Genomic DNA, 72089 nt, shown 5'->3' with positions numbered 1-72089 from the left:
TTCATGATAATTGTCTATTGTTCATGCTATAATTGTGTTATCCGGAAATCGTAATACATGTGTGAATACATAGACCACAACATGTCCCTAGTGAGCCTCTAGTTGACTAGCTCGTTGATCAACAAATAGTCATGGTTTCCTGACTATGGACATTGGATGTCATTGATAACGGGATCACATCATTAGGAGAATGATGTGATGGACAAGACCCATTCCTAAGCATAGCACAAGATCGTGTAGTTCGTTTGCTAGAGTTTTTCAATGTCAAGTATCATTTCCTTAGACCATGAGATCGTGCAACTCTCGGATACCGTAGGAGTGCTTTGGGTGTACCAAACGTCACAACATAACTGGGTGACTATAAAGATACACTACGGGTATCTCTGAAAGTGTATGTTGAGTTGGCACGGATCGAGACTGGGATTTGTCACTCCGCATGACGGAGAGGTATCTTTGGGCCCACTCGGTAATGCATCATCATAATGAGCTCAATGTGACTAAGGAGTTAGCCACGGGATCATGCATTACGGTACGAGTAAAGTGACTTGCCGGTAACGAGATTGAACAAGGTATTGGGATACCGACGATCGAATCTCGGGCAAGTAACGTACCGATTGACAAAGGGAATTGTATACGGGATTGATTGAATCCTCGACATCGTGGTTCATCCGATGAGATCATCGTGGAACATGTGGGAGCCAACATGGGTATCCAGATCCCGCTGTTGGTTATTGACCGGAGAGGCGTCTCGGTCATGTCTGCATGTCTCCCGAACCCGTAGGGTCTACACACTTAAGGTTCGGTGACGCTAGGATTGTAGAGATATTAGTATGCGGAAACCCGAAAGTTGTTCAGAGTCCCGGATGAGATCCCTGACGTCACGAGGAGTTCCGGAATGGTCCGGAGGTGAAGAATTATATATAGGAAGTCCAGTTTCGGCCACCGGGAAAGTTTCGGGGGTTATCGGTATTGTACCGGGACCACCGGAAGGGTCCCGGGGGTCCACCGGGTGGGGCCACCTATCCCGGAGGGCCCCATGGGCTGAAGTGGGAGGGGAACCAGCCCCTAGTGGGCTGGTGCACCCCCCATGGGCCTCCCCCTGCGCCTAGGGTTGGAAACCCTGGGGGTGGGGGCGCCCCACCTGGCTTGGGGGGGAAGTTCCCCCCCTTGGCCGCCGCCCCCCTGTAGATGGGATCCCAGGGGCCGGCGCCCCCCCAAGGGGGCCTATATAAAGGGGGGAGGGAGGGCTGCTGTACCCTAGCCCCTGGCGCCTCCCTCTCCCTCCCGTGACACCTCTCCCTCTCGCTGAGCTTGGCGAAGCCCTGCCGAGATCCCCGCTGCTTCCACCACCACGCCGTCGTGCTGCTGGATCTCCATCAACCTCTCCCTCCCCCTTGCTGGATCAAGAAGGAGGAGACATCTTCCCCAACCATACGTGTGTTTAACGCGGAGGTGCCGTCCGTTCGGCGCTCGGTCATCGGTGATTTGGATCACGACGAGTACGACTCCATCAACCTCGTTCACTTGAACGCTTCCGCTCGCGATCTACAAGGGTATGTAGATGCACTCCATTCCCCTCGTTGCTAGTATACTCCATAGATGGATCTTGGTGATGCGTAGAAAATTTTAAAATTCTGCAACGATCCCCAACAGTGGCATCATGAGCCAGGCCTATGCGTAGTTACTATGCACGAGTAGAACACAAAGCAGTTGTGGGCGTAGATGTTGTCAATTTTTCTTGCCACTACTAGTCTTATCTTGTTTCGGCGGTATTGTGGGATGAAGCGGCCCGGACCGACCTTACACGTACGCTTACGTGAGACAGGTTCCACCGACTGAAATGCACTAGTTGCATAAGGTGGCTAGCGGGTGTCTGTCTCTCCCACTTTAGTCGGAACGGATTCGATGAAAAGGGTCCTTATGAAGGGTAAATAGAAATTGGCATATCACGTTGTGGTTTTACGTAGGTAAGAAACGTTCTTGCTAGAAACCTATAGAAGCCACGTAAAAACTTGCAACAACAATTAGAGGACGTCTAACTTGTTTTTGCAGCATGTGCCTTGTGATGTGATATGGCCAGAAGATGTGACGAATGATATATGTGATGTATGAGATTGATCATATTCTTGTAATAGGAATCACGACTTGCATGTCGATGAGTATGATAACCGGCAGGAGCCATAGGAGTTGTCTTTATTTTTGTATGACATGCGTGTCCTTGAATAACGCCATGTAAATTACTTTACTTTATTGCTAAACGCGTTAGCCATAGAAGTAGAAGTAATCGTTGGCGTGACAACTTCATGAAGACACAATGATGGAGATCATGGTGTCATGCCGGTGACGAAGATGATCATGGCGCCCCGAAGATGGAGATCAAAGGAGCAAAATGATAATGGCCATATCATGTCACTATTTGATTGCATGTGATGTTTATCATGTTTTGCATCTTATTTGCTTAGAACGACGGTAGTAAGTAAGATGATCCCTTATAATAATTTCAAGAAAGTGTTCCCCCTACCTGTGCACCGTTGCGAAGGTTCGTTGTTTCGAAGCACCACGTGATGATCGGGTGTGATAGATTCTAACGTTCGCATACAACGGGTGCTGACGAGCCTAGCATGTACAGACATGGCCTCGGAACACACGCAATACACTTAGGTTGACTTGACGAGCCTAGCATGTACAGACATGGCCTCGGAACACGGAAGACCGAAAGGTCGAGCATGAGTCGTATAGTAGATACGATCAACATGGAGATGTTCACCGATCTTGACTAGTCCGTCTCACGTGATGATCGGACACGGCCTAGTTAACTCGGATCATGTTTCACTTAGATGACTAGAGGGATGTCTATCTGAGTGGGAGTTCATTGAATAATTTGATTAGATGAACTTAATTATCATGAACTTAGTCTAAAATCTTTACAATATGTCTTGTAGATCAAATGGCCCACGTTGCCCTCAACTTCAACGCGTTCCTAGAGAAAACCAAGCTGAAAGATGATGGCAGCAACTATACGGACTGGGTCCGGAACCTGAGGATCATCCTCATAGCTGCCAAGAAAGATTATGTCTTAGAAGCACCGCTAGGTGAAGCACCCATCCCAGAGAACCAAGACGTTATGAACGCTTGGCAATCACGTGCTGATGATTACTCCCTCGTTCAGTGCGGCATTGTTTACAGCTTAGAACCGGGGCTCCAAAAGCGTTTTGAGAAGCATGGAGCATATGAGATGTTCGAAGAGCTGAAAATGGTTTTCCAAGCTCATGCCCGGGTCGAGAGATATGAAGTCTCCGACAAGTTCTTCAGCTGTAAAATGGAGGAAAATAGTTCTGTTAGTGAGCACATACTCAGAATGTCTGGGTTACACAACCGCTTGTCTCAGCTGGGAGTTAATCTCTCGGATGACGCGGTCATTGACAGAATCCTTCAGTCGCTTCCACCAAGCTACAAGAGCTTTGTGATGAACTTCAATATGCAGGGGATGGAAAAGACCATTCCTAAGGTATATTCGATGCTGAAATCAGCGGAGGTGGAGATCAGAAAGGAACATCAAGTGTTGATGGTGAATAAAACCACTAAGTTCAAGAAAGGCAAGGGTAAGAAGAACTTCAAGAAGGACGGCAAGGGAGTTGCCGCACCCGGTAAGCCAGTTGCCGGGAAGAAGTCGAAGAACGGACCCAAGCCTGAGACTGGGTGCTTTTATTGCAAGGGAAGTGGTCACTGGAAGCGGAACTGCCCCAAGTACTTAGCGGACAAGAAGGCCGGCAACACCAAAGGTATATGTGATATACATGTTATTGATGTGTACCTTACCAGCACTCATAGTAGCTCCTGGGTATTTGATACCGGCGCGGTTGCTCATATTTGTAACTCAAAGCAGGAGCTGCGGAATAAACGGAGACTGGCAAAGGACGAGGTGACGATGCGCGTCGGGAATGGTTCCAAGGTCGATGTGTTCGCCGTCGGCACGCTACCTCTACATTTACCTATGGGATTAGTTTTAAACCTCAATAATTGTTATTTAGTGCCAGCTTTGAGCATGAACATTGTATCAGGATCTCGTTCAATTCGAGATGGCTACTCATTTAAATCCGAGAATAATGGTTGTTCTATTTATATGAGAGATATGTTTCATGGTCATGCCCCGCTGGTTAATGGTTTATTCTTAATGAATCTCGAACGTAGTGTTACACATATTCATAGTGTGAATACTAAAAGATGTAAGGTTGATAATGATAGTCCCACATACTTGTGGCACTGTCATCTTGGTCACATTGGTGTCAAACGCATGAAGAAGCTCCATGCAGATGGACTTTTGGAGTCTCTTGATTACGAATCATTTGACACGTGCGAACCATGCCTCATGGGTAAGATGACCAAGACTCCGTTCTCCGGAACAATGGAGCGAGCAACCAACTTATTGGAAATCATACATACTGATGTGTGCGGTCCAATGAGTGTTGAGGCTCGCGGTGGCTATCGTTATGTTCTCACTCTCACTGATGACTTGAGTAGATATGGGTATGTCTACCTAATGAAACACAAGTCTGAGACCTTTCAAAAGTTCAAGGAATTTCAGAGTGAGGTTGAGAATCAACGTGACAGGAAAATAAAGTTCTTACGATCAGATCGTGGAGGGGAATATTTGAGTCACGAATTTGGCACACACTTAAGGAAATGTGGAATAGTTTCACGACTCACGCCGCCTGGAACACCTCAGCGAAATGGTGTGTCCGAACGTCGTAATCGCACTCTATTGGATATGGTGTGATCTATGATGTCTCTTACCAATCTACTGCTCTCATTTTGGGGCTATGCTTTAGAGACTGCCGCATTCACTTTAAATAGGGCTCCGTCGAAATCCGTTGAGACGACACTGTATGAATTATGGTTTGGGAAGAAACCTAAGCTGTCGTTTCTAAAAGTTTGGGGATGCGATGCTTATGTCAAGAAACTTCAACCTGAAAAGCTCGAACCCAAGTCGGAAAAATGCGTCTTCATAGGATACCCTAAGGAAACCATTGGGTTTACACAGACTTATGGAGAAGCCTGTGTTTACAAGAAAGTGAGTGGGAGCTCTATAGCATTTCTCTTATTATATGTGGATGACATACTATTGATGGGAAATGATATAGAATTCTTGGAAAGTATAAAGGCCTACTTGAATAAGTGTTTTTCAATGAAGGACCTTGGAGAAGCTGCTTATATATTAGGCATCGAGATCTATAGAGATAGATCAAGACGCCTCATTGGTCTTTCACAGAGTACGTACCTTGACAAGATATTGAAGAAGTTCAATATGGATCAGTCCAAGAAGGGGTTCTTGCATGTATTGCAAGGTGTGCAATTGAGCACGGCTTAATGCCCGACCACGGAAGAAGATAGAGAAAAGATGAGTGTCATCCCCTATGCCTCAGCCATAGGGTCTATTATGTATGCCATGCTGTGTACCAGACCTGATGTAAACCTTGCCGTAAGTTTGGTAGGAAGGTACCAAAGTAATCCCGGCATGGAACACTGGACAGCGGTCAAGAATATCCTGAAGTACCTGAAGAGGACTAAGGATATGTTTCTCGTTTATGGAGGTGACGAAGAGCTCGTCGTAAAGGGTTACGTCGATGCTAGCTTCAACACAGATCTGGATGACTCTAAGTCACAAACCGGATACGTGTATATTTTGAATGGTGGGGCAGTAAGCTGGTGCAGTTGCAAGCAAAGCGTTGTGGCGGGATCTACATGTGAAGCGGAATACATGGCGGCCTCAGAGGCAGCACAAGAAGCAATCTGGGTGAAGGAGTTCATTACTGACCTAGGAGTTATTCCAATTGCGTCGGGCCCGATGACTCTCTTCTGTGATAACACTGGAGCTATTGCCCTTGCCAAGGAGCCCAGGTTTCACAGGAAGACCAGGCATATCAAGCGTCGCTTCAACTCCATTCGTGAAAGTGTTCAGAATGGAGACATAGATATTTTTAAAGTACATACGGACCTGAATGTAGCAGATCCGTTGACTAAACCTCTCCCTAGAGCAAAACATGATCAACACCGGAACTCTATGGGTGTTCGATTCATCACAATGTAACTAGATTATTGACTCTAGTGCAAGTGGCAGACTGTTGGAAATATGCCCTAGAGGCAATAATAAATGGTTATTATTATATTTCCTTGTTCATGATAATTGTCTATTGTTCATGCTATAATTGTGTTATCCGGAAATCGTAATACATGTGTGAATACATAGACCACAACATGTCCCTAGTGAGCCTCTAGTTGACTAGCTCGTTGATCAACAGATAGTCATGGTTTCCTAACTATGGACATTGGATGTCATTGATAACGGGATCACATCATTAGGAGAATGATGTGATGGACAAGACCCAATCCTAAGCATAGCACAAGATCGTGTAGGTCGTTTGCTAGAGTTTTTCCAATGTCAAGTATCATTTCCTTAGACCATGAGATCGTGCAACTCCCGGATACCGTAGCAGTGCTTTGGGTGTACCAAACGTCACAACGTAACTGGGTGACTATAAAGGTACACTACGGGTATCTCTGAAAGTGTCTGTTGAGTTGGCACGGATCGAGACTGGGATTTGTCACTCCGCATGACGGAGAGGTATCTCTGGGCCCACTCGGTAATGCATCATCATAATGAGCTCAATGTGACTAAGGAGTTAGCCACGGGATCATGCATTACGGTACGAGTAAAGTGACTTGCCGGTAACGAGATTGAACAAGGTATTGGGATACCGACGATCGAATCTCGGGCAAGTAACGTACCGATTGACAAAGGGAATTGTATACGGGATTGATTGAATCCTCGACATCGTGGTTCATCCGATGAGATCATCGTGGAACATGTGGGAGCCAACATGGGTATCCAGATCCCGCTGTTGGTTATTGACCGGAGAGGCGTCTCGGTCATGTCTGCATGTCTCCCGAACCCGTAGGGTCTACACACTTAAGGTTCGGTGACACTAGGGTTGTAGAGATATTAGTATGCGGAAACCCGGAAGTTGTTCGGAGTCTCGAATGAGATCCCGGACGTCACGAGGAGTTCCGGAATGGTCTGGAGGTGAAGAATTATATATAGGAAGTCCAGTTTCGGCCACCGGGAAAGTTTCGGGGGTTATCGGTATTGTACCGGGACCATCGGAAGGGTCCAGGGGGTCCACCGGGTGTGGCCACCTATCCCGGAGGGCCCCATGGGCTGAAGTGGGAGGGGAACCAGCCCCTAGCAGGCTGGTGCGCCCCCCATGGGCCTCCCCCTGCGCCTAGGGTTGGAAACCCTGGGGGTGGGGGCGCCCCACCTGGCTTGGGGGGGAAGTTTCCCCCCCCCCCTGGCCGCCGCCCCCCTGTAGATGGGATCCCAGGGGCCGGCGCCCCCCCAAGGGGGCCTATATAAAGGGGGGGAGGGAGGGGTGCTGTACCCTAGCCCCTGGCGCCTCCCTCTCCCTCCCGTGACACTTCTCCCTCTCGCTGAGCTTGGCGAAGCCCTGCCGAGATCCCCGCTGCTTCCACCACCACGCCGTCGTGCTGCTGGATCTCCATCAACCTCTCCCTCCCCCTTGCTGGATCAAGAAGGAGGAGACGTCTTCCCCAACCGTACGTGTGTTGAACGCGGAGGTGCCGTCCGTTCGGCGCTCGGTCATCGGCGATTTGGATCACGACGAGTACGACTCCATCAACCTCGTTCACTTGAACGCTTCCGCTCGCGATCTACAAGGGTATGTAGATGCACCCCTTTCCCCTCGTTGCTAGTATACTCCATAGATGGATCTTGGTGATGCGTAGAAAATTTTAAAATTCTGCAACGATCCCCAACATTAAGTTCATAAGAACAGAGTAACGCTTTAAGTAAGATGACATGATGTAGAGGGATAAACTCATGCAATATGATATAAACCCCATCTTGTTATCCTCGATGACAACAATACAATACGTGCCTTGCTGCCCCTACTGTCACTGGGAAAGGACACCGCAAGATTGAACCCAAAGCTAAGCACTTCTCCCATTGCAAGAAAGATCAATCTAGTAGGCCAAACCAAACTGATAATTCGAAGAGACTTGCAAAGATAACCAATCATACATAAAAGAATTCCGAGAAGATTCAAATATTTTTCATAGATAAACTTGATTGTAAACCCACAATTCATCGGTCTCAACAAACACACCGCAAAAGAAGATTACATCAAATATTGTTGCGGCGGTGGAATTAGGTTTTTGGCTCCGTATCTGGTAGTTTGGGGGTACGTAGGTATATATAGGAGGAAGAAGTACGTCACTGGAGCAACGTGGGGCCCACGAGGGTGGAGGGCGCGCCTAGGGGGTTAGGCGTGCACCCCTACCTCGTGCCCTCCTGGTTGATGTCTTGACGTAGGGTCCAAGTCCTCTGGATCACGTTTGTTCCGAAAATCACGTTCCCGAAGGTTTCATTCCGTTTGGACTCCGTTTAATATTCTTTTTCTGCGAAACTCTGAAATAGGCAAAAAACAGCAATTCTGGGCTGGGCCTCCGGTTAATAGGTTAGTCCCAAAAATAATATAAAAGTGTATAATAAAGCCCATTAATGTCCAAAATAGAATATAATATAGCATGGAACAATCAAAAATTATAGATACGTTGGAGACGTATCAAGCATCCCCAAGCTTAATTCCTGCTCGTCCTCGAGTAGGTAAATGATAAAAACTGAATTTTTGATGTGGAATGCTACTTAGCATAATTTCAATGTAATTCTCTTAATTGTGGTATGAATATTCAGATCCGAAAGATTCAAGACAAAAGTTTAATATTGACATCAAAATAATAATACTTCAAGCATACTAACTAAGCAATTATGTCTTCTCAAAATAACATGGCCAAAGAAAGTTATCCCTACAAAATCATATAGTCTGGCTATGCTCTATCTTCACCACACAAAGTATTTAAATCATGCACAACCCCGATGACAAGCCAAGAATTGTTTCATACTTTTGATGTTCTCAAACTTTTTCAATCTTCACGCAATACATGAGCGTGAGCCATGGACATATCACTATATGTGGAATAGAATGGTGGTTGTGGAGAAGACAAAAAAAGGGACAAGATAGTCTCACATCAACTAGGCGTATCAACGGGCTATGGAGATGCCCATTAATAGATATCAATGTGAGTGAGTAGGGTTTGCCATGCAACGGATGCACTAGAGCTATAAGTATATGAAAGCTCAACAAAACAAACTAAGTGGGTGTGCATCCAACTCGCTTGCTCACGAAGACCTAGGGCATTTTGAGGAAGCCCATCATTGGAATATACAAGCCAAGTTCTGTAATGAAAATTTCCCACTAGTATATGAAAGTGATATCATAGGACACTCTCTATCATGAAGATCATGGTGCTACTTTGAAGCACAAGTGTGGTAAAAGGATAGTAACATTGTCCCTTCTCTCTTTTTCTCTCATCATTTTTTTATTTGGGCCTTTTCTCTTTTTTTATGGCCTGTTTTTTTTAGTCCGGAGTCTCATCCCGACTTGTGGGGGAATCATAGTCTCCATCATCCTTTCCTCACTTGGGACAATGCTCTAAAAAAATGATGATCATCACACTTTTATTTACTTACAACTCAATACTTAGAACAAAATATGACTCTATGTGAATGCCTCCGGCGGTGTACCGAGATATGCAATGAATCAAGAGTGACATGTATGAAAGAATTATGAACGGTGGCTTTGCCACAAATACGATGTCAACTACATGATCATACGAAGCAATATGACAACGATGGAGCGTGTCATAATAAACGAAACGGTGGTAAGTTGCACGGCAATATATCTCGGAATGGCTATGGAAATGCCATGATAGGTAGGTATGGTGGCTGTTTTGAGGAAGGTGTATGGTGGGTGTATGATATCGGCGAAAAGTGCGCGGTATTAGAGAGGCTAGCACTGGTGGAAGAAAGAAAAGTGTGTATAATCCATGGACTCAATATTAGTCATAAAGAACTCATATACTTATTGCAAAAATCTACAAGTTATCAAAGCAAAGTATTACGCGCATGCTCCTAGGGGGATAGATTGGTAGGAAAAGACAATCGCTTGTCCCCGACCACCACTCATAAGGAAGACAATAAATAAATAAATCATGCTCCGACTTCATCACATAACGGTTCACCATACGTGCATGCTACGGGAATCACAAATTTTAACACAAGTATTTCTCAAATTCACAACTACTCAACTAGCATGACTCTAATATCATCATCTCCATATCTCAAAACAATTACCAAGCATCTAACTTCTCATAGTATTCAACACACTCATAAGATTTTTTACTAATCTCGAATGCCTATCAAATTAGGATTAATTTCCCAATTTAAGCAAGTTACCATGCTGTTTAAGACTCTCAAAATAATATAAGTGAAGCATGAGAGAATAATAGTTTCTATAAAACAAAACCACCGCCGTGCTCTAAAAGATATAAGTGAAGCACTAGAGCAAAAACTATATAACTCAAAAGATATAAGTGAAGCACATAGAGTATTCTAACAATTTCCGAATCATGTGTGTCTCTCTCAAAAGGTGTGTACAGCAAGGATGATTGTGGCAAACTAACAAACAAATACTCAAATAATACAAGACGCTCCAAGCAAAACACATATCATGTGGTGAATAAAAATATAGCTCCAAGTAAAGTTACCGATGGAAGTAGACGAAAGAGGGGATGCCTTCCGGGGCATCCCCAAGATTTGGCTTTTAGGTGTCCTTATATTATCTTGGGGTGCCATGGGAATACCCAAGCTTAGTCTCTTGCCACTCCTTGTTCCATAATCCATCAAATCTTTTACCCAAAACATGAAAACTTCACAACACAAAACTTAACAGAAAATCTCGTGAGCTCCGTTAGCGAAAGAAAACAAAACACCACTTCAAGGTACTGTAATGAACTCATTATTTATTTATATTGGTGTTAAACCTACTGTATTCCAACTTCTCTATGGTTTATAAACTATTTTACTAGCCATAGATTCATCAAAATAAGCAAACAACACACGAAAAACAGAATCTGTCAAAAACAGAACAGTCCGTAGTAATCTGTAACTAACGCAAACTTATGGAACTCCAAAAATTCAGCCAAAATAGGACGACCTAGACAATTTGTTTATTGATCAGCAGCAATTGCAATATTTTATCAAGTTCTGATGATGTTTAACAATTATCTTCGTGAACAGAAAGTTTCTGGAATTTTCAGCAAGATCAAATAACTATCATCCAAGAAGATCCTATAGGTTTAACTTGGCACAAACACTAATTAAAACATAAAAACACATCTAACCAGAGGCTAGATCAAATATTTATTCCTAAACAGAAGCAAAAAAAAGCAAAAAACTAAAAATAAAATTGGGTTGCTTCCCAACAAGCGCTAAGTTTAACGCCCCTAGCTAGGCATCGATAATTTCGATGATGCTCACATGAAAGACAAGAATTGAAGCACAAAGAGAGCATCATATAGCATGTGAAAAACGAATCTAAGTCTAACATACTTCCTATGCATAGGCATCTTATAGGCAAACAAATTATCAAGACAAGCAAATACTAGCATATGCAAGGAAGAACTGAGAAACAATAGCAATCTCAACATGACGAGAGGTAATTTAGTAACATGAAAATTTCTACAACCATATTTTCCTCTCTCATAATAATTACATGTAGGATGATAAGAAAATTCAAAAATATAGTTATCATATAAAATATTTTCAACACGATCCACATGCATGCAAAGTTGACACTCTTCCGAAATAGTGGGATTAACATTAACTAAAGTCATGACCTCTCCAAACCCACTTTTATCAAAAATTTCATAAGATTGAATATTCTCAAAATATGTGGGATCTAAAGTTGACACTCTTCCAAACCCACTTTCAATATTATTGCAAACAATATTATCAATCTCATATTCATCATGGGGATTAAATAAATTTTCAAGATCATAAGAAAAATCACCCCAATCATGATCATTGCAACAAATAGTGGACATAGCAAAACTAGCATCCCCAAGCTTAGGGTTTTGCATATTATTAGCACAATTGACATCAAGAGAATTTATAGTAAAATCATTGCAATCATCCTTTTCATCGAAGGAACTATCAAGCCTGGGTGCAATAGCAACGATCTCATTTTTAACATAAGGAACTATAGCAAATTCGTCTTCATAAATATTGGCATCATGGCCACAAGAATAGCAAGCATCATGTTCATGAAAGGATATTTCAACCAAATCATCGGAATCATCATTATCTATAGATTCATGTATATCATTATTTTCTTCCAAAGCAACGGTCACTCTTTCAATAAATTCTTGGACAAAGACATTATGAGCAAAGTTTTCATTGCAATATTTAAGTATGACGGAATTTTCAGATTTGTTGAGAGTAAAATCATACTTTTCAATCAAAGAAGCAACTTCATGAGCACCCTTAAAAACGACAAATTCTTCAATTTGTTCGATATCATAGTAACTATAAACACCCTTTGCATAAGAAGATAAGATTTCATTATCATTGAAATCACATAGGTAGGGAAGGTGTTTTTTAGGGTTCTTAGAGCAACAAGTAAAATCACAAATTTCACAAAGATTCCAAGCATAGCATAGCAAACTATTTATATGATACCATAAGAGCTTCCCTTTTTTAGACAAACGATGACGCACAAAATGAGCATGCTCATCTAAAGATTTCCCATCAACTAGGCTAGTTGGGGTTTCAGCACGAGTGCATAAGGATCGAAGATGATCCAAGTAGAACACTTTAAGCGGATCCATATCAATAGATTTTTAGCAAGCAAAGATGCAAGGAAATAGAAGGCACATGGAAACTCAAACAAAAAGACATACGGAAGAAGGCGAAGAAAAGGCGAATAAAACAGCAAGGGTGAAGTGGGGGAGAGGAAAACGAGAGGCAAATAGCAAATAATGTAATGCGAGGGATAAGGGTTTGTGATGGGTACTTGGTATGTTGACTTTTGCGTCGACTCCCCGGCAACGATGCCAGAAATGGCTCGTTGTCGGGTGTCCAAATCTTGACTTGACCTTGCGTAAGCCTCCCCGGCAACGGCGCCAGAAATCCTTCTTCCTACCTCTTGAGCACTGCGTTGGTTTCCCTTGAAGAGGAAAGGGTGATGCAGCAAAGTAGCGTAAGTATTTCCCTCAGTTTTTGGGAACCAAGGTATCAATCCAGTAGGAGACCACGCACGAGTCCCTCGCACCTACACAAACAAATAAATCCTCACAACCAACGCAATAAAGGGGTTTTCAATCCCTTCACGGTCACTTACAAGAGTGAGATCTGATAGATATGATAAGATAATATTTTTGGTATTTTTATGATAAAGATGCAAAGTAAAATAAAGGTAATAAAAATAGCTAAGTGTTGGAAGATTAATATGATGGAAAATAGACCCGGGTGCCATAGGTTTCACTAGAGGCTTTTCTCGAGAGCATAAGTATTACGGTGGGTGAACAAATTACTGTTGAGCATTTGACAGAATTGAGCATAGTTATGAGAATATCTAGGTATGATCATGTATATAGGCATCACGTCCGAGACAAGTAGACCGACTCCTGCCTGCATCTACTACTATTACTCCACACATCGACCTCTATCCAGCATGCATCTAGAGTATTAAGTTCATAAGAACAGAGTAACGCTTTAAGTAAGATGACATGATGTAGAGGGATAAACTCATGCAATATGATACAAACCCCATCTTGTTATCCTCGATGGCAACAATACAATACGTGCCTTGCTGCCCCTACTGTCACTCGAAAAGGACACCGCAAGATTGAACCCAAAGCTAAGCACTTCTCCCATTGTAAGAAAGATCAATCTAGTAGGCCAAACCAAACTGATAATTCGAAGAGACTTGCAAAGATAACCAATCATACATAAAAGAATTCAGAGAAGATTCAAATATTGTTCATAGATAAACTTGATTATAAACCCACAATTCATCGGTCTTAACAAACACACCGCAAAAGAAGATTACATCGAATAGATCTCCACAAGAGAGGGGGAGAACATTGTATTGAGATCCAAAAAGAGAGAAGAAGCCATCTAGCTAATAACTATGGACCCGAAGGTCTGAGGTAAACTACTCACACATCATCGGAGAGGCTATGCTGTTGATGTAGAAGCCCTCCATGATCGATGCCCCCTCCGGCGGAGCTCCGGAAAAGGCCCCAAGATGGGATCTCACGGGTACAGAAGGTTGCGGCGGTGGAATTAGGTTTTTGGCTCCGTATCTGGTAGTTTGGGGGTACGTAGGTATATATAGGAGGAAGAAGTATGTCGGTGGAGCAACGTGGGGTCCACGAGGGTGGAGGGCGCGCCCCCCTACCTCGTGCCCTCCTGGTTGGTGTCCTGACGTAGGGTCCAAGTCCTATGGATCACGTTCATTCCGAAAATCACGTTCCCGAAAGTTTCATTCCTTTTGGACTCCGTTTGATATTCTTTTTCTGCGAAACTCTGAAATAGGCAAAAAAACAGCAATTCTGGGCTTGGCCTCCGGTTAATAGGTTAGTCCCAAAAATAATATAAAAGTGTATAATAAAGCCCATCAATGTCCAAAACAGAATATAATATAGCATGGAACAATCAAAAATTATAGATACGTTGGAGACGTATCAGCCCCCAAGGGTTGCCATTTGTACGGGTTCGGTGACCGCCCTCAAGGTTCCCTTAGTGGAATCATGGCATCTTGCATTGTGCGAGGGCGTGAGGAGATTACGATGGCCCTAGTGGCTTCTTGGGGAGCATTGTGCCTCCACACCGCTCCAAACGGAGATTAGCATCCGAAAGGGTGTGAACCTCGGGATACATCGTCGTCTTCGCGTGCCTCGGTTATCTTTTACCCGAGCCCTTTACTTATGCACTTTACTTTGTGATAGCCATATTGTTTCTTGTCATATATCTTGCTATCACCTAGTTGTTTATCTTGCTTAGCATAAGTTGTTGGTGCACATATGTGAGCCTAGCTGCTGTAGGTTTTGTGCTTGACAAATTAACCGCTGGGTTTATTCCGCATTTGTTCAAGCCTAAACTGTAATTATTTTAAAGCGCCTATTCACCCCCTCTAGGCGAGATCCACGGTCTTTCACATGTAGACAAAGGATCGGGATATAGGAGGAGGCTCGTGAGAACGGAATAGCAAATACGCTGGAAACCCTAGTCGCCTAATTTCAGATCGAGAGGCGGGAATCTTTACCATGGATTTGCGACCCCCTAGGGAAACCAAAGATATTTATAGGCCATGGCTTTGGGTAGAGGCACCTAGGCAGCAGGAGCCACCGACACCACCTAATTGGTGTTCGAAAGGGGCTCAGTCGATGAAGACGGGCTCCTAGTAGGCCAAGGCCCAGAAACACGGTCCATCAACTGGTCTTCGTCGGGGCTCTGAGAGGGGCCTAAGAGAGGACCATCCATAGGTGGAAACCCTAGGTGAAATGCACGACACCTCCACCGCCACGTTGTTGGCGCCGCCACCAGCGCAAGCGCAGGTCCGCCACTGCGGTGACCACCGAGGCCTGAGACGAGCATACTTCCCGTGGGCACTCCGATCGCGACATGGGAGTAGGCACCGACGTCCAGGCCCGCACCCCCACACGCCTGGAACCCCGGCCTCCTGGCGTAAAGGCTCGCCTCGTCTCCAACCAGAGGAAGCCCCCAAGCTTCGCCACCCGTGCGATGAAGCCACCCATGGTGCAGGAGCTGCGCCGGCGGGCAACACTTGAGCTCGAAGAGATTGAGCTTGCCGAACCAACATCAGACATCGAGTCATCCTCAGCATGCGCCTAGGACTTGTTCCTCCCAAGGTTCAGCTGAGCTACGGTCGCGAGTACTGGCAGCACCTCCGCTGCCTCCCAGGTTGCCGCCGACATCGCTCCCCGCTTGCAGCGCAGGCACCTTGCCGAAGCCATGGTAGGCCCCTGCTACGGCATTGAACAGCTCCGCTGGTGTGGCAGTCGCCGCCACCGCCGCTTCCTGCGAGCAGCACCTCCGCCGCCTCCCAGGTCGCCGCCGCCGTTGAAACTTGCCATGGCAATAAAGTTGAATATATTCCATGATCATGTAGGTACTTTTGCCATGGGAATAAATGTAAAAATTAACCATGGCAAATAAATAGTAAAACTTGCCATGGCAATAAAAGTTAAAATTTGCCATGGACATTTTGGTAAAAATGTCATGGCAATAAATGTGAATTTGCCATGGCAAATAAATAGTAAAACTTGTCACGGCAATAAAAGTTAAATACTGCCATGCGGATTTAGGTAAATTTTCCATGTATATAAAGGTAAATTTGCCATGGCAAAATGAAAAGTTAATTTTGTCATGCAAATAAAGTAAAGTTAATTTCGTCATTGCCATGGAAAGTTTAGTTTGCCATGGCATGTTCTGAATGAGAAACATGCCATGTATTTAATGTAAACACAAGTTGAGAACAAAAATTGCCATGGCAAAATCCATATCCAAAATTGCCATGGTATTTTATGAAAATTTGCATTTTTCTGTATGAGAAAAAATGCCATGTATGTAAAGTAAACACAAGTTATGAACAAAAACTTGCAATGGCAAATTTATATCTAAAATTCAGGATTTATTGCAATGAGGCACAAAGGCATATGCGGGATTTATTACCCTATAAAAAATGTAAATACCCATTTTAGCAATTTTTTTCATGATACAAAAAAGAGACATCGCATAGAAATAAACAGACAATGTAAATTTGCCATGGCAATCAAATGTAAAATTTTCAATGATACGAAAAATACATGATCAATAAAAAATTATTCTGCCATAGACCTAAGATTTCCATGGTCCATGCACTAAGTTTCCCATAATGTATTGACTAGGTTTGCCATGGTTACATAGAGAGGAAATGTCGTCATGGTGCAAAAATTAGAAGAAGAAATTTGCCATGCTCACGGCAAAAAAACATGCTGAAAGTTGACATGCAATTTTAGATAATCGTCACTACATAACATGGCCAATTTTTTTGTGCATGTGCCATGGCAAAAAGAAGAATATATTGCCATGGCAATTTACATAATGTAAATTGGACTGTATTTGCCATGTTTCTACACAAAATTGCCATGACATCTGTACCACCAAAGCAAAAACTACATATTAAAAATGACCATGGAAACAATGGGTTTAAAATTGCCATGACATTTTTACCGCTATAAGATGACTGAACCAAAATGATATTCTTGCAAAAGATGTCAAAATATATGAATTTGCCATGTCAATTATTGTTGTTTTCCAAACAAAAAACATGGCAAATTTGCAATGGGGGTGCATATCAACTTGCCATCACTACAAAACAATTTTGCCATCATTTTTAGGGGGGTCGCATTTTTATCAGCAACTTGCCATGTGCTCTAGAACAAAACACAGACTGGCAGCCTACAAAAAATGTTGCAGCAAATGTGCAATGGCAGGGCACAAAAACACTAGGGAATTTGTATCCTGCAGTTGATACATCGTAGATGAACTGGAGGTGTCGCAGATGCAGGATCGATGAAAAAAAATTACAATTTGAAAATGAACTATCTAAATTTGATTGCAAACTGAAATTTCAACTCACCAAATTACCATCTTCTACATGAAAATGGACAGGAAGCAGTGTTACCTGTAGAGGTTAATTTGCAAGCTCTTAGAGTAGCCAGACAAAATGATTTGTCGACTGTAGACTATAATAATTTGATGCTGGACAGAATTGATGATGTTCCAGAAGAAAGATTAAGAGCCTTACAGGAAATTGAAAAAGAAAAGTTAAGAGTTGCTAAAGCTTATAACAAAAGGGTGAGGGAAAAATCGTTTCAAATAGGAGACTTGGTGTGGAAAACGATTTTGCCTGTTAACTAGGAACAATAAATTGGGCAAGTAGTCGCCGAGTTGGGAAGGCCCATATAGAGTTGTTGAAATTGTTCCTGGGAATTCATATTTTGTAAAATCTTTGCAGGGGGAGAAATTGCTTAAAGCTCTCAATGGAAAATATTTAAAGAAGTATTATCCTAGTATGTGGCAGGAGGCTTGATGGCATGACGGCCGATATTATTTAAGATATCGTCCTAAGCAAAATATGGCCGATGTGTTATTTGGACATCGCCCTGAGCAATGATATGACCGATGAAGCAATTGACATCATCCAAAGGTATCGCTATAGTGTTTTTGGTAGATGCAATCATACCAAAAACAGGGGGGCATATGTTAATGATGAAATTTGGCTTGCCAGTTTTACAAATTTGACAGCTGTTGGAATCGGAGTTCAGCTAAAAGTGCAGATCAGAAATATGTTCAGTGCAGAGGATAAATATGGTAATACTTCCAGGATGGGGTTCTTGCTTAGACAGCAGAGGGGCAAGGAAGAAATCTGGTCTGGGGAATATTTGAGATAGAAAAGGTTCTGCATGAGGTACTTGTTCGGCTGCAGCAAGCCCAAATATAGGCTAGTACGTACTAGTATAGGGCTGGGCTGCTGTCCCATGTGTTTTGGGTGCTGGCCGGGCTAATTAGGGATTAGGAATATTATATTTGACCTACTTGCAGAGGAAGCAAAACAGGGATTACCTTCTGTACATGCAAAAGGAGTCCTACTCCGATTCAGCCAAAGACCAGGCCGTGCCCTTATATATACGGGGTACTTGGCCGATTGAAAAAAGGACCAATCGATCCTTTTGCAACCTTACGTTACTTTTTCTCCTACGCTCTTTTCTTTCCAGCACCTAGCTCGTAGCTTCTGCCTAGCCCTAGCAAACCTAGGGTTTGGCTCATCTTTGCCGTTTTGCATTGAAAAACGGTCGGTTTACCTCCACGAAAGCGAGGAATCAGTGCTGCTGCGCGGATCAATTTCTCGCAGCAACACAATTGGCGACTCCGCTGGGGAAGAAGAGGAACACAATGAGCACCGACCCCAAGGACGGGAGTGATCTCAACCCCAACAACATCATCGCCGTCACACTTGAGGATCTGCCTGAGGATGAACGGCAGAAACTTGAACAGGAGCTTGAGGAAGAGAGGGTGGAAAAGCTGAAGCAGAAATTGGCGGGCTTCCAAAGGACAAGAAACGGCGTCATCCAGAAGGTAGCTACACCAAGTCATCCTGCTGGGGTAAGTAAAACTGCTTGTACAGAAGAGATTGCACATCTAATTGATGCATCTGTAGCTAGTAAACACGGCAAACAAATGACAGACATGGCACGCACGATTACTGAATCTGTAGTTAGCAAATTTGATGAGTTCAGAGAGCAATTTAATAAGGATATTCAAATCAGCTTGCCTCGTCAAACTCGTGCAATGGTACTACAGGCCAATGATGAACGTTATGAGAAACAGCCGGTGCGTCCAGAAAATAGTAGGTTCACTAATGTACCAAACCCTATGCATACACCCGTTGCAGTGCCCAATGTTGTGCAGCCCCACATCCTGTTAAGCAATAACCAAAGTGGCTAGAATTACATTGGCAATTCGGCCAATAATTTTGTACCTACTGCTGCTACTCCTGCTCTGACTTCGGTTCCACAAAATTTCAGTAGCAATAACCGAAGTGTTGGCTTTAATTCCAATCTGCAGCAACCCTACTATCAAACAGTAGCATATAGCACACCACTCTTGCCACCTATTGGTACCCGGGTTCCTTACGGGCCGGTGCCAGATGCGTGTTTTAATGGTTCTCCGCAGCAAATGTATCATGCTCAAACTTCTTTGTCAGAGTTACCGCCACGTACCTATGGTGCATCTATGCCACAAGCTAGTTCTCCACAGCCTGCTGAAAATTTTAAGGATCAACTTGCTAATATACTTAGGGAATTTGGCTTGGAAACTAAGGGTAGAGCACGTGCATATCAAAAACCCTACCCTGAATATTTCGACAGAACACCTTATCCTCGTGGGTTTAGAATTCCAGATTTTGTTAAGTTCACAGGAGAAGATGGTAGATCAACCTTTGAGAATGTAGGACAATTTTTAGCACAATGTAGTGAAGTTGGTACATCAGATATTTTTAGAGTGAAATTATTCCCTTTGTCTTTATCTGGTACTGCATTTACTTGGTTTACATCGCTTGCTCCTAACTCCATTGCAACATGGGCCCAACTGGAGCAGAAATTTCATGAGTACTTTTATGGTGGTGAAACTGAACTTAGACTTTCAGATTTGACAATGGTTAAGCAAAAGCACAATGAATCTGTTTATGATTATATTAAAAGATTTAGAGATGTCAAAAACCGATGCTTCAGTTTGACCATAGCTGAAAAAGATTTAGCTGATCTTGATTTTTCGGGTTTGCTTGCTCATATTAGAGATAAATTGGAAGGGCAAGAATTTTCAGATGTTAACCAAGTTTTGCAAAAGGCTTGGGCACAGGAAAACCGTGCTAAAGAAGTTAAACAATACAGCCGGTTTAGAGATAATAAGAGCAAAGACAAGGAAAAACCTACGGTTAATGTTGTAGAACATGATAGTGATTCGGCTAGTGAAGATGATGTTGATATATGTATGGCCGAATGGGTTCGAGCACCTAAGTCAAAACCTTTCGCATGTGCTGCCCTGAAACCCACACTAGCTAAAAGAGAGGAAATCAAATATACTTTTGATGTTAGTAAGTGTGACAAGATTTTTGACATGTTGTTGCAAGGGAATTTAATTAGAATTAAAGAAGGGCATGTGATTCCATCTCAAGAAGAACTGGGTAGAAGAGCTTATTGTAAATGGCATAACTCTTTTTCTCATGCTACTAACGATTGTAATGTGTTTCGTCGACAGGTGCAATCGGCCATTAATGACGGACGATTGATATTTACAGAAGGTACTAAGATGAAGCTCGATAATGATCCTTTTCCTATCAATGTGGTTGGGTTTGAGAATAAGAAAATGCTTATTCGGTCGGATCAGACCGAATCCGCAAGAGAGAAAAATGTTGTTGATGATAATGCTCCTCCACGGATGATCAAACCAAAATCCAGAAGTAGGAGTGTGGAAAGTCAATGGAAGAAGGAGACAAGCTTCGAGACCAAAGCCGACAGTTAACATGTTGTTGGAGAAATACACTTCACTCAAGGCCACCAATGTGTTTAACCGGCTTGGAGGTAATAAGCGTCCTAGATCTCCTTCTGGACCTGTCGGTCATGAGCAACGGCAGAGAAATTCATATGACCAGCAGCCATATTTTGCAATGGAGCCAGCATATTGGGGCTGTTCACCTCCAATGTATCCGCAAGTTCCTCCATGGGGTTTTAGTCCTTGGGCACCATATCCTATAGGGCCAGCAGGTTATTTTCAACTAGGATGGATCCCGCCTAGGCCTATGTTCAGACCAAACATGCATGAGAAAAGGGCTCGATTTAATCATGAAGCAAGATCACGTGATGCTATTGTGGTTCGAGGTAAAGATGGTTCACGCAAAGGGGTTGAAGATAGCTCATCCAGCAAAAGATTTGCGCAGAGCAGATTGCCGAGACACAATGCGGATGGCAAGGTTCACATAGGTGGCCACAAGTTTGCATGGGTACCGGTCAAATCTAAGGGTGATGTAAAAAATTCAGTCGAACATGATGAATGTAGGTCCGGTTGTTCTATTACGAACCAACCTGGGTTGGGTGCTGCTCATAATGTTGATAATGGTAAGCTCAAATCAGCTGCAGGTGTTGCCCCTGATCCAGAAACAATCATGATTGGAGGTTTCAGATTTGGTTCAGTTCAGAAAAGAGTTCCAGGTTCAGAAAAGATTAGTAATGATGCATTGCAGCAACAGGGGCCTGATACATCGCAGCAAGAGGAAATTCCAGCAAAAGAAAGCAACTCACATGCTGATTTGGGGCCCAATATGCAGAAAGATGGGACTGCTAGCACAACTGATCAATACAGAATTCTTTCAGCCAAAGACAGAATGTTTGCTCCCCAAGCAGCAGCACATCAGTACAGACCGAGGAACTCGGGGGGCAGCAGAATTAGGTCAGTGGCACCAGGAACTAAACCGAAGCTTCAATGGTGCCCGACAGGGCTCACACATACTCAGAAAAGAAGGGTGCAACGGCTGCGGGCATTGGAAATTAGAGAGGGACTAGCTGAGAAGAAGCGCGGCGAGTGGTTCAATAAAGATAAACCAATGGTGTCCTCGAATATGACTTGGAATGAGAAGCGCATCGCAAGGGAGGAAGGCAATAGTGTTGATGACATGGTTATGGATGCAAACTCTAAGGGTAAACAGGATATGCCTGCGGATATGGACATTAATATGGTATTTGAGCTGCCCGCTGAATTTCGTGCGCCTAAGGCTGAAGAGGCTGAAGTTGTAGAATTTGTTCTTGGCCCAAAAAGTGTTACATTTGAAAAACCAGAGAAGCATGGACAACACCTAAAGCCTTTGTTTATCAAGGGTCACATCGATGGTAAACCTATTGGTCGCATGCTTGTTGACGGCGGTGCCGGTGTTAATATCATGCCTTTTTCGGTTTTTTCTAAGTTGGGCCGAAAAGAGGAAGAACTGATGAAAACCAATATGGGACTTAGTGGGTTCTCAGGAGACTTGTCTGAAGCTAAGGGTGTTATTTCTATGGAGCTCACGGTTGGTAGCAAAACATTGCCGACTGCTTCTTTGTTGTTGTTGTCAAAGGCCGATATAATATTCTTTTGGGGCGCGATTGGATTCATGCAAATTGTTGCATCCCTTCTACTCTGCATCAATGTTTGATTCAGTGGGTTGATGATGATGTTGAAGTGGTTGAGGCGGATAATTTGGCCTGCATTGCTTTGGCTGAGGCTCCGGTTGATTGGCAACACGGTGAGATGCGATGCTTGACGGGTAGAGATTTATCAGATTATGATTATATTAGTATTGGTAGAGATGGTTTTGTTCCTGTACATGCACAGCCGGCTAGTGTAGCTCGGCTTAATGACTTATACTTGTGAAAAATGAATAAGGAAGATAGTGTTAAATGGATGCAAAGGCGTGTTGAGGAGTATCGTTCAGGAAAGAACGATATGCATGAAGCTATTGAGGATTTCGATGACATGGAGAAGCTTGGACAAGGATTCTCATCGGCTGACCCACTTGAAGAAGTTGATATAGGTGATGGAAGTGTCCCTAGACCTACATTTATTAATGCTAATATGCGGGCCGATCAGAGAGGAAAGGTATGTGCATTACTTAGGGAATTTGTTGATTGCTTTGCTTGGAATTATACTGAGATGCCCGGTTTGAGTAGGGACTTAGTTGGACACAGATTGCCTATTAAATCTAGTTTTAGGCCACATAAACAGCCCCTTAGGCGATTCAATCCTAGTATATATGACCGCATCAAAGATGAAATTGATCGGTTGTTAAAAGCTCGGTTTATTCGGCCATGTAGATATGCGGAATGGATTTCTAATATTGTTCCTGTTGAAAAGAAAAATACTGATAAGATTAGAGTATGTATTGATTTTAGGGATTTGAATAAGGCTACCCCTAAAGATGAATATCCTATGCCTATAGCCGACATGTTGATTAACGATGCTTCTGGACATAAAGTAATCAGTTTTTTAGATGGTAATGCTGGTTATAATCAGATATTTATGGCCGAAGAAGATATGTTTAAGACTGCTTTTCGATGCCCTGGTTTTGTTGGTTTATTTGAGTGGACTGTTATGACTTTTGGATTGAAGAATGCCGGAGCTACATACCAGCGTGCTATGAATCTGATTTTTCATGATCTTCTAGGCATCGTATTAGAAATATATATTGATGATGTAGTTGTTAAATCGGATGGGTTTGATCATCATTTAGCCGATTTGTGATTAGCTTTTGAAAGAATGCATCGGTATGGGCTGAAAATGAATCCACTCAAATGTGCTTTCGGTGTATCGGCTGGTAAGTTCTTAGGTTTTATAATTCATGAGCATGGCATAGAGATTGATCCTAAGAAGGTAGAGGCAATCAGAAAATTGGAGGAGCCCACATGTAAAAGGGATGTGCAGAAATTGTTAGGAAAAATTAATTACTTGAGACGATTCATATCTAACCTTGCAGGAAAAATTGAATCGTTTGTTCCTTTACTTTGGTTAAAACATGAAGCCGAATTCACTTGGGGGGCAGAACAGCGAGAGGCTTTTAATAATATAAAACGGTATTTGTCAAGTCCTCCGGTGCTTCGAGCACCCAAGTCTGGTGTGCCGTTCAGGTTATACATTGCCGCACAAGACAAGGTGATTGGCGCAGTTTTAGCACAAGAGAACGGCGGGAAGGAGTACATCATTGCATACTTGAGCCGCCGCTTGCTTGACGCTGAGAGTCAGTACATGTTTATTGAAAAATTATGTTTATGTTTATATTATGCATGTACAAAATTTCGGCCATATTTACTTTATAGTACATGTGTAGTTGCTTGCCAAGCCGATGTGATTAAATATATGCTGCAGCAGCCGATTCTTAGTGGTAGGATTGGAAAATGGGCTTATGCACTAATAGAATATGACTTGGCATATGAATCGTTGCGTGCTATGAAAGGTCAAGTCATCACTGATTTTATTGTTGATCATAGGATTAAGGATGAAGAAGATATTAATTATGTTAGTGTGTGCCCGTGGAAGTTTTATTTTGATGGATCGGTTTGTAGGGAGGGACAAGGCATCGGTAATGTTTTAATTTCACCAAAGAATGTCGTTTATGAAACATCGGTCCGTTTGGAATATCCTTGTACAAATAACCAAGCTGAATATGAAGCTCTGTTGTTTGGTTTACAAAATTTAGTAGATATGGGTGTAAAGGATATAGAGGCTTTTGGAGATTCACTTCTGGTAGTCCGGCAAATTGGTGATGAATTTCAATGTTTTGATGGATTATTAAACAGCTATAATTAAGTCTCTGAATACTTTCACTATCAGTCATATACCTAGGGAAGAGAATTCTAGAGCTAATTGCTTAGCGCAGCAAGCATCCGGATACCAAATCAGTAGGGAAAAGTTTTTCATATTAGAGAAACCGATGCTAGATGTTGTTAATAGTAATGCTGATCTGTTGGCTATTAATTTGCTAAAGGATGCAGTAGGTTCTTGTTCAATCCAGCAGCAAATAGTACATGGCAAAGAAGATTCGGTGCAGGAGTCACAAATAACCGAATCAGCAGCTAATTTAGAACCAGGTGATTGGAGAACTCCTCTGATTAATCATCTAAAGGATCCTGGGCAAACAAGAGATAGAAAAATTCGGCGACAAGCTTTAAAATATACTTTGCTAGATAGTGAGTTGTACCGCCGAACGATAGATGTATTACTTTTAAAGTGCTTAGGTCCTGATCAGTCAAGAGTAGCTATGGGTGAAGTACATGAAGGACTATGCGGAACACATCAGTCGGCTCATAAGATGCAATGGTCATTGAAAAGAGCAGGTTTTTATTGGCCGACGATGTTAGGGGACTGTTTTCGCTATTATAAAGGGTGTGAAGAATGCCAGAAATTTGGAAATGTTCAATTTGTTGGGGAACGCAGTAATTTCAAAAAATTTCCTACGCACACGCAGGATCATGGTGATGCATACCAACGAGAGGGGAGAGTGTTGTCCACGTACCCTCGTAGACCGAAAGCGGAAGCGTTAGCACAACACGGTTGATGTAGTCGTACGTCTTTACGATCCGACCAATCAAGTACCGAACGCACGGCACCTCCGAGTTCAGCACACGTTCAGCCCGATGACGTCCCTCGAACTCCGATCCAGCCGAGTGTTGAGGGAGAGTTTCGTCAGCACGACGGTGTGGTGACGATGATGATGTTCTACCGACGCAGGGCTTCACCTAAGCACCGCTACAGTATTATCGAGGTGGACTATGGTGGAGGGGGGCACCGCACACGGCTAAAAGATCAAACGATCAATTGTTGTGTCTCTAGGGTGGCCCCCTGCCCCCGTATATAAAGGAGCAAGGGGGGAGGTGCGGCCGGCCAGGAGGGGCGCGCCAGGTGGAGTCCTACTCCCGGTGGGAGTAGGACTCCCTCCCTTTTCCTAGTTGGATTAGGAGTGGAGGGGAAAGAGGAGGGAGAGAGGAAGGAAAGGGGGGGCGCCGCCCCCCTCTCCTTCTCCTATTCGGACTACGGGGGGAGGGGCGCACGGCCCTGCCCTGGCCGCCTCTCCTCTTCTCCACAAAGGCCCACTATGGCCCATTAAGCCCCCGGGGGGTTCCGGTAACCCCTCGGTACTCCGATAAAATCCTAATTTCACCCGGAACACTTCCGATATCCAAATATAGGCTTCCAATATATCAATCTTCATGTCTCGACCATTTCGAGACTCCTCGTCATGTCCGTGATCACATCCGGGACTCCGAACAACCTTCGGTATATGAAAACATATAAACTCATAATATAACTGTCATCGAAACGTTAAGCGTGCGGACCCTACGGGTTCGAGAACTATGTAGACATGACCAAGACACGTCTCCGGTCAATAACCAATAGCGAAACCTGGATGCTCATATTGGCTCCCACATATTCTACGAAGATCTTTATCGGTCAGACCGCATAACAACATACGTTCTTCCCTTTGTCATCGGTATGTTACTTGCCCGAGATTTGATCGTCGGTATCTCAATACCTAGTTCAATCTCGTTACCGGCAAGTCTCTTTACTCATTCCGTAATACATCATTCCACAACTAACTCATTAGTTTCAATGCTTGCAAGGCTTAAGTGATGTGCATTACCGAGAGGGCCCAGAGATACCTCTCCGACAATCGGAGTGACAAATCCTAATCTCGAAATACGCTAACCCAACAAGTACCTTCGAAGACACCTGTAGAGCACCTTTATAATCACCCAGTTATGTTGTGACGTTTGGTAGCACACAAAGTGTTCCTACGGTAAACGGGAGTTGCATAATCTCATAGTCATAGGAACAAGTATAAGTCATGAAGAAAGCAATAGCAACATACTAAACGATCGAGTGCTAAGCTAACGGAATGGGTCAAGTCAATCACATCATTCTCCTAATGATGTGATCCCGTTAATCAAATGAAAACTCATGTCTATGGCTAGGAAACATAACCATCTTTGATCAACGAGCTAGTCAAGTAGAGGCATACTAGTGACACTCTGTTTGTCTATGTATTCACACAAGTATTATGTTTTCGGTTAATACAATTCTAGCATGAATAATAAACATTCATCATGATATAAGGAAATAAATAATAACTTTATTATTGCCTCTAGGGCATATTTCCTTCAGTCTCCCACTTGCACTAGAGTCAATAATCTAGATTACACAGTAATGATTCTAACACCCATGGATCCTTGGTGCTGATCATGTTTTGCTCGTGGGAGAGGCTTAGTCAACGGGTCTGCAACATTCAGATCCATATGTATCTTGCAAATTTCTATGTCTCCCACCTGGACTAAATCCCGGATGGAATTGAAGCGTCTCTTGATGTGCTTGGTTCTCTTGTGAAATCTGGATTCCTTCGCCAAGGCAATTGCACCAGTATTGTCACAAAAGATTTTCATTGGACCCGATGCACTAGGTATGACACCTATATCGGATATGAACTCCTTCATTTGCTGCTTCTGAAGCAGCTATGTACTCCGCTTCACACGTAGATCCTGCCACGACGCTTTGTTTAGAACTGCACCAACTGACAGCTCCACCATTCAATGTAAACACGTATCCGGTTTGCGATTTAGAATCGTCCGGATCAGTGTCAAAGCTTGCATCAACGTAACCATTTACGATGAGCTCTTTGTCACCTCCATAAATGAGAAACATATCCTTAGTCCTTTTCAGGTATTTCAGGATGTTCTTGACCGCTGTCCAGTGATCCATTCCTGGATTACTTTGGTACCTCCCTGCTAAACTTATAGCAAGGCACACATCAGGTCTGGTACACAGCATTGCATACATGATAGAGCCTATGGCTGAAGCATAGGGAACATCTTTCATCTTCTCTCTATCTTCTGCAGTGGTCGGGCATTGAGTCTTACTCAACTTCACACCTTGTAACACATGCAAGAACCCTTTCTTTGCTTGATCCATTTTGAACTTCTTCAAAACTTTGTCAAGGTATGTGCTTTGTGAAAGTCCAATTAAGCGTCTTTATCTATCTCTATAGATCTTGATGCCCAATATATACGCAGCTTCACCGAGGTCTTTCATTGAAAAACTCTTATTCAAGTATCCCTTTATGCTATTCAAAAAATCTATATCATTTCCAATCAGCAATATGTCATCCACATATAATATTAGAAATGCTACAGAGCTCCCACTCACTTTCTTGTAAATACAGGCTTCTCCAAAAGTCTGTACAAAACCAAATGCTTTGATCACACTATCAAAGCGTTTATTCCAACTCCGAGAGGCTTGCACCAGTCCATAAATAGATCGCTGGAGCTTGCACACTTTGTTAGCTCCCTTTGGATCGACAAAACCTTCCGGTCGCATCATATACAACTCTTCTTCCAGAAATCCATTCAGGAATGCAGTTTTGACATCCATTTGCCAAATTTCATAATCATAAAATGCGGCAATTGCTAACATGATTCGGACAGACTTAAGCATCGCTACGGGTGAGAAGGTCTCATCGTAGTCAATCCCTTGAACTTGTCGAAAACCTTTTGCAACAAGTCAAGCTTTATAGACAGTAACATTACCGTCAGCGTCAGTCTTCTTCTTGAAGATCCATTTATTCTCAATTGCTTGCCGATCATCGGGCAAGTCAACCAAAGTCCACACTTTGTTCTCATACATGGATCCCATCTCAGATTTCATGGCCTCAAGCCATTTCGCGGAATCTGGGCTCACCATTGCTTCTTCATAGTTCGTAGGTTCGTCATGGTCTAGTAACATAACTTCCAGAATAGGATTACCATACCACTCTGGTGCGGATCTTACTCTGGTTGACCTACGAGGTTCAGTAATAACTTGATCTGAAGTTTCATGATCATCATCATTAACTTCCTCACTAATTGTTGTAGGTGTCGCAGAAACTGGTTTCTGCGATGAACTACTTTCCAATAAGGGAGCAGGTACAGTTACCTCATCAAGTTCTACTTTCCTCCCACTCACTTCTTTCGAGAGAAACTCCTTCTCCAGAAAGATTCCGAATTTAGCAACAAAAGTCTTGCCTTCGGATCTGTGATAGAAGGTGTACCCAACAGTCTCCTTTGGGTATCCTATGAAGACACATTTCTCCGATTTGGGTTCGAGCTTATCAGGTTGAAGCTTTTTCACATAAGCATCGCAGCCCAAAACTTTAAGAAACGACAACTTTGGTTTCTTGCCAAACCACAGTTCATAAGGCGTCGTCTCAACGGATTTTGATGGTGCCCTATTTAACGTGAATGCGGCCGTCTCTAAAGCATAACCCCAAAACGATAGTGGTAAATCAGTAAGAGAGATCGCACCATATCTAATATAGTACGATTACGACGTTCGGACACACCATTACGCTGTGGTGTTCCGGGTGGCGTGAGTTGCAAAACTATTCCGCATTGTTTCAAATGAAGACCAAACTCATAACTCAAATATTCTCCTCCACGATCAGATCGTAGAAACTTTATTTTCTTGTTACGATGATTTTCAACTTCACTCTGAAATTCTTTGAACTTTTCAAATGTTTCAGACTTATGTTTCATTAAGTAGATATACCCATATCTGCTCAAATCATCTGTGAAGGTGAGAAAATAACGATATCCGCCACGAGCCTCAATATTCATTGGACCACATACATCTGTATGTATGATTTCCAACAAATCTGTTGCTCTCTCCAAAGTTCCAGAGAACGGCGTTTTAGTCATCTTGCCCATGAGGCACGGTTCGCAAGTACCAAGTGATTCATAATCAAGTGGTTCCAAAACTCCATCAGTATGGAGTTTCTTCATGCGCTTTACACCGATATGACCTAAACGGCAGTGCCACAAATAAGTTGCACTATCATTATCAACTCTGCATCTTTTGGCTTCAATATTATGAATATGTGTATCACTACTATCGAGATTCAACAAAAATAGACCACTCTTCAAGGGTGCATGACCATAAAAGATATTACTCATATAAATAGAACAACCATTATTCTTTGATTTAAATGAATAACCGTCTCGCATCAAACAAGATCCAGATATAATGTTCATGCTTAATGCTGGCACCAAATAACAATTATTTAGGTCTAAAACTAATCCCGAAGGTAGATGTAGAGGTAGCGTGCCGACCGCGATCACATCGACTTTGGAACCATTTCCCACGCGCATCGTCACCTCGTCCTTAGCCAATCTTCGCTTAATCTGTAGCCCCTGTTTCGAGTTGCAAATATTAGCAACAGAACCAGTATCAAATACCCAGGTGCTACTGCGAGCATTAGTAAGGTACACATCAATAACATGTATATCACATATACCTTTGTTCACCTTGCCATCCTTCTTATCTGCCAAATACTTGGGGCAGTTCTGCTTCCAGTGACCAGTCTGCTTGCAGTAGAAGCACTCAGTCTCAGGCTTAGGTCCAGACTTGGGTTTCTTCTCCTGAACAACAACTTGCTTGATGTTCTTCTTGAAGTTCCCCTTCTTCTTCCCTTTGCCCTTTTTCTTGAAACTGGTGGTCTTATTGACCATCAACACTTGATGCTCCTTTTTGATTTCTACCTCCGCAGCCTTTAGCATTGCGAAGAATCGTCTTATCCATCCCTTGCATGTTATAGTTCATCACAAAGCTCTTGTAGCTTGGTGGCAGTGATTGGAGAATTCTGTCAATGACGCTATCATCCAGAAGATTAACTCCCAGTTGAATCAAGTGATTACAGTACCCAGACATCTTGAGTATATGCTCGCTGACAGAACTATTCTCCTCCATCTTGCAGCTGTAGAACTTATTGGAGACTTCATATCTCTCAATCCGAGCATTTGCTTGAAATATTAACTTCAACTCCTGGAACATCTCACATGCTCCATGATGTTCAAAACGTCGTTGAAGTCCTGGTTCTAAGCCGTAAAGCATGGCACATTGAACTATCGAGTAGTCATCAGCTTTGCTCTGCCAGACGTTCTTAACATCGTCATTTGCATCAGCAGGAGGCCTGGCACCCAGCGGTGCTTCCAGGACATAATTCTTCTGTGCAGCAATGAGGATAATCCTCAAGTTACGGACCCAGTCCGTGTAATTGCTACCATCATCTTTCAACTTTGCTTTCTCAAGGAACGCATTAAAATCAACGGAACAACAGCACGGGCCATCTATCTACAATCAACATAGACAAGCAAGATACTATCAAGTACTAAGTTCATGATAAATTTAAGTTCAATTAATCATATTACTTAAGAACTCCCACTTAGATAGACATCCCTCTAATCCTCTAAGTGATCACGTGATCCATATCAACTAAACCATGTCCGATCATCACGTGAGATGGAGTAGTTTCAACGGTGAACATCACTATGTTGATCATATCTACTATATGATTCACGCTCGACCTTTCGGTCTCAGTGTTCCGAGGCCATATCTGTTATATGCTAGGCTCGTCAAGTTTAACCCGAGTATTCCGCGTGTGCAACTATTTTGCACCCGTTGTATTTGAACGTAGAGCCTATCACACCCGATCATCACGTGGTGTCTCAGCACGAAGAACTTTCGCAACGGTGCATACTCAGGGGGAACACTTATACTTTGATAATTTAGTGAGGGATCATGTTATAATGCTACCGTCAATCAAAGCAAGATAAGATGCATAAAAGATAAACATCACATGCAATCAATATAAGTGATATGATATGGCCATCATCATCTTGTGCTTGTGATCTCCATCTCCGAAGCACCGAAATGATCACCATCGTCACCGGCGCGACACCTTGATCTTCATCGTAGCATCATTGTCATCTCGCCAATCTTATGCTTCTACGACTATCGCTACCGCTTAGTGATAAAGTAAAGCATTACAGGGCGATTGCATTGCATACAATAAAGCGACAACCATATGGCTCCTGCCAGTTGCCGATAACTCGGTTACAAAACATGATCATCTGATACAATAAAATTTGGCATCATGTCTTGACCATATCACATCACAACATGCCCTGCAAAAACAAGTTAGACGTCCTCTACTTTGTTGTTGCAAATTTTACGTGGCTGCTACGGGCTTAGCAAGAACCGTTCTTACCTACGCATCAAAACCACAACGATAGTTTGTCAAGTTGGTGCTGTTTTAACCTTCGCAAGGACCGGGCGTAGCCACACTCGGTTCAACTAAAGTTGGAGAAACTGACACCCGCCAGCCACCTGTGTGCAAAGCACGTCGGTAGAACCAGTCTCGCGTAAGCGTACGCGTAATGTCGGTCCGGGCCGCTTCATCCAACAATACCGCCGAACCAAAGTATGACATGCTGGTAAGCAGTATGACTTATATCGCCCACAACTCACTTGTGTTCTACTCGTGCATATAACATCAACGCATAAAACCTGGCTCGGATGCCACTGTTGGGGAACGCAGTAATTTCAAAAAAATCCTACGCACACGCAGGATCATGGTGATGCATAGCAACAAGAGGGGAGAGTGTTGTCCACGTACCCTCGTAGACCGAAAGCGGACGCGTTAGCACAACGCGGTTGATGTAGTCGTACGTCTTCACGATCCGACCGATCAAGTACCGAACGCACGGCAGCTTCGAGTTCAGCACACGTTCAGCCCGATGACGTCCCTCGAACTCCGATCCAGCCGACTGTTGAGGGAGAGTTTCGTCAGCACGACGGTGTGGTGATGATGATGATGTTCTACCGACGTAGGGCTTCGCCTAAGCACCGCTACAGTATTATCGAGGTGGACTATGGTGGAGGGGGGCACCGCACACGGCTAAAAGATCAAACGATCAATTGTTGTGTCTCTAGGGTGCCTCCTGCCCCCGTATATAAAGGAGCAAGGGGGGAGGTGCGGCCGGCCAGGAGGGGCGCGCCAGGTGGAGTCCTACTCCCACCGGGAGTAGGACTCCCTTCCTTTTCCTAGTTGGATTAGGAGTGGAGGGGAAAGAGGAGGGAGAGAGGAAGGAAAGGGGGGGCGCCGTCCCCTCTCCTTGTCCTATTCGGACTAGGGGGGAGGGGCGCGCGGCCCTGCCCTGGCCGCCTCTCCTCTTCTCCACAAAGGCCCACTATGGGCCATTAAGCCCCCGGGGGGTTCCGGTAACCCCTCGGTACTCCGATAAAATCCCGATTTCACCCGGAACACTTCTGATATCCAAATATAGGCTTCCAATGTATCAATCTTCATGTCTCGACCATTTCGAGACTCCTCGTCATGTCCGTGATCACATCCGGGACTCTGAACAACCTTCGGTATATCAAAACATATAAACTCATAATATAATTGTCATCGAAACGTTAAGCATGCAGACCCTACGGGTTCGAGAACTATGTAGACATGACCGAGACACGTCTCCGGTCAATAACCAATAGCGGAACCTGGATGCTCATATTGGCTCCCACATATTCTAAGAAGATCTTTATCGGTCAGACCGCATAACAACATACGTTGTTCCCTTTGTCATCGGTATGTTACTTGCCCGAGATTTGATCGTTGGTATCTCAATACCTAGTTCAATCTCGTTATCGGCAAGTCTCTTTACTCGTTCCGTAATACATCATCCCACAACTAACTCATTAGTTGCAATGCTTGCAAGGCTTAAGTGATGTGCATTACCGAGAGGGCCCAGAGATAGCTCTCCGACAATCGGAGTGACAAATACTAATCACGAAATACGCCAACTCAACAAGTACCTTCGGAGACACCTGTAGAGCACCTTTATAATCACCCAGTTACGTTGTGACGTTTGGTAGCACACAAAGTGTTCCTCCGGTAAACGGGAGTTGCATAATCTCATAGTCATAGGAACATGTATAAGTCATGAAGAAAGGAATAGCAACATACTAAGCGGTCGAGTGCTAAGCTAACGGAATGGGTCAAGTCAATCACATCATTCTCCTAATGATGTGATCCCGTTCATCAAATGACAACTCATGTCTATGGCTAGGAAACATAACCATCTTTGATCAACGAGCTAGTCAAGTAGAGGCATACTAGTGACACTCTGTTTGTCTATGTATTCACACAAGTATTATGTTTTCGGTTAATACAATTCTAGCATGAATAATAAAAATTCATCATGATATAAGGAAATAAATAATAACTTTATTATTGCCTTAGGGCATATTTCCTTCACAATTGGCACCTGCAGCTATGATGCGTCCCATTATTAAGCCATGGCCGTTTAGAGGATGGGGTTTAGATTTTATTGGTCAAATATACCCTGCTTCATCTAAAGGTCATCGCTTCGTCCTAGTAGTTACAGATTATTTTACCAAATGGACTGAAGCAATTCCTTTAAGAAATATGACCCATAAGGAAGTGATTAATTTTGTTTTGGAGCATATTATTCGCAAATTAGGTATTCCTCAAACTTTGACTACCGATCAAGGTTCTTCTTTTATGTCTCATCAATTTGGTGAGTTTGCCGAATCTTTTAGAATTAAATTGTTAAATTTGTCGTCTTATTATGCTCAAGCTAACGGACATGCCGAATCTAGCAATAAAACTTTAATTAAGCTTATAAAGAATAAAATTAAGGAGCATCCAAGAAAGTGGCATGAAGTGCTTTCGGAGGCTTTATGGGCTCATCGGATATCTAAGCATGGAGCAACTCAAGTGACACCATATGAGTTGGTGTATGGACAGGAAGCAGTGTTACCTGTAGAGGTTAATTTGCAAGCTCTTAGAGTAGCCAGACAAAATGATTTGTCGACTGTAGACTATAATAATTTGATGCTGGACAGAATTGATGATGTTCCAGAAGAAAGATTAAGAGCCTTACAGGAAATTGAAAAAGAAAAGTTAAGAGTTGCTAAAGCTTATAACAAAAGGGTGAGGGAAAAATCGTTTCAAATAGGAGACTTGGTGTGGAAAACGATTTTGCCTGTTAACTAGGAACAATAAATTGGGCAAGTAGTCGCCGAGTTGGGAAGGCCCATATAGAGTTGTTGAAATTGTTCCTGGGAATTCATATTTTGTAAAATCTTTGCAGGGGGAGAAATTGCTTAAAGCTCTCAATGGAAAATATTTAAAGAAGTATTATCCTAGTATGTGGCAGGAGGCTTGATGGCATGACGGCCGATATTATTTAAGATATCGTCCTAAGCAAAATATGGCCGATGTGTTATTTGGACATCGCCCTGAGCAATGATATGACCGATGAAGCAATTGACATCATCCAAAGGTATCGCTATAGTGTTTTTGGTAGATGCAATCATACCAAAAACAGGGGGGCATATGTTAATGATGAAATTTGGCTTGCCAGTTTTACAAATTTGACAGCTGTTGGAATCGGAGTTCAGCTAAAAGTGCAGATCAGAAATATGTTCAGTGCAGAGGATAAATATGGTAATACTTCCAGGATGGGGTTCTTGCTTAGACAGCAGAGGGGCAAGGAAGAAATCTGGTCTGGGGAATATTTGAGATAGAAAAGGTTCTGCATGAGGTACTTGTTCGGCTGCAGCAAGCCCAAATATAGGCTAGTACGTACTAGTATAGGGCTGGGCTGCTGTCCCATGTGTTTTGGGTGCTGGCCGGGCTAATTAGGGATTAGGAATATTATATTTGACCTGCTTGCAGAGGAAGCAAAACAGGGATTACCTTCTGTATGTGTAAAAGGAGTCCTACTCCGATTCAGCCAAAGACCAGGGCGTGCCCTTATGTATATGGGGTACTTGGCCGATTGAAAAAAGGACCAATCGATCCTTTTGCAACCTTACGTTACTTTTTCTGCTACGCTCTTTTCTTTCCAGCATCTAGCTCGTAGCTTCTGCCCAGCCCTAGCAAACCTAGGGTTTGGCTCATCTTTATCGTTTTGCATTGAAAAACGGTCGGTTTACCTCCACGAAAGTGAGGAATCAGTGCTGCTGCGCCGATCAATTTCTCGCAGCAACAGTAACTTACCACACATGTCGACGACGAGGTCCGTTCGTCGTCGTTGTCAATTCACCGGGTGATCCTCTCGTGCAGGGTGCCATAGTTGGCGAAGTAGATGGTCGATGCCACACGCAGCACGAGCACGCCGGGCACGTCCTGTATTGGCCCATCCGCCGGTAGATGGTCGTCTCTGGCACGTCGCCCATAACCGTCGTCCTCGGCCGCGCCAAGAAGAGCAGCACCTGCAGCACTGAGATGAGCACGGCCACCACCATCCCCGTCTCGACGCTGCCGAAGACGGCGCCGAGGTAGAAGTCCACCTTGTCGACGTGCCAGAGGAAATCGCGGTGCCGTGGTAGGCCCCAGCGCAGGCAACGTGCCGTAGCCGTTGTAGGGCCCCGCTGCGGCGTTGAATAGCTCCACTGGAGGGGCGGTCGCCGCCGCCGCCGCTCCCTGCTAGCAGCACCTCCACTGCCTCCCAGGTCGCCACCGGCATCGCTCCCCGCTTGCAGCGTAGGCACCTTGCCGGAGCCGTGGTAGGCCCCTGCTGCGGCGTTGAACAGCTCCGCTGGTGTGGCAGTCGCCGCCACCGCCTCTTCCTGCGAGCAGCACCTCCGCCGCCTCCCAGGTCGCCGCCGCCTTCGCTCCCCTCGAGCGCCTCCCCGAAATCTAAGCCACCGACGGGGCGCGGCGAGCCCTCACCGGTGAGCGGCGGCAAGGCGTGGCTGCTCCAGCTCGACTTTCTCTCTCTTAGTGAAGACAATGGGGATGGGGAAAAGGAGCCCAGGAAGGAGAAAGTGACGGGGGGAGAGGATAAGGCGTTCGGGCCAAGGAGTTCCTGGAACGAACGAACGAGAAACATGACGTATCAAGCACATGCTTCAAGATCCACGCTAATTGATCTAACGATACAGAACGCGTTCGGACTGAAACACAAAAACACAGTGCGTTCGGGAGTTATCGATTCCGTTTTATTATCTTCCAAGTGCACCAAAGTATTATTGTTGTCCATTTACTCCATCTAAGTATGAATACTTCATCCACTATGTCTGGTTTTGTGACGTAATATCACATTTGCACATTATTAATCACAGAAAATCCTGACGAGTTATCTTATTCCTCTGTCATTCTCTTGCACCTCTCTGAATTACCCACATCTTCCTCTGCGTGGGTACTGATACGCATGCCGCTGTCAAATACCGGTTTGAGGGGTGCAGTGACCACGTACAGATCCTTAGGATGAGTAAAATGGGCCCCCAAAAAATACTTTGGGTATTAAGTGGACAAACCCTACACTTCAGGCCAGGGTAGAAAAGTGAACTTCTTCCTGATGTATTTGCTATCTGTGGATTAATTTGGAGGGGTGACTCATAAAATATGTGGCTGATCTCATATGATGGATCAGACCTTAGGAATTATTAGATGGAGGTTGTCAAAATAGTTCGTCTTCTGTTCCTATCTATAAGAAGAGACATGATCTGTTGTATTTTCTCTTGAGTAGTTTGTCCTCATATCTATCTATCAATTTTGTGTGAGATACTGGATTGCTTGCAATTCGGCATGTGTGTGTTTTAGCTTCACAATTTTGTGTTAGATCCTTGAATTTTTTATTTGTTTATGAAAAAGTATAACAGGATAATCAAAGATAGTCCTAATATTCATGTTGATCGTTCATTCTTAGTCCATGTGTAAACGTCCCTAGTTGTTCTGATCTGAACTAGATTTCTTACCCATGCAACTGATATTGTTAACCCCATAACATCTGTCGATTTGTTGTGGCTTATGAGTGGATTTTGGTTCTTGGTTCTACCAATTTGATGGAATTTGTGTTCGGTGGCTTTAACAGAAGCTCTTTGTCTAAAAATAGCTCATGTTTCGTACGCTTGTTCAACAGATGCAAATCTTTGTCAAGACCACAAATAGCAGGACTTACACTCTTAAGGTCAAGAGTTCAAATAAGATCGAGGATGTCGAGGCTAAAATGCGTGATCACCATCTAGATGTGCAGGGTCTTATCTTTGCTGGCAAGAAGCTGGTGTATGGCCGCACCCTGGCAGATTACAACATTAAGAATCTGAGCACCCTACAGCTTGTCCTTCACCTGCGTATTTCTGTCAAGACGCTGACTGGCAAAATCATTGATCTTGCGGTTAAGAGTTCAAATACCATCAAGCACGTCAAGGCGATGATTCAGAGTCAGGAGAACATTCCTTGGGATAATCAGGGTCTCATCTTTGCCGGCAAGCGGCTGGAGGATGGCCCCACCCTGGCAGATTACAACATTGAGACTTTGTGCACCTTTGAGCTTGTCCCTTTCCTGCATGTGATAGTCAAGATGGTGAACGGCGAGAGCATTGATCTTGCGGTTTTGAGTTCAGATACAATCGAGGATATCAAGGCGATGGTTTATGATCAGGAGGGCATTCCTTCGTGCATGCAGCGCTTCATCTTTGCCGGCAGGGTGCTCGAGGATGAGCGTACCCTGGCGGACTACAACATTCACAAGTCCTGGCGCTGCATGCTTCACCTTGTCCTGGGCTTCCGTAGGTATGGAGTGATTCGCATCAAGACGCTGACTGGCAAGACCATTTCTCCTGCGGTTGGCACTCAAGACACGGTTGAGGATGTCAAGGCGATGATTCACAAGGAGGAGGGGATTCCCCCATCCCAGCAGTGCCTCTTCTTTGCTGGAAGCCACTGCACAATGACCACACCCTGGAGAGCTACCTCAGCGGGGATTTGAACGTCATCGCCATTCACCTTCTGCATCGGCGCGCGCTGCTGCCTCGTCGGATTGTGGACAGGGCGCGCAGGCTGCGGAACAAGCAGGAACTTGGGCACGGCTGTCTGTAATGCCGTGTGCCGGTGTGGTCCAATTTGTGTCAATGGAGTCTAAGCGAAGTTGAACTGTTAGAAGTCTATATTGTAATTTTGTCAGAAGTCGCCCGCATGCAGTTTGTGTCAATTCAGCTGACTGTTTGTGGCTAGCTTAGGGTTTGTCTAATGGCTGGTTTGTGTTGGCTTTAATGGGTGGTTGTCTTTGCTGGTTGGCTGAACCAGTGTTGGCTTACTCACTTGATTGGAAACTTGGGCACATGTTGCATGATACCTACTGTTTAAGATCAACCCTATTTCATTGGCAATCTAGACCAGTTCTCAGGTTCCCCAAGTGCTAGCTCCTAAACTAAACGCATCTCCACAGGAGGTGCATACATTTTAGCCATAAAACTTTTCCTTTTTTCTTTTCTTTTTTCTTACATGTTTCAATACAAAAAAAGTCAAAAAAGGAAATCAGCGATGGAGCCGCGTCGAACTGCATATCAGCGAATGCTAAGGTGCATACATTTTAGCCATAAAACTTTCCCCTTTTTCCTTCCCTCTTTGGTGATAACAATTTATTGATGGCTATTTTGAGGTCCAAAAAACTGCATATCAGCGATGGAGCCGCATCAAACTCGGGTGAAGAGGTGATCCGCCACGATTTTGATTTCTTTTGGTGGTTGCCGGTGATGGGCCTTTGGCGTCATGCACATAGGATTCTACGGTCGTGATTTTTATCTAGGCTGATGGTTTTCGAGCGAATGCTAAGGTTCTACTGTATTCTCAGTTTTGTTTACGTGACTTACCATGCAAAATAAGAACGGTGAAAGTAGATATCCTAGGCACTATTGACATGTTTGGATGATGTCAAACTAAAGTTTACTGATTGTTTTAGCCAGAACTAAGAGCATCTACAACTGGACCGCCTAACCCTCCCAAAATGTCAGGGCGGACAGCCCAACCACTGCCGAATATTTTCCCAACAGGACCCCTCATAGACAACCTAGATATATGGACTGTTCGGCACCCGTCGAACCCAGCACATATATATGGGGGTGGATACACTACCGGAATCGCACCCTATGCCAACGGCCAGGGCCGTCGGCATAGCCCTGATTGGCCGTCGGGACAGGCCTATGCCGACAGCCCCCGTCGCATAGGGCCGTCGGCAACATATCCGTCGGCGTAGCCAGGGAGGCCGTCGGCATAGAAAGGCCGTCGGCATAGGCCCTATCCCGACGGTGTCCGTACATCTATGCCGACGGCCCTGGCCGTCGGCAACGTTATCGCCTAACGGCGGCCGCCGTCAAGTGCTGACCAACGGCTGCTCGCCACATGGCACGTCTATGCCGACGGTCTAGCCGTCGGCATAGTTCCAAACTAAGCCGACGACTAGACCGTCGGCATAGACGTGCCACGTGGCGAGCAGTCGTCACTCCTGGGGCAGGGCTATGCCGACGACATAGCCCTGCCCCAGGAGTGCCCATTGTCGCCACGTGGCAGCTATGCCGACGGTCTAGCCGTCGGCTTAGTTTAAAACTATGCCGACGGCTAGGCCGTCGGCATAGCTGCCACGTGTCAGCCACTGGGAGCTCACGCCAGCTCTATGCCGACAGCCTAGCCGTCGGCATAGTTTGTGTCTGTTTTTTCTTTTTTCTTTTTTTTCAGCTCAATTCATTTGAATATATACAACATATATAAGAATCATGCAACAATATATGCATCACATAACAATAAGGAGCAGCATCACACAACAAATTCATCATCACACATCATAAGAAGCATCACAAAGCATAAACATATAAGTATCATCACCACCAAGCATATAAGAATCTCACAAACAACAATAAGAAACATCACAAGCATGTAAGTATCATCACCACCAAGACCGCCACAATGTGACCCAAAGGCTTAAGCGTCAGGACATCGAGCACCGCGGAGGTCGTCACCGCCAAGACCGCCGAAGCCCAGGTCGTCACTGCTAGCGGCAACGCTACCGCCAAGAACGCCTCCACCTCCGTGGATCGGAGTGGTCGGGCTCCGTGACTCGGGAGTGCTGCGAAGACCACCGCCAACGGTTGATCCACCGGTTCCCTGGATGTTGAAAAAGACATATTAACGGGATATATGACTGTGTTGAAAGGCATGATATGCTTTGGGGTGAATAGATTGGGGATGAGCTAACCGGCGAGGGGCCAGCGTTCTGTGCCACAAACTCCTCAAAGGTCAGCAGCCTTGGTTGTGCTGGAGGACATTGTGCTGTTTGCAACTGAGGACACCTACCGGCCGCCATTTCCTGAAAAGTGTGCTGCATCTGGCGATCCCTCTGCTCATGGTATGCATAAAGGCTCTCGTGCCACGCCATGGTCTCCTAGCGTGTGTACTCCAGGTAGGCCTACGGTATGACATGTTGGAACTCATAAAACTACTAAATGCGGAAAATAAAGTGGGCAATGAAGATAAGAGGGAAAATACTTACAGATTGCCGCTCCTGAAAGAGGGACTGTGAATGTGCACTGGTCATTGGCGTGCTCGTGCGCTGGCTCAGGCTCGGGTCGATCCGACGGAGCTGTGTGTAGGAGATAGTAGGAGTGATCACAGCATCGAGTACCGCCTCCCGACCGTGCTCCTTCGGCCCCATGCCCACCACCACCCTATCGTCCAGATCCGCCGCAATGGGGTCTGGTGTGTCAGGATGTAACTTCAGATACTCATCGGAGTAGGCCTTCTTCCTCTACGCGGTCTTCTTGCCATAGTACTTGGGCTCGCCAGGCTTGGAGTCCTTCCGCGTATGGGCGATCTCCCACGCCTGCATGTGTGAGAGCGGCCGCTTCAGTTTCTCCTCCTGCACCACCAAACAGAGGTTAGTCATACATAAGAAAGTGATGGACTTGTAGCTCATCCTCGGCTGTAGGGGAAGGAGTCGAACAACAGAGGGATGCTCAGGGACCAACACGTCGGATGACGGTCACTTTGATGAAATGCAACACCACAAAGCCTGCAAATTCCACGGAAAGAACAACTTAGTCAAAAAATCATTATGAACAATTTTGTCTTCAGTTATTTTATCAAGTTCATTATGAGTATCGAAAAAATTAGCAACATCATAACATCTCAGTCAAGTGTCAAAATTTTGTCCAACATCCATCCATCCATTCATAGATCATTAACTTGACCAACATCCATTCATCAACATGACCTAACATTAAATTTATGAAAAACAAAGTTTCTAAAAAAATTCACCGACATTCCATCCATCCACCATCTATGATTCTAACAACATCCATGCATCCATCTAACAAAAATTAATCCATAGATCCATCCACCTAAAAACACTGGCAAGAAAAAGAAAAAGAACATACAGAAAATATATATTTAGCTATCTATCTATCCATCCATTCATCTATTTATCTAACTATCTAACTATCTATCTATTTATCTAACTATCTAACTACAAAAACAATAGCAAAAAAAGAAAAAACAGCAGCGACACCAGCAGCGAGGGGGGGGAGGGAGGGAGCGGCAGGGTGGCGGGGGAGCTCACCGAGGGGGGCAGTACGGGAGCGGCGAGGGGGTACGGGTCGGGGCAGGGGACGGCGGCCGGAGTAGCACCACACGACGGCCGCCGGAGGGGGTGCGGGTCGGGGCAGCGGGCGTGGCCAGGCTACCGCTCCGGCCGTCCGGTGCCGCACTCAGGCGGTTGGGCCAAGAAGCCCGGGCGGCATCGACGCAGGGACGGCCGGGGCGGTGGGTGGAGGGGGCGGATGAGGGGCGAGTGGAGGGGGCGGCCAGGGCGGTGGGTGGAGGGGGGCGAACGGCGGCAGCGATGGAGGGCGGCGGCGGGTGGAGGGGGGCTTGGGTGGAGGGGGAAGACGGCGGCGGCGATGGAGGGCGGCGGCGTGGATCGGGATAGGGCGGCGGCGGGGACTAGAACGAGGGTGCGGCAGCGCAGCGGGTCGGGATCCGGTGGCGGCGGCGGCGCGGGTGGGGGTCGGGGTCGGGCGGCGGCGCGGCGTGGGTCGGAGTAGGAGGAGGAGTGGTTGAGGAAGGGGCAGTTGAACGAGTGGCCACTGCGAGGCCCGAGTGGATAAGGGTGCCTCTATGCCGACGGCCATGCCGTCGGCATAGGCATGGTCCCACCTGGCAGCGAGAGGGCCGTCGAGTGGATAAGGGTGGCTCTATGCCGACGGCCAGGCCGTCGGCATAGATAGGAGGCCTATGCCGACGGCAAGGCCGTAGGCATAGATGGCAACCAATTTTTTTGAAAAAATAGTCCCACCTCGCCGATGGACAAGCAATTTGACATGTTTAAATAGTTCACTAATCCATACGTCATAAGCACCGGTATTCATTAGACTTATATGAAGAAATCGTACAATTACAGTGAAACTTTCAGTGCCCGGGCAGCCGGCCCGGTGCCCGGGCACTGAAGGTTTCACCGTGATAGTACGTTTTCCATGATGAATGCCGGAGTTTTTAATAAATTGAATTATTACATCTTTTAGATTTTTAGTTTACTGTGTGTATGGGACCCGGTGCGACGCCCGTGACACAGCGGCAGCGACGCCCGTGACACGGCGGCAGCGACGCCCGTGAGGGGGGGCACACACCGGAGCCGCGCGGTCGGGTGCCTGCGCCTGCCACCACACTTCCACAACCGTAGGAGGGCCCATCGCAACACCTGGCGGCATTGCTACCCCTCGGTACCCCGTCCCGTCTAACCCTGAAACAGACGACCGCCGGATCTAGCCCTTTGACTTTCACCGGACGGGGTTTGACCGGTGGACCTTTTCACCTGGTTGTCATAGCCCAGCCCATAGCTACACCTCCCAACACCGTCCCAGCCCAACCCACCCCAAGATTCCCTCTGTGTCGGCCCGACGTGGTCATTTCCCCCCTCCGGGACACGGCAGCAGCGACGCCCGTGAGGGGGGCACACCCCGGAGCCGCATGCCGGGTGCCTGCGCGTGCCACCACGCTTCCACAACCGTAGGAGGGCCCACCGCAACACCTGGCGGCATTGCTACCCCCCTCTCACGGACGGCGCCGCCGCCGACACCTGGAGGGGGGAAACGGACGCGTCCGGTCTACACGGAGGGGATCTTGCTGTGGGTCTGGCCCGGATGTTGCTCCAAAGTGTTCCTATGGGCTTACCTAATACAACCAGGTGGATAGGTCCACTGGTCAAATCCCGTCCGTGCAAAGACAAAGGGCTAGATCCCGTGGTCAAACGCTACAGGGTTAGGCGGGACGGGGGCCCTGGGGGGTAGCAATGCCACCGGAGCGTCGCACCAGGACCTCATACATGCCGTACAGTGTGGTGGCATGTCCGAAGAGGCGGCACGCGTCTCCGGGGTGTGGCCCCCCACATGGACGGCGATGACACGGTAGTAGACGTTCTGCGGTAACGATGCGGCGTGAATATTATTAAATACTCGGAGCGCAATAAAATCATGAGTTTTTTACACGACGTGGGCACATGTGCTATAGGACTGATGGTAATTTTTCATAATTTTTGGTGATGGAGAATTATCTGAACACTTTCCTCTACGCAGATTGCTCTTCGCGTGCCCACGACTGTGGCCGGCGGCCTCCGGGGGCTAGCATGCCGCCAAATCTTGCATAGGCGGCCTCTCACAAGTCTGGAAGTGTTGTGGCGGCTGCAAACGCTAGGCACGCATCTCCGGTGTGTGGCCCCCCTCACGGACGGCGCCGCCGCCGGCACCTGGAGGGGGGAAACGAACGCGTCGGGTCTACACGGAGGGGATCTTGCTGTGGGTCTGGCCCGGATGTTGCTCCAAAGTGTTCCTATGGGCTGACCTAACACAAACGGGTGGAGAGTTCCACTGGTCAAATCCCGTCCGTGCAAAGTCAAAGGGCTAGATCCCGTGGTCAAACGCTACAGGGTTAGGCGGGACGGGGGCCCTGGGGAGGGGGGGTAGAAATGCCACCGGAGCGTCGCACCGGGACCTCATACATGCCGTACAGTGTGGTGGCATGTCCGAAGAGGCGGCACGCGTCTCCGGGGTGTGCCCCCCCTCACGGATGGCGATGACACGGTAGTAGACGTTTTGCGATAACGATGCGGCGTGAATATTATTAAATACTCGGAGCGCGATAAAATCATGTGCTATAGGACTGATGGTAAATTTTCATAATTTTTGGTGATGGAGAAGTATCTGAACACTTCCCTCTACGCGGATTGCTCTTCACGTGTCTACGACTGTGGCCGGTGGCCTCCGGGGGCTAGCATGCCGCCAAATCTTGCGTAGGCGGCCTCTCACAAGTCTGGAAGTGTTGTGGCGGTTGCAAACGCCCGGCACGCGTCTCCGGGGTGTGGCCCCCCTCACGGACGGCGCCGCCGCCGGCACCTGGAGGGGGGAAACGGACGCGTCGGGTCTACACGGAGGGGATCTTGCTGTGGGTCTGGCCCGGATGTTGCTCCAAAGTGTTCCTATGGGCTGACCTAACACAACAGGGTGGAGAGTTCCACTGGTCAAAGCCCATCCGTGCAAAGTCAAAGGGCTAGATCCCGTGGTCAAACGCTACAGGGTTAGGCGGGACGGGGGCCCGGGGGGGTGTAGCAATGCCACCGGAGCGTCACACCAGGACCTCATACATGCTGTACGGTGTGGTGGCATGTCCGAAGAGGCGGCACGCGTCTCCGGGGTGTGCCCCCCTCACGGACGGCGACGACACAGTAGTAGACGTTCTGCGGTAACGATGCGGCGTGAACATTATTAAATACTCGGAGCGTGATAAAATCATGAGTTTTTTACACGACGTGGGCACATGTGCTATAGGACTGATGGTAATTTTTCATAAGTTTTGGTTATGGAGAAGTATCTGAACACTTCCCTCTACGCGGATTGCTCTTCGCGTGTCTACGACTGTGGCCGGCGGCCTCCAGGGGCTAGCATGCCGCCAAATCTTGCGTAAGCGGCCTCTCACAAGTCTGGAAGTGTTGTGGCGGTTGTGAACGCCCGGCACGCGTCTCCGGGGTGTGGCCCCCCTCACGGACGGCGCCGCCGCCGGCACCTGGAGGGGGGAAACGGATGCGTCGGGTCTACACGGAGGGGATCTTGCTGTGGTTCTGGCCCGGATGTTGCTCCAAAGTGTTCCTATGGGCTGACCTAACACAACAGGGTGGAGAGTTCCACTGGTCAGAGCCCGTCCGTGCAAAGTCAAAGGGCTAGATCCCGTGGTCAAACGCTACAGGGTTAGGCGGGACGGGGGCCCTAGGGGGGTAGCAATGCCACCGGAGCGTCGCACCAGGACCTCATTCATGCCGTACGGTGTGGTGGCATGTCCGAAGAGGCGGCACGCGTCTCCGGGGTGTGCCCCCCTCACGGACGGCGATGACACGGTAGTAGACGTTCTGCGGTAACGATGCGGCATGAATATTATTAAATACTCGGAGCGCGATAAAATCATGAGTTTTTTACACGACGTGGGCACATGTGCTATAGGACTGATGGTAATTTTTCATAATTTTTGGTGATTGAGAAGTATCTGAACACTTCCCTCGACGCGGATTGCTCTTCGCGTGTCTACGACTGTTGCCGGCGGCCTCCAGGGGCTAGCATGCCGCCAAATCTTGCGTAGGCGGCCTCTCACAAGTCTGGAAGTGTTGTGGCGGTTGCAAACGCCCGGTACGCGTCTCCGGGGTGTGGCCCCCCTCACGGACGGCGCCGCCGCCGGCACCTGGAGGGGGGAAACGGACGCGTTGGGTCTACACGGAGGGGATCTTGCTATGGGTCTGGCCCGGATGTTGCTCCAAAGTGTTCCTATGGGCTGACCTAACACAACCGGGTGGAGAGTTCCACTGGTCAAAGCCCGTCCGTGCAAAGTCAAAGGGCTAGATCCCGTGGTCAAACGCTACAGGGTTAGGCGGGAGGGGAGCCCTGGGGGTAACAATGCCACCGAATCGTCGCACCGGGACCTCATACATGCCGTACGTTGTGGTGGCATGTCCGAAGAGGCGGCACGCATCTCCAGGGTGTGCCCTCCCTCACAGACGGTGCCGTCGCCGGCACCTGGAGGGGGAAACGGACGCGTCGGGTCTACACGGAGGGGATCTTGCTGTGGGTCTGGCCCGGATGTTGCTCCAAAATGTTCCTATGGGCTGACCTAACACAACCGGGTGGATAGGTCCACTGGTCAAAGCCCGTCCGTGCAAAGTCAAAGGGCTAGATCCCGTGGTCAAACGCTACAGGGTTAGGCGGCACGGGGGCCCTAGGGGGTAGCAATGCCACCGGAGGGTCGCACTGGGACCTCATACATGTCGTACGGTGTGGTGGCATGTCCGAAGAGGCGGCACGCGTCTCCAGGGTGTGCCCCCCCTCACGGACGGCAATGACACGGTAGTAGACGTTCTGCGGTAACGATGCGGCGTGAATATTATTAAATACTCGGAGCACGATACAATCATGAGTTTTTTACACTACGTGGGCACATGTGCTATAGGACTGATGGTAATTTTTCATAATTTTTGGTGATGGAGAAGTATCTGAACACTTACCTCTACGCGGATTGCTCTTTGCGTGTCTACGACTGTGGTCGGCGGCCTCCGGGGGCTAGCATGCCTCCAAATCTTGCGTAGGCGGCCTCTCACAAGTGTGGAAGTGTTGTGGCAGTTGCAAACGCCGGCACGCGTCTCCGGGGTGTGGCCCCCCTAACGGACGCACCTGCTGCCGGCACCTGGAGGGGGAAACGGACGCGTCGGGTCTACACGGAGAGAATCTTGCTGTGGGTCTGGCCCGGATGTTGCTCCAAAGTGTTCCTATGGGCTGACTAACACAACCGGGTGGAGAGTTCCACTGGTCAAAGCCCGTCCGTGCAAAGTCAAAGGGCTAGATCACGTGGTCAAACGCTACATGGTTAGGCGGGACGGGGGCCCTGGGGGTAGCAATGCCATCGGAGTGTCGCACCGGGACCTCATACATGCCGTACGGTGTGGTGGCATATCCGAAGAGGCAGCACGCGTCTCCGGGGTGTGCCCCCCTCACGGACGGCGCCGCCGCCGGCACCTGGAGGGGGGAAACGGACGCGTCGGGTCTACATGGAGGGGATCTTGTTGTGGGTCTGGCCCGGATGTTGCTCCAAAGTGTTCCTATGGGCTAACTAACACAACCGGGTGGAGAGTTCCACTGGTCAAAGCCCGTCCGTGCAAAGTCAAAGGGCTAGATCACGTGGTCAAACGCTACATGGTTAGGCGGGACGGGGGCCCTGGGGGTAGCAATGCCATCGGAGTGTCGCACCGGGACCTCATACATGCCATACGGTGTGGTGGCATATCTGAAGAGGCAGCACGCGTCTCCGGGATGTGCCCCCCTCACGGACGGCGCCGTCGCCGGCACCTGGAGGGGGGAAATGGACGCGTCGGGTCCACACGGAGGGGATCTTGCTGTGGGTCTGGCCCGGATGTTGCTCCAAAGTGTTCCTATGGGCTGACCTAACACAACCGGGTGGATAGGTCCACTGGTCAAAGCCTGTCCGTGCAAAGTCAAAGGGCTAGATCCTGTGGTCAAACGCTACAGGGTTAGGCGGGACGGGGCCCCTGGGGGGTAGCAATGCCGCCGGAGCATCGCACCGGGACCTCATACATGTCGTACGGTGTGTGGTGGCATGTCCGAAGAGGCGGCACGCGTCTCCGGGGTTTGGCCCCCTCCAAGTGATGGCGGCACTGCCTTGCGTGGAGGGGGGCCACACCGCGGAGCCCCAAGACGGGCGTCTACGCATGCCTGAACACTTTCACATATGCATCGGGACCCGTGCGATGTTTCGGTGACATAGCTACACCCCGAATTCCCTCCGTGTCGACTGTTTCCCCCCTCCGTGACACGGCGACAGCGACGTTCGTAACGGGGGGCAATCGATATACCATCGGGGTATGTTTTTTTAGATAAGGCATAATTATCTTATGGAAAAATAAAAACTAAAATAAAGTAAAAATAAAAAATAAAAATAAAATAAATGTATGCCGACGGCAAGCCGTCGGCATAGCTATGCGCACACGAAGGTGCAGTCCCACAGATCGATGGCGTGGCATGGCACACGGATCGATGACATGGCAGAGGGGCATGGGCCAGGCCGATGCCGACGGCTATGCCGTAGGCATATCTCTGCCACACAACGGCCCCCCCTCGCTCGGATCGATGACGTGTCGACGACGCGGATCGGTGATGTCAGCAACTCTATGCCGACGGCATAGCCGTCGGCATAGATATGTCGACGGCCGCCGTTACCTCCGGTCGGCGTAGGTTCAACGCCGTCAAACGGTTAGCGCTGACCGGGTAGGTGGGCCTGGGCTATGCCAACGGCCTAGGCTGTGCCGACGGGCCCTGTAGGCGTATCTCAAACGGTCCCGACGGCCTCATCTATGCCGACGGCCCCGTCGGCATAGATAGACGTATGCCGACGGCTTTTCTACGCCTACGGCCTGTCCTAGGCCGTCGGGATAGGTCTATCTATGCCGATGGGGGCCGTCGGCATAGATGAGGCCGTCGGCCTAAGCTGATTTTCTGGTAGTGATATGGGACGGTCCGGACATGCCCGGACGTGGCCGCCACGTCGGACTGGCCGAGGCTAACCCAGTTCGACCTCACATATACCCTACTTTTAGTATTCAGTGCCTCTGCATCTTCTTTCTTGCTACAACCCCCGCGTCGCCCTCCTCTGGCGACACGGGGGGCGACTCCCAGCGACACCCACCGCCCTCCCCTTCTCCTCCCTCGTCGCGCCGCCGCCTGAGGCACCACCGGCGAAGCCTGGGCGGGCTCCAGTGACGGCAGCGGCGGGGCGTTTCCCCTAGGTCTCTTCTTCCCTCTCGTCTTGGGAGCATCTAGCGGCTGGAGGAGGGCTGCAGGAGCTTCGATCTGGACTTGCGGGCACGGCGACCTAGGGGTGCGGGGCTCCGTGGCGGGCGCTGGCCGGGGGCTGGCGGCGCTTGGATGCTCCGGCGCGTGGCTAGATGCTGCGCTGGAGGTTGATTCCTCTTCCCAGATCTGGCCGGGGCCTGGTCGCGGTCGGCGGCGTCCCGGTCCGATGCGCTTCGGGCGTGCGACGGCAGGACTCGGCGGCCAGCAAGGGCTGGATCCCGGGGCGGCGGCCCCGGGACGGCGGAGGATGTGTCGGCGGCTGTGGACTCGCGATGGGCGGTGCGGCGGCCGCGGTGTTGGACGATCCGTGCACAAGAAGCTTGATGGAGGCCATTGGAACAGATGTGGGTGAAGACCTGCTAGCGGCTGCTGCCGAGGCAGGCGATGGCGGCACTATTCGGTGTCGTTCCCTTGTTGAAGGCATCGCTGTTGAGAAGTTCCAGGCCACTATTTGCTACCTCCGGAGGAAACCCTAGATCAGTAGATCGGATGACGGCGGCATTTTTGTGTCACTTCCCTCTTGTGGCGTCATTCTTGGAGGTGTGCACGGGCTCGAGGGACTAGTGGACGGATTATTTGGTGGAGTGGTGCTTCATCCTACAGATTAATGGTGGCATATCTCGGCGGCGTGGCGCAGTGGAGACTCGGCGTCCGATGTGTGGCGAGGGACTCGCGCAGGAGGGTGACGTTGTCTGGCGTCATGGTGGCGTCGATGGCAGAGAGGCCGGGCAAGGTGGATGTAGCAGTACAACACTGAAGATGGATTGGTGGCAGGTGGCTGCGGCGGCCTCATACCCGGCAGGCGTCCTGGTTGAGAAGTGTGCCGGACCGGTGGGTGCCCCATACCCGGCAGGCGTCCTGGTTGGGACCTCAGGTCTTGGATGTTAGGTTTGGTTGCGAGGTCTGTTTGGTATTAGGCCCAGACTATCAGCATCCCTTCATCAACTGGATAGGAGTAGCGACAGATGTTGCCTAGACGGTGGCTTTAGTCGTACTGTTGTATCACTTTGTAAGGTCTTGTATGAATAATTAATAAAGTGACTGCATGCATCGTCCAGATGCAGAAGCCGGGGGTCCTCCTCCTTTTCTAAAAAAAACATATACCCTACTCCAGACCAAACCATAGTCACTCTCGACTGATCCGCTTTGCTCCTGTCGACCCATCCCCTTCCCTCTCTGTCGTCCTCTTCTTACTGCCCCCATCTTTAACTCCTTTTCTTGTACATGTACTTGTCCTTAAACCTTGGCGCTGGAACAAAAAAAGTCCCATGGGGGTTAGAATTATAAAATATAACTATTGAATTGTAAGAGAATTTTGGGTGAAGAGACTGACCAAGACCGATGGCTTCGGAACCCTTGATGATCCTCAAGTGTTTGCATGAAGCAACAAACATCCTGCAGGGTAATTGATCATCAGCCGACGAAAGAAACTAAAGCGTGGACCTCGCTTAATTGCATTCTAAGCACGGGGTTGTAAATACGAGAGTAAATAAGGGGGCGCAGGAGTGAAGCAACATAGAGCTTGTTTGGGACTGCTCTGCTCCTTAAAATTCAGTTCCGCTTCAGAAAATACAGGCCAAACAGGATAGCTCCACGATATGCCGCTTCACAAAAAACTAGAATCTGGGATATAACTCTCAATTTTTTATGAAGCTCTTCAGGGATGCTAAAAAAAGTGAGCGGCTGTGTGATTGGGATTAGAGCCGATCGACGGGATAGTACACATGCAAGCAAGTCAGCAGCTGCGTGAAATATACAACTCCTGCGCCACCCGGAATATACAACGCACCTCCCTCCCCGGGGGCACTGTCTAGAAAATATGCTTCGCCGCATGTGCCTGATCGATTCCTGCTGCCGCCCTACTACGGAGAGAGAGAGATGATGATGGAATCGGGCGAGGCTTCGTTCCACGGATCAGCAAGCACGATCCATCCAAGAAACTGCATGCATGATGCCGCGAAGAATGATGAGAGACGCTGGCTGCATGCAGCCGAGGCCAACAAGTTTTACTCCGATTTTTTTATGAATAGTAATTGATAATTTTGTAATTACCGAACTGGTAAACGACCGATGAAAATTGTGGAAATAGGAAGGACGCTATGAAATGCAGCGTCCAAGGCTGGACTCCATTGTTAAGTGTGTCCACACATGGACGCTGTTATGGACGACGTCCAGCCATGTGATTCGGTTTCCTCGTTCTTTTCTCTGATACACATAAGTAACTCGTGATCTGCAAACCCTAGTACACATGCAGTCGTCGCTCCTGATCTCGCCGTGCGATTAGCAAGCTCCAGCCGCCGACATCACCAATCGATCAAGGAGTTGCGTTGTCTCACCGGCCGCTCGTCATTACGATCATCTAGACCTGCAGTTTGCGCATGTAAGTCCAGTCAAGGGAAGAGCACATCATCTAAAGGAAATTCGTTGAATCAACAGAAGCGCACATAAGCTCCTGAATATAGAACATTTGCCTTTTTGATGTACCCAATTTATTTCGTTTGTTTTCTGTAATGGGGTGACATGTGAACTCTATATACAACCAGATTTGTTTAGTGCCTTGATAAAATTACAAGTAATATTAAACAACACTACTATTGCAATAATTTACCCCATGCTTTCATTCGGCCCAGTAATCAAGTTACTGTGGCACCAACTGAAACAGATGTAGTACGATAGGACAAGTAAACTTAAGATTAAATCCTGGATTGCATTATATGAGGACTTCCACTTCCCAGTTCATATAACATAGCCTGCAACGTTTACAACCTGGTATGCCATAGAGAAAGAAATGAAAAAAAGGCTGCACTATGTTGTCCCATTCGGATTATTAATCGAAGTGAACTCCTTGATTGATATCTGGAAACATGATACGATGCCAACGGACCCACATCTTCTGTTGTCGTTCCTCCATCTTCCATTGCATCCCCGCCCATAAGGTATGTTGTGAAACCTCTCCATGAGTATATCCAATCATTAAATACATCACAGTTGCTCTGTTTTGGAGGGCTTGGTGGGTGAGCAATATCTGAAACCTCATCATCAGATGAAATATCTTCGATGTTCAGAGGTAACCTAGCCTCAGCAAGCATGCTTTGCAGCCTAGGCTCAAAGTTGAGATCCATCAAATTTTCTACACAGGACCTCAGTACATATTTTCCTTTCTTCTTGCAACCACGAGTTGTAGCACATTTGATTCCCCATGCAACATTCTTTATCTCACGTAAGCCCTGCAAAAAGTGACAAAACAAATATTAAATCAAGAGACTGTGACTGTAACGAAAAAAATACAGTGAAAGTTTTGCACACTTACAATGCGAGCCAGTGGCGGACCGCTAGGCATGTAGCCAGTCCATTCGATGCTATCTCGAGGATATGGGATAGGTTTATCGAGTCCTCCTAAGCATTGGGAATCAAAGAAAACCGTGTACATACCGTTTTGTTGGAACCAATGTCTGTAGTCAAGTAAAGTAGCTAGATCGAAGGAAATATCCTCTAGCACTACTGTTGCTTGAACTCGGTTATATTCTTCAACATAGTTGGCATGGATTTCTTCCCAATTATGTGATTTCCTTGCAGAATGCTTAATTTTTCGCAATTTGCGTACCTCTACCTCGTCACGTGGATGACATGGTGGAATTGTCTGTCTTAACCCAAATTGTCGCATCACCCTGTCTAGATAGTGAAACTCTACAATCCAAAAATGCATTAGTGGCACTCTAGCAAATCACCAATCAGCATCATCAAGTATTTTTAGAACAATTGCTCGAGCATGCCAATTAATCTCTCAGTCCAATGGATTATCTGGCAGCACATGAAAGCGTTCATGGAGTTTATCCAGATTTAAAGAGTATTGTGAATTCTTCACAGTAATGGTGTCATCGCATTTTCTCCTTTTCTTTTGCTTCATGTGTTGTTCATCTACGGGAATCCCAAGTGACCTCTCAATTAACTCAGACCATGATGCATCAGCTTTGCCAATAAAGTGGTTTACCACGGATAGGCAACCCCACAAACAACTCATGTCTTGCAGCGTAGCTGTCATTTCACCTACAGGTAAGTGAAAACTATTTGTCTCAAGGCCGCCAACGCTCGACCAATGCCGATATCAAATATTTGTTGACATTGATTTTCTTCATCATTGCAATCTGGTAAAAACCCAGGTTCTCTAAAGCTGAGCTACACAAAGGATCAAATGGGATGCCAACACGATGACACCGCACATTCAAGCAATTGTCAGGCTGTGTCAATATATAAAAGAATTAGTCTCAAGTCAACCATTAATCTAACAGACTAGATGCAAATTATAGGATGCTCACATTTTCCCAAGCTTTTGATATTTTGTGCTGGTTGTGAGGCATCCATAACAAATCACTGAAACGCCCAGCTGTATCCATTGCCAACAATGCTTCCTTCTGCCAAATTAGATGAGAAACCAGCTTAAATCAAATCCTGTATTCATAACACAATGTTTGTTTCTATCAAATTGGATGATAAACCACCTAAATCAAATTTGATTATTCAGAACAGACCACCACAACTTCAGGATTATCAAATACAGTGAAGCATTAGTCTAATTGTAAATTCATCAGCTACGAAAGGATTTCAGTTAAGTCCAATTGTGAATTAATTTAGCTGATGATTTCTCACTTCTTCCAAATTCGCATGACAGACACATATTAGGACAGGGAGATGGGTGGAGAGAGAGGACTCACGATGGCGTTCGCAGTCAGCGTCGCCGGACGCAGCGGTCGCAGTCAGCATCGCCGGATGCAGCGGCGAGCGTGGACGGGGAGACTGGGCACACCGTCCTTGGTGGGGAGGATGCAGTGGAGGAGGCCGGATTCGGACGGGAGTAGCCGCGGCGGCGAGTCGTTTTCGTGGTGGGAGAGGTGTGAGGGATTGGGGAGTGGGACTAGCGGCGAGCGGAGGGCGGCGAGGGAGGCTGCAGGAGCACCATTACCAGGTGAGGGATAGCGGCGGTGTCACCAATTTGCGGCGGCGAGGAGCTGACAGAGATTTGGGATAGCCGCTTCAGGGGGATTTGGGCTGGTCCATAACGAAACTTGGGACGCTGCTAACAATAGCGACCACATATGGATGTGGTTAGTAACAGCGGCCAGACTTGGACGCCATTAAGGACTGCGTCCTTACTATTTTCATAATTTTCGCTCGTCAATTACCAGTTTGGTAATTACAGAATTATTACTTATTATTAATAAAAAAATCGGAGTTTTACTCGCAGCCTGCATGCTGCATCCTTCTCGTACGTACTGGCACACTGCACGGACAGTTTTACTTTCAGTTTGACTAATTCACATCTAAATGTTTTTTAATAATGTCACATCTAAGCTCCCACAAATATATAATGCAGCAACAAGAAACAAAAAAATTAGGACAAAAAAATAGACCACATCTAGATGTGTCAGGAGCTTAGATGTGACATAAGTATGTCACATCTAGATGTGTGCTAGACAGACCCTTTTACTTTTCCCGGTTTTTCACCGTCTGCGGCCGGCCGGCAGGCCTGGGTAGACGTGCCCCCCTATATCAATTCGGGCGTTGAGAAAACGGCGCTGCTGTCTGGTTTTGAGAGGAAAACTGCTCCTGTTGCTGCTGGTTTTACACTCTGGCCTCTGGGTCACCGGCTTGCATGAGTAAACTGCATGGAACAAACGGCAGATGTGTCGTGTCTGAGTAGTGGGCTGCTGGCTGCGCCGACGACGCAGGGGCACGTCCGAGTGTCGCGGGCAGGCAGGCAGGCAGGGACTGAGCCCACGCACGCTAGCTGGCTCCATGTACTTACGTACACATTTCTCAAAATAAAAATGTACGTACGTACACGGTACACATGGTACGTACTATCTTGGACTTCTTCTCCCGGGAATCCGGCCAGTGGTGCTGGCAGCCACCATAGCTTTCTTTTCTCTCCTTGGTCCTGTTTGGATACTCTAACTTTAGAGTTAGATTCAAACCCTGAACTAACTCTAGCCAAAAAAATGCTAGCGTGATCATTCAACTCTACGAAGTAGGAGTGCTGTGCTATACCAGCTAGTGATACGTTCATACTAGTGGTGCTGTTTTTTTCAGGTGCGGCCGGTCAACCGAGCAAGCCAGGCAACACTTCACTTTGTGCCTGCAATTTGCAAAAATGCGACGTCACTGGGTAGCAGCAAGATTCCCAACTCTTTGGAAATCGGAGCCAGCGGGATCGCCACTAGGTAGCAGCAGATCAAGATCGGTTGTGATAGAAGTACAAGTGCGGTTGAAGGAAAGGAAGGGGGAAGAGGCCGGCCGGCCGGCCAGCTTATGTCGAGTGTAGGTGGAGCAAAGCATGGGATGGCCGAGCTGCCTGCCAGTACCCGCTGCCCCCGAGTAGACGGTCGCGTGCACGACGACACGGCTCGCACCCACCCATGCCGGCGCATGCATGCACGCTGCATGGGAACGCGCCGTGCGTGCGTGTCCGTGCAGCTCACCGTCACCCGCCCACGCCCCCGGATCTCCGTAGTCCGGCCTCCTCTAGATCCCGAGACAGGGACGACACTCAGTGACAGAGCCAGGATTGGAGTAAGCCCCGGACCTAATTCTACTTTCGCCCGGAGGGAAAAACTTAATGTTCATAAAGCTTTTAGCTACCTCAAAAGACACCCCATATAAAATATGGCTCAATTGCACGAAAAATTGAGAATTTAAACGCAATGCTTAACGATACAACAAAATAGATACGAACATGATAAAAACTACAAAGAACAATATGTGATAAAAAGAGTATCAAATCAATGGTTTGCTTCACCAGTGCCTCCTGGGTGAAGCAAAAGAGTATCAAATCAATGGAAACAAAGGAAATTAGAAACATACAAGGTGCGGCAGCGGCAGCAAGCAGTGAAACAGCAGGGATGACGCGCCACCTGGGCGAACGAAGAACATGACAGGAGGCGGCGGCCGGGAGCAGGGGCTGACGGGGTGGATGCGACGCCACTGCGGACGGCGGCGCCGCGCGAGGGCTGGAGTCTGGAGATTGATGCGACTCGGCGGCGGCAGTGCGAGCGCTGCGTTACCTCTTCTCGTGCCAGGCCAACCATGTGTGCAGCCGGTTCGGCCGGCCGTGCCGCTCCCCTGTCGCCGTCGGCACCCACTCGCTGTCGGCCGCGAGCGACGTCGGTTAATGGGATCTTTTGCCTTTTCCTTTCTCTCCTCGTCGCCGTACGTGATGATTGCTCTGGCGATCGACGCGACCGGGACGGGTTAGTGCGCGCGCGCGCGCCCGCGGTGAGCGTGAAGCTAGCGTGATGCATGTTGATACGGATCCGACATCGAGCACTACGTACGCGCGCGATCCATCGACCTACTACGCGCTGGCTAGCTATAGCTGCTGCTTTACAGTTTAGCCGTGTGGCCGTCGCGCTCGAAAGTTGGTGCGTGCGTGCGTGTTGTTCACCACGTAGTCGTGGTGGTCTGGGTCGAGGTGCCCATCGAGTGTACGTGTCGACACTGGAACAGAGCAGAACGGCCCTTACGTACCTTAGCCTCGTCAACAAGTTATATATAGGTCTCCTGTTTTCCCTTGCCAGTTTGGATGTGCGATCGTCCGAGAGTAGTTATGGTGCCATTGCCATGAACGGGTCCTCTATTTCTACCAAAAAGAACCTGCGCGTTCTGATTCTATCTAGCTTGTGCACGAGGGCCAGCGAGAGGAATCGACCGTTGATCGAAGCTAACCACACGTGTCATGCCGCAAACAGAGTCGATCTAAACTCGCAGCAAATGCCTGGCCGACACATTCATGATACCAACTTAGCAGCAGGCATGGAGGCGTGCAGCCAGACTGGCGAGACATACATGATCGTACAGCTAGCTAGCTAGCTAACCAGAGCTTGGAGAAGGCACGAGAAGAAGCATGCATGCACTGCACTGCACCATCAGAGGCCGGGGGACCGCCGGCGACCGCGATCGACCCCGACGCGCAACCGCACGCTACGTGCGTGCAATGCAGGTACGGTGGCGCTGCTGTTACACCGCTTGCCTAGCCTAGCCTAGCCCAGCCCAGCAAGCGCACATGAAAGGAATTAAAACCTCCGAGACCCCACTGCCGGTGCGTTCGATCGTCCGCCGGTACGGTGACCGGTCGACCCATGATCCATCCATCTTCATCTTCAGCGAGCGCGCACGAACGAACGCGTCGCAGTTACTCACGCATTCGAGCATGCAACGGGTAAGTTCCGGCCGATCGATCGCACGCGCGCACGGACGGACGACGGGACGATCGATCGACACCGAGACAGGTATGCCGCTCTTGGCGAGGCGGGAGGGAGACACGTCCACGTGCGCATGCATGGAGGAACAATAATCCGTGAATGATTCGCATGCAGGCCGGTCGAGATGATGGCCGGGCCGGGGCGGAGATAGATGAATGGTAGTACGTGCTTCACCTGCACGTACGGCCAACGGCATAGGCTTAAGGCTTCACCTGCACGTACGTGCTTCACCTTCACGTCCCTTGTGATCTCGTGTTCCCAGACACTCCGTTTTCCTTGGTCCGTTGGCCCATCGTGCCAAAATCATCGATCCATACAGGACAGGACCACGCTTAAGGCTTAACCACCGTATTACGTGTATTTGGGCATTTTGTTAGTCATAATCGGCTGCACGGCAGCTTACTATCTTAGCTTCTCTAAATGCCACCGGAAGACGGGATAATGGATCCAAACCATAGCTAGCTGGCTACGTAGCAACGTACTCCACGCTTTTGCTTTGCTTTGATGGAGACATATACCGTTCCTTAGCGAGCCAAAATATTCTTTTCACGTCGATCCAACGGCCGTGGATGGACACATGGTGCCCGGCTTTTGTCACGTACGTAGAGAGGTGTCTTGGATAGATAGACCGGCAAACATGACATGATGGAGCTCTGAAAGTGTGACTTTTTTCCTTTGCTTGAGATGACTTTGACAGACTTAAAGATACGGCTGCTCAGCATTGAACGGGCTTTACTGGATGGATTTGACGGCCACTATGCATGCACGGATCTGTTTTCAGACAGGTGATGCGCACATACCATGATGATTGTGTTTGGTTGCCGTATTCGTAGCTGCATTGCATAGCCTTCTCAACTCGGCCTGGCTATGCAAATGCAGCCTCAAATGCACCATCTGCAAGTTGGTTGGTTGTCTGCATGCCCTCTTGCCTGCATGGGTTGAACCACACTGCCTGGTGTTTAGTTGCCTGCATGTTAGTGGACAAACCCAAGGCATGGTGTTTGGTTGTATGCAACACCTGATGTGTGGTAACCTCTTTGGCAGCACACTTCGGCACAACCATGTACCACACATCATAAGCAGAGCAGAGCATAAACAGAGCATCAACTACTTAACAGCATAGTTCAGATAACATAGTACCACACATCATAACGATAGTTCAAACAGTTCAACGCATAAACCATAAAGCAGACTCGATAGTACTTAGGAAGGAGGTGCCCCGGCCCTAGTCCCTGGCGACGAAGGCTTCGCCGTGCTTTCCACACTTGTTGTCCACCTCAATGCCATCGTCGTCGGAGATGATGACCTTGAGGGTGTCGGGAGTCAGGAGCTTGAACGTCACCATGTAGCCAATCTTGATCTGATGAACGGCGCCGTAGGTGGCCCAACCCTGATCCAGGGTCACCCTGTCGTTCATCAGCTTCACTGTCACCCTCCAGGAGCAGCCGGTGTTGTTCCTCAGCTTGAACTCCGTCGGCACCGCGACGAAGTGCTTGGTGAAGTCCAGGGGCATGGGGATGCACTCAAGCTTCGGCGCAAGGATGATCTTGTAGAAGTGAGTTGGGCCACCCTCCTCATGGTAGTGGCCGTAGTTGCGGCGCTTGCTGCTGGGGGGCTCCTCCATGCGCTCGTCGTCGCCAACCGTTGGTGTCTTCGGTTCTTCCTCGGCAGTGGGCGGCAGCACCACCTCGGGCATTGGATGAACCGGCTGCTTGCCCTTATTTTCAACGGCCGGGAGCACCTCTGTGCACATCTCATTGCTTTCCTCGATCTGCATACAATTCATGGAGTCAGGCACAGCACCTAGTTCATGGCTTATTGAAGAGCATGTGGTTAAAACGACATGATTGTCACTCTTCGTCCTCTCCATCGCGCCTATATTTACTCACCCTGACCACCACTACTTACCCACCCCCTCTCTTCTCTCACTATCAACCTTCCTCCTCTCCATCGCCATGAGCTCCAGCTCCAGCTCCAACGCCAACCCCTTCCCTTGGGGTATGGGCTGGAGGGCCTTCTTTCTCGGGTGGTCGGCTGGTGACTGCACCAAGTTCGAGAACACCATGGAGATGTGCTCGAACTTTGGCTCAATCTGATGCAGTGCTCATGAGGGCCACTGCACACGGGTTGATTCCTAACCCAGCGAAGGGCATGATGGCAGTCGACATCATTCACTGGGCCATGAATCAGGCCGTATCCGACGACGCTAAACAGAGGAAGAGGTGGTCCAAGTACAAGAACTATTGGGCTCCTAATGACCGCCGTGCCGCAGTGTACTGGGAGACGACAATCGTGCCGGCGGCGGTCATCGGTGGGGAGCCTAAGGAGGAGGAAGAACCGGTGCAGATGCCAGTGAGGGCGCCGGAGCCAGGCCGTCGTACCTGGCAGATCAACCTCGACTCCGCCGAGGACGACGACGACCCGCCGCCCCGCACGGCGATGGACAAGAATATGAAGGCCAGCAACTCGACCCGCCGCTCTGCACGCCTCAACGGCCGCCACGGTTAGCCAGTGTCTGTTGTGTACCCCCAATCCCCCTTTACTCCATCCGCATCTACCTCTATTCCGATCTTGCATGAACTAGTATGAACTCGTATGAACTAGTATGAACTGCCATGCTTATCTACCTCTATTCCCCATTCCCCTCTCCGCCGTGGATCGAATCTACCGCCGGGTCGAATGCGAAAAAGTAGTGCATGACGAATAGAAAAGTGCTTACCAACATTGCCGCGGGCTAGGTGATGATCCGCTCGCCGGTGATGGAGTCCGGTGGTCTTCTTGCTCTCATCCGATCCGCCGCCGCCGATGAGAGTTGGGAGAGTGGGGAAGAGTGGGGAGAGGGAGCGCTGAGGGGCGGTGAGGCTAATAACTGCCGGCGCTTCGGGAAGCAACGTGGCTTCTCGAGCGTGGGCGCGCGTGTGCAGCCGCTGCCGCCCACGTGCACCGCTCGGGCCTGGCCCTGGAGAAACTGCCGATTCGAGCGTTCCCGGGGAGCCAGGCCCAGTAGGGCTTTAAGCATCGTGCCATGCAGGCCCAACAGTGTATGCAGCCAACTAAACAGGCCGTTTTCTTCCCGCGCGGGCCTGGTTGGGCCTCATGCAGGCAAACAAACACGCCCCGATATGATTCCCAGTGGACAAGGGAAGAAAATCTTATAAGACCAGGTCGTACGAAACCAAATGGGAGACCCGGTTCCTTGCCTGACACGTGGCAATACGAATCTTAAAGCAGCCCACCATTTCCCACGTTCCACGCCCTGCCTTTTCAGTTTCTAATCTGAATCATCTTCCTAACATAAACTCATCTTCGTCTTTTGCATCTTGCTGGCGGTAGCACAACAAGATGATGCAGGCTTTTACAACTAGATGAAGTTGCCTTTGTTCACACTTTTACAACTGAAGCCACACACCAAAAATTCACAGAACAACTGATTGAGTCGTCTAGCTGAACCCTAGTGTATAGGCGCATCGGAGTAACACAACAGTGGCGAGATGCTTAACCATGCAGGATGTGCAGTACGTCGGCGGTGCCGCGTGTGGTGGCGTCGAGGAGCATCGCTGTTGTTGGCGGAGACGTGGGTCATGAGCAGCGGAGTAGCGCCCATCGTCAACGAGATGCATCGGTGTGGCCGCAAGTGATGGGGCCGACAAGATCCGCCATGGCCGGTGAGAACAAGCAACTGGCCGATGCAAGAGCTCGTCGCCGGCAATGGAGATGTAGCCACGAGCATAGGAATTGCGCCCAGCATTGAAGAGAATGCCCTACTGAGTAAATAAGCAATTTTTTGACTAATTTAATCCAAAGATAAATCACTAGCATGCCATTGACAGAATTAACAACATGTTGATATTGAATCACGCGAGCACATGCTACGCTAATGGCTGATACATCTACGTATAACGCTAGCATAGGTAAAACAGAAAACAGTAGGAGCGGGATAAACGAGTTATACCCTCCAGTGGGCCATGCAGAGGCCGCGGCGGCGGTGGCAGCAGCGGCGTCCTCGGCAGCCTTCTTGTCGGCCTCGAGACGGTCGGCGTCAGACTACGACATGGTGATGATGAAGACGACACGGACGTGGAGGAAGTGGTGGATCGGAGGCGAGCAGTCGCGTAGTGGCTTCCCAAAAACCTATTCGTCCCTCTCCTGTACAGGAACCGGAGGGGCGGGGTTTCGGAGACCTGCTCTCCCGTCGACCGTGTACGCGGCGGACGGGATGGAGTCATCAGCGACAGCAGCAACAAAGGAACGATGGTGGGCGTGCGCGTGGAGCAGATGTGATCTGTTCGTGGCGGCTAGGGTTAGGAGACACCGCACACTTGCGCAGCCGCGTGGAGAGACATGGGCTCGACCCACGTCCGAGTCCGTGACAGCCCAGGATCCGACGTCTCAGATTGTGGCCAGCTGTCAGAAAACTCTCCGTTCTGACTGGCAAAAATAAGCGCGTAGGTGTGAGCTCGGCTCGGCTCGGCTCATTCCCGCAACCCGCGGCGCGTCGTGACGAGGCGTGGTGTGGCGAGGCGGGCGGTGGAGGAGTGTGCGAGTGTAACACCCTGGATTTTGCCCTTTTCTTTTTCTGATGATTTTCTTGGATTTCTTGATTTGATTTGCTTTTCTGTTGCTATGTGGTTCTGAAACTTGGGAAGATCATGTCTTCATAGGTTTTATAGTGGCTTGCTATCCTCAACATCATCCCAAGATCATATCATTTTCATCCTTGGCCCAAATCCAATATTCTTTTTCTTGGGAATATTCCTTTTTCATTAAAGGAATAACCCTTTAAACCCTAGGTTGTAAAGCAACCTATATTTTTGTCACTCCAAAAATTCCCAAATAATTCTCATATTTTTTTGGGTCATATCTTCCTCAAATATGGCAAAACCCTTCATTGACATGTTCAAAAATCATCCACCAATAATTCTTTTCCTATTCTGCCCTAAATGGCACTTTGTGAAGCAAGTGCTATTTATATTTGTTTGATTGCCTCCAAACTTTTTGGACATCTTTTCCTGTCCATATTATTGCCCCATGCCAAAATTCAACTCAATTTGGCTAGTAAATATTCATGAGCAAATTTTCAAAGTTCCTGTCTGAGGGAAGCCTTTGTGAAGGAAGTATATTCTAGACATGTCGAAATGAGATGAAACTTTGCCACATCCTTAATTTGGTCAAACCATCACTCTCCACCAAATTTGAGCTCATGTAACTCATTTATGTGAGCCCAGCTCCAAATCTTGGTTTCTGGTCAGATTTTCAGTTTGTGAAGCAACCATATTTTATATTGCTTAATTTAAGCTGAAAATTTACCATAAGAGTATCCTATCCTTACCAACTCTCTCCACCAAGTTTTGGCTCAATTCATTAATCCATTCACCCAATGCAATTTTTCCAAGATTCTGTACAGAGAGATGCTTTATGAAGCAAGTGCTAGTTCGGCTAATCCAAATGGCATGAAACTTTTTGGGCATCTTCATATCTTCAAATCATCGGGCCATGCCAAATTTGAGCTCATTCCCAGCACTTATGTGAGTGCTACTTCATCATCTCTTATTCTGGCCATTTTGGCACTTTCTACAGCAAGTGCCCTCTAAACCTCTCCTCTTAAGCTCATTTTTGGAAATCAGCATCATCTTAGTGATTGATCAAGCTGTGCCAAAGATATGAGTCTAACTCCACACATGTGAACCACAGAAGATATCAAACACCTTGCTGTTTGTTTGGTTTGTTGCTAACTGTGGTCTCATCCTGTATCCCTGTGCTCGTTTCCTTCCTTTACGGCCTTCTTTGTAGCACGCCCTATCCAGATGACATGGTTTGCCGCTAGGAGTGCACCGCTGGCGCTAGCTCACGCGGTGACCATGGGGTAGACATGCCGAACAGCGCGCTCTGGCAAGACCTCGGCACTGTGCTCGTCTGTTCCCTCATTGTCGACCTCCATCCATGTCTAGTAGCTCCCCCGTGCTCGACTGCGTCACCCTATGCCTCTGCTTCGTCCTAGTTCGCCATAAATGCGCCGCAAACGCCATGCCCGTGCCACGTCCAGCCGATGTCCTCCATTAGAGCCCGGCTTGAGCTTGCCCGTGATTCTCTAGAGTCTTCCCCGCGGCTATATAAGAGTGCCCCGACTCCTTCCGCACCTCACCATCCCCTCCCTCGCCTCATTTCATCACCGGAATCGCCACATCTCATCGTTTCCTTCTCGGACCGCCGTGACCTCGCCGGAGTTCGTCTTGTTTCCGACGAGCTCGAGCCTCCTCTCCTCCTCTAGCCACCTCCACTGCATCCCTCTCCTTCCCACGGTTCTCCCCACCCCACCAGTTCGTCGCCGGAGTCCCTCTGGCCGCGCCTCCCGGAGCTTGGTCGTCGTCGTTGTTCTCTGCCACCACCCCGACCGAGCCCTCTGGCGCTCCTCACTCCCTCTCGTCGCCACCTGCATCTCCTCCTCACTCCCGCGGCCCGCCCCACCTACTCAACCTTGACGGAGACCCCCCTGCATCGTCGCCAACCGCCGCCGCCCTATCTCCTCTGTCTCCTCTTGTCTTCGCTCGCTGCCGTCATTCCGGGCCTCCCCGGCGGCCGCTCTCCAAGGATAGAGGCGGTAGGCCGAGCCGCGCCCGCCGGTGGCCTTGCCCCGGCCGGGGATGGCCGGAGCCGGCCGGGCCCCTCGCCGCGCCACTCCCCTGCCTCTCCCCTGTTCTGCGTCGGGGAAGAAGAAGACAGGCGCACAAGGAGAGAGAGAGGACAAGTGGACCCCGCTTGTAAGTCTCTCAAGCGTTGACTCAGCCCGGGCCCGCGTGTGTTTAAGTGAAAGTGTATTCTCAGCAAATACGTTTTCACCTGTGGAAAACATACTTCGGGTCTTCTTTGGCTGGGAATGCGCTTTCCCACTGCGAAGATGTATTTCTCGTAAATGTGTTTTCTGTTTTTCCTCTCAGGGACCCGTTGGTGATAAAAATATTCACAGATTAGTCCCTCATCTTCTACACCTCATAACTCCGCGACCGTAACTCCGGTCGAGGTGAAACCAACGCCCACTTCCTCATCTCGTCGAGATCTTTCTGTTGGTATCATTTTCACTATGTGGTCCCACAGTGAAAATGACCATTTTCTCCTTGCTTCTAATCAGCCCCCTTCGAGAGAGAAAGACATCTGGCGTTTCATTCCGTGGCTTCACCTCACTTCTCCCCGGAGTCCCCGTCACCCCCAGGCAAGCCATAACATCCACTTGCATGATAGCCATGCAGTAGTCATGGTTTCTACTTGAATATTTAATAAATGTTTACCCGTTAACTGCGTGCTTGTTTACTGCTACTGTCGTTGTTTCGGTTAGGTTCATGGATTCATGTCCACCTTCATGCTATGTCCCGATGCATCTTGTTACCTTGTACTACTTGTTAGTATCAGTTTCACATTTCATGCTCGGTAATAGTAGTATATGCTGGTAGTAGTGATGTTCGTTCTGGTGCATGCTTAGTCTGTTATCCAGTACCGTTGCGGTGCATGTTCCTTTGCACGTAGTTGGTTACATGCTTACTTGTTAGCATTCTTGTTATGTTCTTGCATGATATTTGTTTCTGATGCTAGTGGTCATGCAGTGCTATGCTCATGTGTAGTGATATACTTATGCAATGCTCCTTTGGTTATATGCTTCATTGGGGTTATGCTCGATGGTCATGTTGCACCTCCATGCTTATGTTGATATCATGCTCATGCATTGTAGTTGCATCATGTTATTTTAACATGACTCAGCTTATTGCATTCAAGTTTAACCGGATAATACTGAATTTGAACAACTGTTGGCTGAGTCATGGTGCCACCAAATCGAGCTGACCAGTGCAGCCGCATTTGCCTTTATGGGAAGACCCTAATGCGGTCTATTGTCATGCATCTCGCCGGTGCCTCCAACGAGGGAAGGTTATGGGCGCGCGCTACCCTGATCAGGTAGGCGGACATAAGCCTTGTGAGCCCGAGTTTGGTTATGTGCACATGTCCCCGTTTGGGACCGTTTATTGTTTTGCCACGACGGTGGCCGTTGGATGTCATGGGTTGACATCGGGGCCACCCAGGACTTACCCCAAAGGGGAGTTGGTCGGAGTGGCTGGGAGAGTGTGATGGCAATAGATCGATTTTGTCGGAACACCGTTGGTCCACCCGAATGGGAGCGCGAGGCCATGGGTTCCGTGGTGTGGGTATGATACGTCTCCAACGTATCTATAATTTTTTATTGCTTCATGCTATATTATATTCTGTTTTGGATGATTAATGGGCTTTGTATACACTTCTATATTATTTTTGGGACTAACCTATTAACCGGAGGCCCAGCCCAAATTGCTGGTTTTTTTGCCTATTTCAGAGTTTCGCAGAAAAATAATATCAAACGGAGTCCAAACGGAATGAAACCTTCGGGAACGTGATTTTCGGAACAAACGTGATCCAGAGGACTTGGAGTCTACGTCAAGAAATCAACCAGGAGAGCACGAGGCAGGAGGGCGCGCCTACCCCCCTGGGCGCGCCCTCCACCCTCGTGGGGCCCATGTTGCTCCACCGACTTACTTCTTCCTCCTATATATACCTGTGTACCCCCAAACCAACAGAAGCATCCACGAAAACGTAATTCCACCGCCGCAACCTTCTGTACCCGTGAGATCCCATCCTGGGGACTTTTCCGGCGTCCTGCCGGAGGGGGCATTGATCACGGAGGGCTTCTACTGTTGGGGAACGTAGTAATTTCAAAAAAAATTCTGCGCACACGCAAGATCATGGTGATGCATAGCAACGAGAGGGGAGAGTGTTGTCCACGTACCCTTGTAGACCGACAGCGGAAGCGTTATCACAACGCGGTTGATGTAGTCGTACGTCTTCACGATCCGACCGATCAAGTACCGAACGCACGGCACCTCCGAGTTCTACACACGTTCAGCTCGATGACGTCCCTCGAACTCCGATCCAGCCGAGTGTTGAGGGAGAGTTTCGTCAGCACGACGGCGTGGTGACGATGATGATGTTCCACCGACGCAGGGCTTCGCCTAAGCTCCGCAACGGTATTATCGAGGTGTAATATGGTGGAGGGGGGCACCGCACACGGCTAAGAGATCTCAAGGATCAATTGTTGTGTCTCTGGGATGCCCCCCTGCCCCTGTATATAAAGGAGCAAGGGGGAGGCAGCCGGCCAAGGGGAGAGGCGCGCCATAGGGGGGAGTCCTACTCCCACCGGAAGTAGGACTCCTCCTTTCCTTGTGGGAGTAGGAGAAGGGAAGGAGGAAGGAGAAAGAAGGAAGGGTGCGCCCCCCTTCCCTAGTCCAATTCGGACCAGACCATGGGGAGGGGTGCGGACACCTTTTGAGGCCTTTCTCTCCTTTCCCGTATGGCCCATTAAGGCCCAATACGAATTCCCGTAACTCTCCGGTACTCCGAAAAATACCCGAATCATTCGGAACCTTTCCGAAGTCCGAATATAGTCGTCCAATATATCGATTTTTACGTCTCGACCATTTCGAGACTCCTCGTCATATCCCGGATCTCATCCGGGACTCTGAACTCCTTCGGTACATCAAAACTCAATAAAACTGTCATCGTAACGTTAAGCGTGCGAACCCTATGGGTTCGAGAACTATGTAGACATGACCGAGACACGTCTCCGGTCAATAACCAATAGCGGGACCTGGATGCCCATATTGGCTCCCACATATTCTACGAAGATCTTTATCGGTCAGACCGCATAACAACATACGTTGTTCCCTTTGTCACCGGTATGTTACTTGCCCGAGATTTGATCGTCGGTATCTCGATACCTAGTTCAATCTCGTTACCGGCAAGTCTCTTTACTCATTCCGTAACACATCATCCCGCAACAAACTCATTTAGTCACAATGCTTGCAAGGCTTATAGTGATGTGCATTACCGAGTGGGCCCAGAGATACCTCTCCGACAATCGGAGTGACAAATCCTAATATCGAAATACGCCAACCCAACAAGTACCTTTGGAGACACCTGTAGAGCACCTTTATAATCACCCATTTACGTTGTGACGTTTGGTAGCACACAAAGTGTTCCTCCGGTAAACGGGAGTTGCATAATCTCATAGTCATAGGAACATGTATAAGTCATGAAGAAAGCAATAGCAATATACTAAACGATCGAGTGCTAAGCTAACGGAATGGGTCAAGTCAATCACGTCATTCTCCTAATGAGGTGATCTCGTTAATCAAATGACAACTTACGTCTATGGCTAGGAAACATAACCATCTTTGATTAACGAGCTAGTCAAGTAGAGGCATACTAGTGACACTCTGTTTGTCTATATATTCACACATGTATTATGTTTCTGGTTAATACAATTCTAGCATGAATAATAAACATTTATCATGATATAAGGAAATATATAATACTTTATTATTGCCTCTAGGGCATATTTCCTTCATCTACATCAACACCATAGCCTCTCCGATGATGTGTGAGTAGTTTACCTCAGACCTTCGGGTCCATAGTTATTAGCTAGATGGCTTCTTCTCTCTCTTTGGATCTCAATACAAAGTTCTCCACGATTCTCGTGGAGATCTATTCGATGTAATCTTCTTTTGTGGTGTGTTTGTTGAGACCGATGAATTGTGGGTTTATGATCAAGTTTATCTATGAACAATATTTGAATCTTCTCTGGATTCTTTTATGTATGATTGGTTATCTTTGCAAGTCTCTTTGAATTATCAGTTTGGTTTGGCCTACTAGATTGATCTTTCTTGCAATGGGAGAAGTGCTTAGCTTTGGGTTCAATCTTGAGGTGTCCTTTCCCAGTGACAGCAGGGGCAGCAAGGCACGTATTGTATTGTTGCCATCGAGGATAACAAGATGGGGTTTATATCATATTGCATGAGTTTATCCCTCTACATCATGTCATCTTACTTAAAGCATTACTCTGTTTGTTTGAACTTAATACTCTAGATGCATGCTGGATAGCGGTCGACATGTGGAGTAATAGTAGTAGATGCAGGCAGGAGTCGGTCTACTTGTCACGGACGTGATGCCTATATACATGATCATACCTAGATATTCTCATAACTATGCTCAATTCTATCAATTGCTCAACAGTAATTTGCTCACCCACCGTAATACTTATGCTCTTGAGAGAAGCCACTAGTGAAACCTATGGCCCCCGGGTCTATTTTCCATCATATTAATCTTCCAACACTTAGCTACTTTTATTGCCTTTTATTTTACTTTGCATCTTTATTATAAAAATACCAAAAATATTATCTTATCATATCTATCAGATCTCACTTTCGTAAGTGACCGTGAAGGGATTGACAACCCCTTTATTGCGTTGGTTGCGATGTTTTTATTTGTTTGTGTAGGTGCGAGGGACTTGAGCGTGGCCTCCTACTGGATTGATACCTTGGTTCTCAAAAACTGAGGGAAATACTTACGCTACTTTGCTGCATCACCCTTTCCTCTTCAAGGGAAAACCAACGCAGTGCTCAAGAGGTAGCAGGGTACAGTGTACTAACCTCTGCAGAGTGTGTGTTAAGTCTATCGATAGCCACGCCCGCGGATATGGGCCCAGTTCGTAGTCGGTCACACTATGAGCCAACGGTAATGATAATGACTTGATTAATAATAACCCCGGTTCGATGATGAGAAAGAGGTTGGTTGTGATCGAGAGAGGATCACGAAGGTATCGTGGATACCAAAGTTGGTTGATCTTTATGTGATCGCGAGATGATCATGGTGGTATCGTGGATACCAAGGTTGGCAAGTTGATGCATGAGATGGTTACGAGGTAACCGCCGAGCAAGAGTAAGTTGGTGCATGAGAATGTTAACCTGTTGCATGTAGTATCATCATGTTCATATGCTCATGCTAATGTTGTCCTAGCTGTATCATGTTCAGTTGGTGCATGCCATGTTGTTCTGTTAGCATCATGCTCATGATTGATTTAACCTGCTAATGCCATGTTGTGTTTGTCTTGACTACTTTTGGTTATTGTGAGCTTGCAAGTACATTCAATGTACTGACCTGGCGTGTCATGCCAGTTTGCATGTCGCGCCTGGATTGCTTGCTTGTTTGGTGTGGTTCCTGTGTTCGCGAGCTAGGATAAACGTTCCATCCAGAGTCCCTGTGGATTGGAGTCCAGCATCGTCGTTCGTTGTTTCACTGCTAGTAGAGGTTCCGCTGCCTCGAGTTGTTATGCTGCTTGCATAGAGCAACTGTGGTTGGTGTAGTGTCGACGTGCCGATGTTATTCATTGTAATATCGGAGACCTTGTATTCATATTCGTGTTGTAACAGAGAGCTGATTTGTTCTATGCTAAGCAGTGTCGTATTCCAGAAGACTTCATCCCGATCTCTTGGCTGGAATACGGGGCGTTTCGGTTTCGGTTGGAATACGGGGCATTCCGGTTTCTCTCAGCCGGGGTGCCACAGCGAGGGCCTCTTATCTTCTCAAACTCCAATAGCATGTAGAAGAGAAACCCTTATAAGGAGGTCCAACTCCTCTCCAACTTCCGGGGTGGGACTAAACTTCCCACTACACCTAGTGCCAATAAACCCACATGGGCCCTTAGAGATTTTCAGAAATTGTTAGATGGGCCCTAGGCCCACCCTAATATTTCAACAATCCCCCACCAGATCTCAAGAGCCCATTGTGTCCTCTGTTCCCATTGCTGTTTCGATATACTAGTGTTTCAATGAAGACATGTTAAGGTTGAACTTCACCTAGACATGTCTTACTAGTACTAGGCTACCGAAGGGTGACCCCTCGGGTGGAGCATATAAGTCACACTCCTGCCCTATTCATGAGCTTACTAGAGATCACCTCAATCTCATAGACTGTGACCAACAGTCGGGCTCATATAGGTGTGTTCCTCCAAAGATCGCTCTGTAGGATAGCATCTTGCTTACATAAGCTTTGGAATACATTAAGACAATAGTCACCCTATCATACAGTATTGAGAGTATTGCATCTCCAACGGAGTGGGTTAGTATAGTTACTCTCCTAAGTTCACCACTGGCTTGTTTTCCCAGGTCCTACTTCACGGGATCTCCGATCACATAGGTTGGGTTACCACCATGGCAACTCATGTGGGTCTCATACCCATGTCCCTCGATGCACTATCTATCACAACACGTGATAGCCCTTTTGTAAAGGGATCTGCCAGATTCTTAGCCGTATGGACATACTCCAACGCTATCACTCCGGAGTTTCTTAATTTTCTGACAGCTTTTAACCTCATTCTTATGTGTTTGTTGGACTTCATATTGTCCTTTGAACTCTTCACCTTGGTGATGACAGTCTGATTGTCACAGTTCATAAGGATAGCCGGAACCGGTTTATCAACCAATGGCAAGTCCATCAAAGGATCTAGGAGCCATCCTGCTTCGACACCAGATGTGTCTAATGTTGTTAATTCTGCTTCCATTGTCGATCTCGTTAAGATCGTTTGCTTGCAAGACTTCCAGGAAACAACGCCACCTCCAATAGTAAACATATACCCAGTTATGGCCTTCATCTCATCAGCATCGGAGATCCAATTCGCTTCGTGGCATCTTTTGCTTCGTCCATGTTGCATCTTTTGCTTCCTTTGTTTATTACAGTAGGACTTTTTTTAATCATGTTTATTACAGTAGATGGACTCAAAGGCTAGCCGAAGTTGGTTAGTACATTTTAAGAATTGACGTGCGGCCTATTATTGGGTAATTTGCTATTTGCCGGTCATTAGAACAAACACAAAGACTATGGCCCAGTTCTTTTGCCAGAATCCCCAGATTCTGGCAAAAGAACTGGGCCTATATCTCGCTTAGCACGAGGCCGAAGAACCGATCGCCTCCTACCGCCTAGTGGGAAGTGTGCACTGCTGCTAGCGGTTACGGGAACCATTGGTGCTGTTTTGTGAAGTTCCGACCGGGGTTTTTTTGATTTTTATGTTTTTCTTTACTGGTTTACCGGTTTCCTTATCGGCTATGTTGGGTTTTTCATGTTCATTTTTTCCCTTTTTCCCTTTTTTCATTTTTATTTTATGTTTTTTCTACTACTTGTTATTTTTAAATACGCGGTGACATTTCGCGAATACAGGTCCCACATATTTCCAATAAATGAACATTTTTTAGATACACATCGACCATTTTTCAAATATACGTCGCATTTGAACATTTTTCAAATACATGGCTAACATTTGTAAACACCTGTTGAACTTTTTTTATAAGTCACATATTTTT

At 47.5% G+C, this 72089-nt stretch overlaps 1 protein-coding gene and 1 pseudogene across 1 annotated transcript; one reads left to right on the top strand and one right to left on the bottom strand.

The window, feature by feature from the left end:
• Positions 1–37573: 37573 nt before the first annotated feature.
• Positions 37574–38670, top strand: LOC120964944 (polyubiquitin-like). Its single transcript, XM_040390021.1, has one exon. The coding sequence runs from the start codon at positions 37798–37800 to the stop codon at positions 38668–38670; it is 873 nt and encodes a 290-aa protein (XP_040245955.1). The 5' UTR covers positions 37574–37797.
• Positions 38671–53208: 14538 nt separating this feature from the next.
• On the bottom strand, positions 53209–54617 carry LOC109759931 (serine/threonine-protein phosphatase 7 long form homolog; annotated as a pseudogene).
• Positions 54618–72089: the final 17472 nt, after the last annotated feature.

The sequence above is a fragment of the Aegilops tauschii genome, chromosome 5 (assembly GCF_002575655.3).
Source record: "Aegilops tauschii subsp. strangulata cultivar AL8/78 chromosome 5, Aet v6.0, whole genome shotgun sequence".
Lineage (NCBI taxonomy): Eukaryota > Viridiplantae > Streptophyta > Magnoliopsida > Poales > Poaceae > Aegilops > Aegilops tauschii.
The sequence above is the reverse complement of the archived record's forward strand: the minus strand, read 5'-3'. Positions and strand labels throughout refer to the sequence as shown.

Excerpts from the sequence above, each read along its gene's own strand:
- LOC120964944 (XM_040390021.1), top strand. The coding sequence starts at position 37,798 with ATGTTTCGTACGCTTGTTCAACAGATGCAAATCTTTGTCAAGACCACA.